General features: G+C 44.6%; 3 protein-coding genes and 1 long non-coding RNA gene across 9 annotated transcripts; 3 read left to right on the top strand and 1 right to left on the bottom strand.

The window, feature by feature from the left end:
- Positions 1-15,037: 15,037 nt before the first annotated feature.
- On the bottom strand, positions 15,038-35,553 carry LOC109747533 (uncharacterized). 4 transcript variants are annotated; one of them, XR_012190022.1, is made up of 8 exons: positions 35,212-35,553; positions 24,821-24,891; positions 24,664-24,747; positions 18,100-18,200; positions 17,929-17,978; positions 17,680-17,824; positions 17,460-17,593; positions 15,038-15,553 (listed from the first exon to the last, which is right to left on the bottom strand). It is a non-coding gene; the product is annotated as an uncharacterized lncRNA (long non-coding RNA). The 4 variants fall into 4 exon arrangements; XR_005764562.3 differs by lacking the exon at positions 15,038-15,553 and having other exon boundaries at positions 17,929-18,027; XR_012190021.1 differs by lacking the exon at positions 15,038-15,553 and having other exon boundaries at positions 17,680-17,715.
- LOC109747532 (ABC transporter G family member 50) lies at positions 17,413-29,508 on the top strand. 3 transcript variants are annotated; one of them, XR_005764560.3, is made up of 24 exons: positions 17,413-17,744; positions 17,844-17,967; positions 18,121-18,206; positions 18,362-18,446; positions 20,955-21,114; positions 21,212-21,288; positions 21,547-21,600; positions 21,699-21,789; positions 21,867-22,168; positions 22,262-22,537; positions 22,616-22,929; positions 23,015-23,175; positions 23,257-23,360; positions 23,447-23,600; positions 24,038-24,145; positions 24,240-24,313; positions 24,417-24,749; positions 24,859-25,149; positions 26,537-26,620; positions 27,089-27,222; positions 27,373-27,600; positions 27,709-27,867; positions 27,947-28,201; positions 28,990-29,508. XR_005764560.3 is itself a non-coding variant. In XM_020306575.4 (24 exons), exons 1-24 carry the CDS (start codon positions 17,470-17,472, stop codon positions 29,254-29,256), a joined length of 4,209 nt encoding a protein of 1,402 aa, XP_020162164.1. In that variant the 5' UTR covers positions 17,413-17,469; the 3' UTR covers positions 29,257-29,508. The 3 variants fall into 3 exon arrangements, 2 of the variants coding, with proteins under 2 accessions (XP_020162164.1, XP_073361750.1); XM_020306575.4 differs by having other exon boundaries at positions 27,696-27,867; XM_073505649.1 differs by lacking the exons at positions 17,413-17,744; positions 17,844-17,967; positions 18,121-18,206; positions 18,362-18,446 and having other exon boundaries at positions 21,530-21,600; positions 27,696-27,867.
- A 2,353-nt stretch (positions 35,554-37,906) lies between the features above and the next one.
- On the top strand, positions 37,907-39,829 carry LOC109747543 (hexose carrier protein HEX6). Its single transcript, XM_020306583.4, has one exon. It carries the CDS (start codon positions 38,064-38,066, stop codon positions 39,600-39,602), a length of 1,539 nt encoding a protein of 512 aa, XP_020162172.1. The 5' UTR covers positions 37,907-38,063; the 3' UTR covers positions 39,603-39,829.
- A 21,004-nt stretch (positions 39,830-60,833) lies between these two features.
- On the top strand, positions 60,834-61,535 carry LOC109747534 (uncharacterized). Its single transcript, XM_020306576.1, has one exon. The coding sequence runs from the start codon at positions 60,834-60,836 to the stop codon at positions 61,533-61,535; it is 702 nt and encodes a 233-aa protein (XP_020162165.1).
- The last annotated feature ends 10,554 nt before the right edge of the window (positions 61,536-72,089 follow it).

Below are 72,089 nucleotides of genomic sequence, written 5' to 3'. Positions count from 1 at the left end.
CTTCTACTTTTGACCCATTAAGACTAACCACCGTAGCCCTTCGGCCAGGTTACCACCTATTCGTTGAGGACTCACGTCACGTCTGGTAGCCCAAGCAGTCAAGGGCTCCACAACATAGACTGGCCGAAACACCTTCAAAATATCGACACAATGGAGTCAATTGAAACTTTTAGGGCCTCATGGCTAGGTTGCAAGATGAAAGGACATCCGGACCTTGAGCAAAGCCACAATCAAATCGCGAAATGAACAGTGTTCCTCGCCCATCATGGACAGCGTGCCCTCTGTGGTGCATGGGGACCCTGGCACCAACTATGGCACGCCTAAAACTACTAGAACGCACGGGGTCCGTGAGACTACGATTACATCATGTATGGGATCAGCGTGTTTCAATGGTTGCTGGGAACTACTCCCTCTGTTTTAATTAGTATAAAGTTATACTAAAGTTGAGACACTTATTTGGGACGGAGATTGTACTACATTACCGCGCTGATTTTTTAGGATTCCAATGAGGCTAAATCACATGGACTGAGGGGATCCTGGATTGCGAAAGGGCCCTCTTTGGCGACAGGCCAGGTGACGGCCTGGACAGGCCGTCCTCCCCCCTCCGCCCGCCCCCTCGCTGCCGGCAACCCGAGTCTAGGCTCTCCACGGCTACGCGGCGGCCTCCCCCGCCTCTGCTCCGCCCCGACCTCTCCTCCTCGCGTCATCTGGGCGGATATAGCCGAGGAGGTGACCGGGTGGCTGGGCTCGCCATCGAGCTCCGCGACGTCGTTCCACCGCCTTTCTCCCGGATGCAAGTGGCCATGACTGCCGCCGCCAGTAGCTCAACCCCCAAGGGTGGGTGTTTTGCCGCTCGCATGCAGTACGGCCTACTCTTCAAGCCATCGAGTTCTGTTCACGTGTCGTCGGGGAAAGACCCCGCCTAGCATGGTGATGGGCAACGTCGTTGTTGTCCTGGGGGCTGGGGTGTCACCAAACATGCAGATAACGGCTTGGCTCGCCCCTCGTGGTGTCCTTGCGCCTCATCGTCGCGTCCCACCGTCAGCGGGTCCTCGTGCTCTCTGCCCCTCATGGTTTGCTCCCCTTCGTTGCCCACCGGTGGTCGTCAATCGCCATTCCGGTCGTTCGTCGCCGCCCTCACTCCGTCCTTGCAGTAGCTAGGGCTCGAGGTTCCCGCCTGCCAACCCCTTCCTTCGCGCCTCCGGCTGCTGACGGCGGCCAATCCAGCCACGCATGTTGGGGAAACTGAAGGAAATATGCCCTATAGGCAATAATAAAGTTGTTATTTTATATTTTCCTTATTCATGATAAAGGTTTATTATTCATGCTAAAATTGTATTGATCGGTAACCTAAATACATGTGTGAATACAAAAACAAACACCGTGTCCCTAGTGAGCCTCTACTTGACTACCTCATTGATCAAAGATGGTTAAGGTTTCCTAACCATGGACATGAGTTTTCATTTGATAACGTGATCACATCATTAGGAGAATGATGTGATGGACAAGACCCATCCGTTAGCTTAGCATATTGATCGTTCAGTTTTATTGCTATTGCTTTCTTCATGTCAAATACATATTCCTTCAACTATGAGGTTATACAACTCCCGAATACCGGAGGAATACCTTGTGTGCTATCAAACGTCACAACGTAACTGGGTGATTATAAAGATGCTCTACAGGTATCTCCGAAGGTGTTTGTTGAGTTGGCATAGATCGAGATTAGGATTTGTCACTCCGAATATTAGAGAGGTATCTCCAGTCCCTCTCGGTAATACACATCATAAGAAGCCTTGCAAGCAAAGTGAATAATGAGTTAGTTGCAGGATGATGTATTACGGAACGAGTAAAGAGACTTGCCGGTAACGAGATTGAACTAGGTATGAAGATACCGACGATCGAATCTGGGGCAAGTAACATACCGATGGACAAAGGGAATAACATATGTTGTCATAACGGTTCGACCGATAAAGATCTTCGTAGAATATGTAGGAGCCAATATGAGCATCCAGGTTCCGTTATTGGTTATTGACTGGAGAGGTGTCTCAGTCATGTCTACATAGTTCTCGAACCCGTATGGTCCGCACGCTTAACATTCGATGACGATATTGTATTACACGAGTTACGTGATTTGGTGACCGAATGTTGCTCGGAGTCCCGGATGAGATCACGGACATGATGATGAGTCTCGAAATGGTCGAGGGGTAAAGATTGATATATACGATGATAGTATTCGGACACCGAAAGTGTTTTGGAGTGTATCGGGTATTTATCGGAGTACCGGAGGGGTTGCCGGAATCCGGGGGGGTATATGGGCCATAAGAGGGGAGCACACCAGCCCACAAGGGGTGGCGCCCCCCTATGGCAGGATGCTGAATAGGAGAAGGAAAAGCAGGGGTTCGCCCCCCCCCCCCCCCTTCCTTCTCTTCTTCCCTCTTCCCTTCTTCCTTCCGGCAATTATGGTAAGGGGGGCGAATTGGGGAGGACCCCAAGTAGGATTCGGCCTACTTGGGATGCACCCTGGCTGCTCCCCTCCCCTCCGACCTATATATATGTGGGGAGGGGGCGCTTAGAACTCACAACATCAATTGTTAGCCATGTGCGGCACCCCCATCCATAGTTTACACCCCCGGTCATATTTTCGCGGTGCTTAGGCGAAGCCCTGCGAGGATCACTTCACCATCACCGTCACCATGTCGTCATGCTGAGGGAACTCATCTACTACCTCAACACCTTGCTGGATCAAGAAGGCGACGGATGTCACCGAGCTGAACGTGTGCAGAACTCGGAGGTGCCGTACGTTCAGTACTCGATCAGTGGAGTGCGAAGAAAGTTCGACTACATCAACAGCGTTGTGAAACGCTTCCGCCTACGGTCTATGAGGGTACATAGACACACTGTCCCCCTTGTTGCTATGCATCTCCATGGATAGATCTTTGCGTGTGCGTAGAATTTTTTTTGTTTCCATGCAACGATTCCCAACAGTGGTATCAGAGCCAGGTCTATGTGTAGATGATATGCACGGGTAGAACACAAAGAGTTGTGCGCGGTGATAGCCACTGCTTACCACCAACGTCTTATTTTGATTCGGCGGTATTGTGGGATGAAGCGGTCCGGACCAACCTTACATGTCCACGCACCTGAGACCGGTCCCACCGACAGACATGCGACTAGTTTTGCATAAAGGTGGTTGGCTGGTGTCTGTTTCTCCTACCTTAGTTGAATCGAATTTGACTGCGGCCGGTCCTTGAAGAAGGTTAAAACAACAAACTTGATGAAACACCATTGTGGTTTTGATGTGTAGGTAAGAACGGTTCTTGCTAGAAGACCATAGCAGCCACGTAAAACTTGCAACAACAAAGTAGAGGACGTCTTACTTGTGTTTGCAGGGCATGTTGTGATGTGATATGGTCAATACATGATGTGATATACGTTATTGTATGAGATGATCATATTTTGTAAGATATCTGACAACCGGCAGGAGCCTTATGGTTGTCTCTTTATTGTATGAAATGCAAACGCCATGTAATTGCTTTACTTTATCACTATGCGTTAGCGATAGTTGTAGAAACAATAGTTGGTGAGACGACCACGACGGAACGGTGGAGATCAAGTTGTTGGAACGATGGAGATCAAGGTGTCGAGCCGGTGATGATGGAAATCATGACGATGATTTGGAGATGGAGATCAAAAGAACAAGATGATGATGGCCATATCATGTCACATATTTTGATTGCATGTGATGTTTATCTTTTATCCATCTTATTTTGCTTAGTACGGCGTTAGCATTATAAGATGATCCCTCAATTAAAATTTCAAGATTTAAGTGTTCTCTCTGACTATGCACCGTTGCTACAGTTCATCGTTTCGAGACACCACGTGATGATCGGGTGTGATAGACTCTACGTTCACATACAACGGGTGTAAGACAGTTTTACACATGCAGAATACTTGGGTTAAACTTGACGAGCCTAGCGTATACAAACATGATCTCGGAACACTGGAGACCGAAAGGTCAAACATTAGTCATATAGTAGATATGATCACCATAGAGATGTTCAACATTGATGACTACCCCATCTCACGTGATGGTCGGACATGGGTTAGTTGATTTGGATCATCCATCACTTAAATAACTTGAGGGATGTTAATTTAAGTGGGAGTTTATTAGTAATTTGATTAATTGAACTTAAATTTATCATGAACTTAGTCTTAATAGTTTTTGCATATCTATGTTGTAGATCAATAGCTCGCAATATAGCTCCCCTATTTTGATATGTTCCTAGAGAAAAATAATTTGAAAGATGATAGTAGCAATGATGCGGCCTGGGTCCGTGATCTGAGCATTATCCTCATTGCTGCATAGCAGAATTATGTCCTTGATGCACCGCTAGGTAACAGACCTATTGCAGGAGCAGATGCAGACGTTATGAACGTTTGGCAAGCTCGATATGATGACTACTTAATAGTTTAGTGTGCCATGCTTTATGGCTTAGAACCAGGATTTCAAAAACGTTTTGAACGCCACGGAGCATATGAGATGTTCCAATAGCTGAAATTGGTATTTCAGACTCATGCCCGTGTCGAGAGGTATGAGACCTCTGACAAGTACTTTGCCTACAAGATGGAGGAGAATAGCTCAACCAGTGAGCATGTGCTCAGAATGTCTGGGTACTACAATCGCTTAAATCAATTGGGAGTTAATCTTCCAGATAAGATAGTGATTGACAAAGTTCTTTAGTCACTATCACCAAGCTACTAGAACTTCGTGATGAACTATAATATGCAAGGGATGAAGAGAATGATTCCCGAGCTCTTCGCGATGCTGAATTCGGCGATGATCGAAATCAAGAAAGAGCATCAAGTGTTGATGGTTAACAAAACCACTAGTTTCAAGAAAAAGGGCAAGGGAAAGAGAGGGAACTTCAAGAAGGATGACAAGCAAGTTGCCGCTCCCATGAAGAAGCCAAAGCTGGACCCAAGCCTGAAACTGAGTGCCTCTACTGCAAAGGAAATGGTCACTTGAAACGGGAACTGCCCCAAATACTTGGCGGATAAGAAGGATGGCAAAGTGAACAAAGGTATATTTGATATACATGTTATTGATGTGTACCTTACTAGTATTAATAGTAGCCCCTGGGTATTTGATACCGGTTCAGTTGCTAAGATTAGTAACTCGAAACAGGAGTTGCAGAATAAACAGAGACTAGTTAAGTGTGAGGTGACGATGTGTGTTGGAAGTGATTCCAAGGTTGATACGATCACCATCGCACACTCCCTCTACCTTCGGGATTAGTGTTGAACCTAAATAAATGTTATTTGGTGTTTGCGTTGAGCACGAATGTGATCTGATCATGTTTATTGCGATACGGTTTTTTATTTAAGTCAAAGAATAATTGTTGTTCTATTTACATGAATAAAACCTTCTATGGTCATACACCCTATGTGAACGGTTTATTGAATCTCGATCGTAGTGATACACATATTCACAATATTGATGCCAAAAGATGCAAAGTTAATAATGATAGTGCAACATACTTGTGGCACTGCCGTTTAGGTCATATTGGTGTAAAGCGCATGAAGAAACTCCATGCAGATGAGATTTTGGAATCACTTGATTATGAATCATTTGATACTTGCGAACCATGCCTCATGGGCAAGATGACTAAAACTCCATTCGCCGGAACAATGGAGCGAGCCAATGACTTATTGGAAATAATACATACCGATGTATGCAATCCGATGAGTGTTGAGGCACGCGACGGGTATCGTTATTTTCTGAACTTCACAGATGATTTAAGCATATATATATGGGTATATCTACTTAATGAAACACAAGTCTGAAAATTTGAAAAGTGCAAAGAATTTCAGAGTGAAGTGCAGAATCATCATAATAAGAAAATAAAGTTTTTATGATCTGATCGCGGAGGCGAATATTTGAGTTACGAGTTTGGCCTTCATGTACAAAAAAATGAGGGATCGTTTCACAACTCACGCCACCTGGAACACCACAGCATAACGGTGTGTCCGAACGTCGTAACCGTACTTTATTAGATATGGTGTGATCTATGATGTCTCCTATCGATTTGCCACTATCATTTTAGGGTTATGCATTAGAGACAGCTGCATTCACGTTAAATAGAGCACCGTCTAAATCCGTTGAGACGAAAGCGTATGAACTGTGGTTTGGCAAGAAACCTAAGCTGTCGTTTCTTAAAGTTTGGGATTGCGACACTTATGTCAAAAAGGCTTCAGCCTGATAAGCTGGAACCCAAATCGGAGAAGTGCGTCTTCATAGGATGGAAACAATTGGGTAATCTACCACAGATCCGAAGGCAAGATCTTTGTTGCCAAGAATGAAACATTTCTAGAGAAGGAGTTTCTCTTGAAAGAAGTGAGTGGGAGGAAAGTAAAACTTGATGAGGTAATTGTACCTTCTCTCGAATTGGAAAGTAGGTCATCACAGAAAACCGTTCCTGTGATGCCTACACCAACTAGAGAGGAAGCTAATGATGATGATCATGAAACTTCAAATCAAGTTACTACTAAACCTCAAAGGTCAACCAGAGTACGATCCGCACCAGAGTGGTACGGTAATCCTGTTCTGGAAGTCATGTTACTAGACCATGGCGAACATACGAACTATGAAGAAGCTATGATGAGCCCAGATTCCGAGAAATGGCTTGAGACCATGAAATCTGAGATAGCATCCATGTATGAGAACAAAGTGTCGACTTTGGTGGACTTGCCCGATGATCGGCGAGCCATAGAGAATAAATGGATCTTCAAAAAGAAGCTGACGTTGATGGTAATATTACTATCTACAAAGCTCGACTTGTCGCAAAATGTTTTTCGACAAGTTCAAGGGGTTAACTACGATGACACTTTCTCACCCGTAGTCAATGTTGAGGATATCGCTTATCGTTATCGTCTCGGTCAGCTAGGGATTAGAGATTAATCAAAATCGGCCGATTAATTGATTTTATCGGTCGACTATTAATCGGATTTTTTTTTTTGCAAATCTCAGGTTCCCAACACTAAAATACGCTATATTCAACACCAAAACAATATTTGACGGAATTATATTCTAGCATATGAATCCTTGTATAATGACAAAGAAAATAGGACAATAGTACATATTGCGTAACAAGGTTCACAAAACATAAATAAACATAGTTTTCGCAAACATTATGCTATGAATAGGCTTGATTTATCGGTAGATTCCCGATAAATCGCTTGTCAGAACGATAAATCGGTCCAAAAGATAAACAACAAAGATAAGGCATAATCTTATCGATCACCCCCCGATAAGCGATAAATTAGAAGATTAATCGGTGAATCGGAAGATTTCTTGAACAGTGCCCGTAGTGATGCTTAAGTCTGTCTAAATCATGTTAGGAATTGCCGCATTTTATGAAATCTGGCAAATGGAAGTTAAAACTGCATTTCTTAATGGATTTTTTAAAGAAGAGTTGTATATGATACGACCAGAAGGTTTTGTCGATCTTAAAGGTAATAACAAAGTGTGCAAGCTCCAGCAAATCCATCTATGGACTGGTGCAAGCATCTCGGAGTTGGAATATACGCTTTGATAAGGTGATCAAAGCATATGGTTTTATATAGACTTACGGTGAATTCTGTATTTACAAGAAAGTGAGTGGGAGCTCTGTAGCATTTCTTATATTATATGTGGATGACATATTATCGATTGGAAATGATATAGAATTTCTGGATAGCATAAAAGGATACTTGAATAAGATTTTTTCAATGACAGACCTCGTTGAAGCTGCTAATATATTGGGCATCAAGATCTATAGGGATAGATCGAGACGCTTAATAGGAGTTTCACAAAGAACATACCTTGGCAAGGTTTTTGAAGAAGTTCAAAATAGAGCAGTCAAAGAAAGAGTTCTTGTCTGTGTTACAAGGTGTGAAATTAAATAATACTCAAAGCCCGACCACGGCAGAAGATAGAGAGAGAATGAAAGTCATTCCCTATGCATCAGCCATAGGTTCTATATAGTATGCCGTGCTGTGTACCAGACCTATTGTGTACCTTGCCACGAGTTTGGCAAGGGGCTACAATAGTGATCCAGGAGTAGATAACTTGACAGCGGTGAAAATTATCCTTGGTACCTAAAGAGGACTAAGGAAATGTTTCTCAGTTATGGAGGTGATCAAGAGTTCGTCGTAAAGAGTTACGTCGGTGCAAGCTTTTACACCGATCCGGATGACTCCGAGTCTCGATCTGGATACATATTGAAAGTGGGAGCAATTAGCTAGAGTAGCTCCATGCAGAGCATTGTGGACATAGAAATTTGCAAAATACATACAGATCAGAATGTGACAGACCCGTTGACTAAACCTCTCTCACATGCAAAACATGATCACACCTTAATACTCTTTGGGTGTTAATCACATGGCGATGTGAACTAGATTATTGACTCTAGTAAACTCTTTAGGTGTTGGTCACATGGCGATGTGAACTATATGGGTGTTAAATCAAATGGTGATGTGAACTAGATTATTGACTCTAGTGCAAGTGGGAGACTGAAGGAAATATGCCCTAGAGGCAATAATAAAGTTGTTATTTTATATTTCCATATTCATGATAAAGGTTTATTATTCATGCTAGAATTGTATCGATCGAAAACCTAGATACATGCGTGAATACATAAACAAACACCGTGCCCCTAGTGAGCCTCTACTTGACTAGCTAGTTGACCAAAGATGGTTAAGGTTTCCTAACCATGGACATGAGTTGTCATTTGATAACATGATCACATCATTAGGAGAATGATGTGATGGACAAGACCCATCCGTTAGCTTAGCATATTGATCATTCAGTTTTATTGCTATTGCTTTCTTTATGTCAAATACATATTCCTTCGACTATGAGATTATACAACTCCTGAATACCGGAGGAATACCTTGTGTGCTATCAAACGTCACAACGTAACTGGGTGATTATAAAGATGCTCTACAGGTATCTCCGAAGGTGTTTGTTGAGTTGGCATAGATCGAGATTAGGATTTGTCACTCCGAATATCGGAGAGGTATCTCTGGGCCCTCTCGGTAATACACATCATAAGAAGCCTTGCAAGCAAAGTGACTAATGAGTTAGTTGCAGGATGATGTATTACGGAACGAGTAAGAGACTTGACGGTAACGAGATTGAACTAGGTATGAAGATACCGACGATCGAATCTCGGGCAAGTAACATACCGATGAACAAAGGGAATAACATATGTTGTCACAACGGTTTGACCGATAAAGATCTTCGTAGAATATGTAGGAGCCAATATGAGCATCCAGGTTCCGCTATTGCTTATTGTCCTGATAGGTGTCTCGGTCATGTCTACATAGTTCTCGAACCCGTAGGGTCCGCACGCTTAACGTTCGATGACGACATTGTATTATGTGAGTTATGTGGTTTGGTGACCGAATGTTGTTCGGAGTCCCGGATGAGATCACGGACATGACGAGGAGTCTCTAAATGGTTGAGAGGTGAAGATTGATATATAGGATGATAGTATTCGGACAACGGAAGTGTTCCGGAGTGTATCGGGTATTTATTGGAGTAACGGAGGGGTTACCGGAACCCCCGGGTGGATATATGGGCCATATGGGTCATGAGAGGGGAGCACATCAGCCCACAAGGGGTTGTGCGGCCCCCTATGGCAGGAGGCCGAATTGGAGAAGGAAAAGAAGGGGTTCAGCCCCCTTCCTTCTCTTCTTCCCTCTTCCCTTCTTCCTTCCAGCAATTATGGTAAGGGGGGCGAATTGGGGAGGATCCCAAGTAGGATTCGACCTACTTGTGGCGCACCGTGGCTGCTCCCCTCCCCCTCCCACCTAGAACACACAACATCAATTGTTAGTCATGTGCGGCGCCCCCTCCACAGTTTACACCCCCGGTCATATTTTCGCGGTGCTTAGGTGAAGCCCTGCGAGGATCACTTCACCATCACCTTCACCACGCCGTCGTGCTGACAGAACTTATCTACTACCTCGACACCTTGCTGGATCAAGAAGGCGAGGGACGTCACCGAGCTGAACGTGTGCAGAACTCGGAGGTGTCGTATGTTCGGTACTCGATCGGTGGAGTGCGAAGAAAGTTCGACTATATCAACCGCGTTGTGAAACGCTTCCGCTTACGGTCTACGAGGTTACGTAGAGACACTCCCCCTTGTTTCTATGCATCTCCATGGATAGATCATTGTGTGTGCGTAGATTTTCTTTCCATGCAACAATTCCCAATAGAAACCCTCGCACCCGTGCTTGCCCCACAGGGGCTGGGCCGCTCAGCGGTGGGCCATTGGGCCGACGCCCTGGGCTCTAGCCGCTCTGTCGGGCCTGGTCCTCCCCGCCTTGCCCGGGATGGCTCTTGCATCGACTCAAGGTCATCTGGACCGCTCCCTCACTCATATCAGAATTAGGAGGATTAGGCTCCCCAAGGGTTTGCCTATTCCCCCGCTAGCTCCAGCCGCCTCCTGCACCTCGCCTATTTTGCTCCACGAGGGTTTGCTCGACGCATAAACAGACGTGAACTAGTAATGATCAAGAAGTGATCCTGTACACCTAATTAGGAGTCATGTCATAACCCCACCGTATTCTCTTCCCGAACTCCCTCGAAAAGAGACGATCACCGTTGTGCACATGGTTGGTATATTTTAATTAGGTTTAGTGTCATGTTCTCTACAACCGAATATTATAAATTTTCAAGTCGCGACATAACCGCGGGCACGGCTTTTCGAAAGATTTAATCCTGCAGGGGTGATCCAACTCATCCATCATAATTACCACAAGCTGCGTTGAAAGACCTAAACCTCGGGATAGCCCGAAGTATCCTCGGAATCGCGATGCACAAGACATTCGACAAAGGTAAAACAAAACCAGCAAGACCTGCCGGCGTGTCAATGATCCCGATAGGTGCCGCTCGTATCTCGACCTCAGGACACGATAGGATGAGCCAGACGTCGGGTTAGCTAAAACCCCGGTTTCCTAGGGGTTGTCTGATATCGACCTATTTGGATCAACACTCATGAGGAGCACTGAGGTGGCCTGTTGATTAATTAACCACGGGGGCCGGCAAGTCCCTATGCAAGTTTTAGTTGTTATTAGGCAAATGGAGTACCAATATTGGGCCTTGCTGCAAGAGTTTTATTCAAAGATGAATTATCAAGAGGGTCCCCATAAAACCCTAAATGTGTTTGGAGCGCTCATCAAGGAACATAACATCGGCATTACGGAAACTAGGGAGGCAAGAGGGGAACAAAACACCAAGCAAAAAGTGTAGCCTTCCACCCTTTACCAAGTATATAGATGCATTAATTAAACAATCAAGATAGCATGATATCCCAGTGATATCCATGTCCCAACATGGAACAACCGAACTGCACCTGCAACTAGCAATGTTTTAAGAGGGGCAGAGCAACTAACAACGGTTTTCTAGGATGGTGGAGGTTAGAGGCTGTATCATGGTAATTTGGAAGGCTGGCAAACCAGTGGTAGTTAGCGAGACTGGATAATAGCAACGAGACAACTAGCAAGCAAACATAGTAGTGATATCCAAGGTAATTGTCATCTTGCCTGGAATCCCGCTTGGAAGAATATTGAATCCATGAAGTAGCTGAACAAGCCTAATCGAACGAATCCTCACACTCGCAATGTTACCAAAAACTATTGAGAAGAAGCACAAACGGAAAGAAGCAAACAACACGGTAAGCAAACATAACATAACCATGGCATGATGCATAACCAAGTATGATGCACGGACAGTTTAACGAGGCATGGCAAGATGCAACAACCAAATACTACACATTAAGTGAAACTCAATATGCAACGAGTTGCATATTGACAAAACTCACATTCATTTATTTAGTTCGCTCCTGGTTATGTACCGATTAATATTAAATGTTGTTAAACATGGCAAGAGATGAAGCATATGTAAATTACCTATAGAGAATTCCTTACTTAACACCGTATCTAAATTTTATGCCCTGTTTAACATCGACAAATAATTTCTTCCCTATCTAACAATGCGCCTAAATTTTATGCCTTATATAACACTTTTGTTTATTTTGAGTTTAAATGACATCTAAAAAGACCATTTTACCCTCATGTGGAATGTTTCCTGTGTGCGTCGTGTGTGCTACTGCTGTGTTAGGATAATCGTGACTTGATTCGTCGAAAGTCGGTTGTATTTGTGCGCGCGGCCGGAGCGAACTGGGCATGCATGCAGCAGGCTACTACCTCCGTTTCAGTTTACAAGTCATGCGCGTATACCTAGGTTGCCAATTTTATCACTCTAATATAAACTATATAATACAAAAATTATATCGTTTGAAAATAGAACATCTGAAATTTATATTGATATATTTTTTGTAATATATGACTTGTATTAGGTTGGTCAAATTGACGACCTAGGGGTACGTGCACGTCCTGTAAACTGAGAGAGAGGGAGTAGGAAATTAGCTGTTGCATGCGTGAGTTAGTGCACGGATAGACTGCAGGTTAGTTAGTGCATGCGTGAGTTAAGTTGCTGGACGTTGTGGTCGGGTCATGCGTGATGTGTACGTGCACTAGTGGCCTGTTCTGGCGTTGGTGCTGGCCGAGTATGTAGCTAGCTAGTGCGTTCCCGTGACTGTGTGTACGTGTGTGTCGGGCTGTGGGCGCGCTGTTGCGTGCTGTGTACGTCTGTGCTGCTATGTGTGTGTGCGCGCTGTTGCCAATATGTTGCTATGTGTGCGCACACACATAGCACATGAGGGGTAAAATGGTCTTTTCAGATGTCATTTAGACTTAAAATGGACAAAAGTGTCATAAAAGACACAAAATTTAGACTCGTTGTTAGATAAGGAAGAAAAAGTTTTTCAGTGTCAAATAAGGAAACGAAATTTAAGATAGTGTTAAATAAGGAATTTTCTCAATTACCTATCTAGGCAATTTAAATAAGGCCGGAAACATCACATAACAATTCTGGAAATTCTCTATATGCAAATTTGAAATTTGATACTATTCTGATCTACACACTTTTATTATTGTTAAACATGCAAAGTAAGTGCACCATGTTTATCTACAAAATTTTTAGGCCATTTACATATATAATTTATTTAATTCGGTGCTGCAGTTTAAAAGATACAAGCTAGACAAGTTTAGCATCCCATTAATGCGAACAACAATTACAAAAAAAAATAATGCATGCAAAAGGATATTATGAAAATGCATGCAATTTTAAGCAAGTTTCATATATGACATGATCAACATGGGTCAACGGTTCAAAAGATACAACCAACACAAGTTTAAATATAATCTGCCCAAACATTGTGATGTCTACTTGAGAGCAACAAAACATCAATCTGCGGGACTCTAACATGCACAAAAATGACATGCACTGACAGTAGAGTTAAAATGCTACATTTTACATATAGGATTCAAGTTCATGGGCATCAAGATTAATTTAATATGATTTAAAATGCAATGCTCTATTAATTTTTAGGGACTTGGAGAAAATCTAGAGTTTTACAATATGCAACTTTCTGTTAATAGGAATGCATTCATATCAAGATATCTACTTTAGAGCAAGAAATGAACATGCATGATGTTTATAATGGAAAACAAGGGCATGGCATGGAAGTACACATGATGTAGTACAAAACACATGAACGATAAAAATGCATATGAGCTATAGATCAATGATAATCATCAAGCAAAGTTGCCAAGTTTTATCAGTTTCTGCAGTTAACATTATGATGCACTATTGCAACAGATATTACATCAGTCAAATGGATCCTAACATGGATGCAAATTCCACTGGCATGTAGTACACAAAGAGTAGATCATTTTTCATATATGGAACATTTCCATCAGATGCATATGTGAAAAGTCACAACAGGTTGAATACGCCTACATGATGTTTAAAACAGACAACTCCGGGAACTGAAATCACCACGTGGGACGAAGTGGAACGGGACAGCGAGATCCAAGGACTGCGAGCGTGTATCGTTCGGGGAACAAGAGGGTCCTTGGTTGACGTGGTGCAGGTCACAGATGTGGATGGCGTGATGCAGGGCTCCGTTTGGATTGGGGAATGTCACAATCCAGGCGCGGAGGGGGGGGGGGTGGGGGCGAGCGGGACGACCAACATGGGAGCTCGGCGCTGGTCCCGTCGGGTGGCAATGGTGGTGGCGCCTTGAGGCACCAAAGCAGCGTCAGGAGGTTGAGATCCAGCGGATTCGATGGAGGTCGAGGCAGGGGGTCCTTCCCGGCCTTGGTGCGAGGTGGCGAAGCTCCATGGTGGCGGCGAGCCCCTGCGAGAGATGAGGCAGAGAAAGAAGGTGAGAGGAAGAGAGAGGAGAAAGAGTGAAAAGAGGGAGAGGGCAGTGACGCAGCTCGGGAGGTCAGAGGTCGCCGGCGATGGCGCGAAAAGCCGGCGGGGTCGGCGAGGTTGAGAAGCAGAGGCCGGTCATGTCGCTACGGGTCAGAGAGGAGGAGCGGTGACGCGTTCCAGATGGGTTTGGGCAGGCCGCGGTGGCTAAGGGAGAGGCAGCAAGACTTGGCGGCGGCGGTTTGGATTGGAACGGAAAACAAGGAAGGTCTATGGTGGCGGTTGCAGCTGGATCAGGGAGCATCTTGATGGAGGAAATGGGTAGGGGAAGTGGCGGTGGTGGGATGACTTTCAGGGGTATATCTAGGGTTGGTCCAAAATAGGGCTAGGGGGCTATATATAGGGAAATAGGTCTAGATTCGGAGCCTTCGATTAGATCGGACGGTCGAGATAAAATGATAAGGGAGGCCAAATAAGAAACCAAAGATGTTTGGGGTTGATCCGGACCCACCGGTCACGACCGGGCGGTTCGGGTTCGGGGAAGTTTTCGAGCTAGGATGCAAGGGGGTCTATGCAATGTGCAGAGAGACAAGGAAGTCGTGCGCAAGTGCGGTTGGTCTCGAAACCGTCAACGTCAACAACAGGGAGAACGGCAACTATGAACGGATGCAAGTTTTGGAAAATGCAATGATGAATGCAACAAACAAATAATTAACGCAGCCAACTCGAGATATAACTAGAAGGCATCTGGAGCGTCGGTCTCGAGCTGTTACACACTCGCTCACCGGGCCCCTCCTAGCGCCCTCAACAACCTTTGACCTCCCCCCCAACGGTGGTACCAGACGCCCCGGAACTAGCCGCACTCCCCCCCCCCCCCTCCGAATGGGGGCAACGAAAACAAGGGGCACCCAGGCGCCAAGAATAAGAAGAGAGGGCCGGTGCGCTCCGCTAGGTACCAACAGGCTCACCCTCCCTCCGCGGCCGTTGTTGCCTCCATCGAGCCAGCCGCCGACTCCGACCACGATGGCCGGCCTTGCTTCAACTGTGTGATCCCCGGTTACTTCCAAGTCGCATGCCCCAATCGTCCGATGTGCTACTTGTGTAAGGATCCCGGGCATCCCGCTCTGTTGTGCTTGAACCGGTCGGTTTCGGAGGAGTTGATGATGTACGGGCACGGCCCAGGGGGCATGCGCTTCTTCCACATCAAGGTCCCGGATGCCCCACCCCCTGCGAAAAGATCAGATCTATTATAAAGATTCACCAGAAGTACAAAACACCTCAAAACATAATAAAATTTACATCAAGGTCCATGGAGGAATGGACCACCGAACGGCCATTGCCTCAGCCAGAACCGAGCCGCCGACACGCCGCTATCGACGCTCCCATACCGGAGCCGGTCTGACCTTGTCGATGATAGCCGAAAAGTCTTCGTGTGCGTGCCCTTAAGGATCAGCGTCCCAGAGCCGCAGTCGTCACCGTTGAATCCTTGAATCAGTCTAAAGAATTTGACACCAAATATCGCCGTTGCGTACGCACGGCGAGAAACTCTAACCTCTCCGCCCCGAGGAGCTGGCAGAAATCTACGCCGAAGCTCCGTCTAATCCGTCCTAGAGGACGAACTTGAGGAGGATCGGAACCCGAAAGACTGACTCGAAGAAGAAGCGCCGCCATCCGTCCAAACGCCGCCCCTGCGAGAACTAAAACTCTACCTGTCTACTAGCCGGAGACAAGGCACCAGAAATCCCCTCCCTGCCACCAGCCGCCGGAACGGCAGGCGGAGGGAAGGGGAATCCACGGGCTCGCCGATGAAGATCAAGGGGAGGAAGGCTTTTCACGACAGGGGAAAGAAAAGCAATCTTAATCTTTTATATCTTTACAACCAAAATTCCAAATTGAGTTTTGGTTCCATATTCATGTTTCTATTACAAGGGCTTTTAAATAATATCCATTTTTAATACGATTTGATGAGTTTTTAAAACTTCATTAAGTTGCAGCTGCTGAAACTTGGTACCAGCAAGCGACAAAATCATGAAACTTGATGCGAGCGAATGGCAAAATCGTAAGTTTCAAAAACTGAAACTTAAAACTTGATGTGCCGTCGTGCGGAACCATCGAGCAGCCGGGCAGGTGCGTGCCACGCGCCTGCGTGCCCCTGCGAGTTTTCCGCGCAAGAGCGCGAACAAACGGTACTGCACATATTGCAGTTTCAAGTTGCCGAGTGCGACTCTGTGGTCAATGTCGTCGAAGGCTCTTTCATCAAGTAATTACAATACCATTTCAACTTTCATGGGTCCGTGCCTGCCAGGTTCAAAGTTCCAAGATGGTTATGTGCAACCGACTGTGTGTCCCACATCCACACATCGAAGCAGAGGTCTCGTGAAGTCTTTCCAAACGAGCAAGAGCAACATCAAGGACGACCAGCGGAGGGGGTCTTTCCAAACGAGTGGTTTCTATCCTCCCGTAGAATGGGTGATCCACGACAAGTCTATGAGTCGTTCTGAGGTTGAGACTAATAAATTAATTGTGGCTAATCGACACTAGTCGACACCGAAGTTGCTACTCACAGACTAGTCGACACTGAAGTGTAGTCGGCCCCGGAGTTGTGACTTCTAGACTAGTCTATAGACTTGTCCTTCGACTCATAATCCATGCTCGTCATCCAGCCCCCATTAACCCCATCCATGTGACTCCCTGCGTAACATAACCTGTTCGGTTACTCCCCTTCTAATCCATGACTAAAATTGCACTTCAATCTTTTTCCGAAGTCCCGTTTTGCGGTGGCATATATCCAATTTACAAGCTAAAAAAAAGTGCGGTGGGGTTCTTTCCCGTCACAAAGAAAACCCAAAATAAGGCAAATCAGGTCTCCGAATCAGGAGTACTGTGAAGTCTTCACCAGTACCATATAATACATGACTTATGGCTGTCATCTTCCAGAATGTGCGTTTCCATGCTAATAGTTAGTTTGAAGTCAACACATGACTGGTCTTTCCAACTCTTCTGACTGATGATGTCCGTATGGGAAAAAGCGTGCGTACATGCTCGCCAAAACCTTATATATGTACTCTAAAGAGAAGGAAATGACTGCTTAGAGTACGGCTAGGCAATAGCAAAGGGCGTCGATTTAACTCACCCATCTTGAGATGGAGGGCCTCGCAAGAGAGACCAACCCATCATCCCACCATCAAGATTTCACCGCCTGTGCGAGTGACGAGCGCCCGGATGAGTCCGAGTTAGAATTGGCATCGCGACAGCGCCAGAATGGTGCTGCAAACACCGAGCATGTGAGTGAGAACATGCTGCTTGACAGCAGCAAGTTGGGAGCTCTCAAGAGGCGCGAGTTCTTCGACAACCTGCTAAAGAACCTCGAAGACGACCACCTCCGCTTTCTGCGCGGACAAAAGGAAAGAATTGACAGGCATGTTTTCTTTTTCAGAACACTGTTCTAAGTAACTGGATGAAGATTAGACTCTGTTTATGCAACTGTTTATTTTTCCCCTGTGATCCATTTCCACAGGGTTGATGTCAAGTTGCCAGCAATAGAGGTGAGGTATAATAATCTGTTTGTGGAGGCAGAGTGCAGAGTTACTAAAGGAAATCACCTGCCATCTCTATGGAATAGTACCAAAGGTGCCTTCTCGGTAAGAAACCTCTGAAATGATTGATTTTTATTATGCACCAAATAGCAGCATCTGAAGCAACTGTTTTTTCGACGAATCATAAATGGAACTGATAAGACACAGATATATGTTGGATGGTATTGACTAACTTACCCGTTTTCATTTGAGTTACAGGGCCTCGTGAAGTTGCTAGGCTTCGAAACGGAAAGAGCAAAAACCAACGTTCTTGAAGATGTCAGTGGAATCATCAAACCCTGCAGGTATGTGCCATGTTTCATGAGTGTTTAGTATAAAAATGGAAAAGAAACCATAAACATACAAAAGAAAACGTGCGAAATTTAGTGCATCAAGTGTCTGTAGTTCTTGCTTTAGAGATTAAGGTTAGTTCTGATTCCATATGTTCCCATCTTTGTAGATTGACTCTTCTACTGGGACCTCCTGGATGTGGCAAAAGCACTCTGTTGCGAGCTCTTGCCGGGAAACTAGATAAATCTCTAAAGGTACAAATACTGTCTTCCTTTCATAATTAAAGAAAAAAGCATGTCCTTGTTTTCACTGATTGCATCTGCTCCTATAAAGATCTCAAGATTACTCAATACTTGGCCAAATGAAAGAACAAAAAAATTAAGATCTCAACCAGCTGCACACCGCAGTAAACTGCTCTCTGTCCTCTGGCCGCTACATAATAGACCACATATGAAGCCAGTACACAAATAAATGTATAACCTACAATCTTTTCTCAAAGTCTACATCATTCATGAATAGCCAAAGAGCCAAACTTAAGTTTTTATCAATACCCCACAAACAATAAACTCGCGCCTCTTGAGAGCTCCGAACTTGCTGCTGTCAAGCAGCAAGTTCTCACGCACATGCTCAAATGTTTGCAGCACCATTCTGGCGCCGTCGCACTGACAATTCTAACTCGGACTCGTCGGGACCCTCGTGGTCATACGCCAGCGCTCCCAAATCCTGATACCAGAACAGATAATGACGCTGACGCTGCCAGAGGAGACGGCGCAATTGCCTTAATCCTCGGCACATAGTGTCGCAACACATACATGTGCCCAACTACTCCTCGGCACCACGCCCGCCGGAGGACAAGCCGGCGCTCCTGTCCCCTAACCATGACACCGACATCAAGAACCTCCGCCTAGAACTCTTGCACAACCTCCTCCGTCTTCTGGTGACAGAAACGCGCCACCGGTGACACAAAGCCACCGTCATCCGCATATGACCCAACCTCCAGCAGCATCCTGAGATTCAACACATGACACCTCCGCTGCCCTCTCCTCCATGGCATCCTCGGCAGCCAGGAAAGATAATCTCAATCCGCTGGATCCCCCTAAAGTAGGCGTCTAGGCGATCACTGTGGCGGCAGGGTGAGTCACCTTCAGGGCAGCGCTCTCATCCAATTCCTATGTAGGTTTGCTACTACTGCACGGGGACCTATCAGATGTATCTCACAGACCAATTAGATAAATCGATGGTCGAATTTGGAAGTTATAATGAGATACACTGTTGTGATTAAATTTGATCACGCTATATTGTAGAGGAAAGTGTAATTCCCTTGAAATGAACAACATGCAACATAGTAGTATAGAATCGCCGCAAATTTTCCTTGCGTTTGGATATAAAACTCAGGCCCATGTTCCATCTTTTTAACTGTGTATATGCCCTAGCAGCGTGAACATACTACTGGTCCTGCTAGAACAAGCGGCGGGTAAAGATGGGCGCCTGCTTCATACTTGCCAGTAAATTAGGATGATTGCCTTGCAGAAAATATGGCCAATATTACCATTAAGCCTATTTACCGAAATCTAACACAAACTTTTGACTGTAGGAAACAAAGAATCAATTCTACTAACAGATTTTTCTTTTGTTCGAGAAAATGCTTATGCGTGTGTCGATGCATTAAAAGGAAAGAGAATAACAGCCATTCAGGATTACAAGCCCTAAGAAGGACCATGGAACTCCTGAACCAAGGTTACACGCCAGGCAGGAGGAGCTGGAGTTTTGCCGCACGGGCGAAACCCAGCAAGTCGCCTCCGTGCTACGCTAGGTCTAGCCATACTGAAGGATACATCATTGTGATGAGCACCAGGCCGTCATCTGAATGAGTGTCAGACAACTGACAGAATAACATTACTCACATCAAAAGCAAAAGTTGTCCATCACCTCAGAGTCTATGGTTTTCATTAGTTGCACATGGTTAACGACCTCTGACAAAGGCAGAAATTCAAGAATGCCTTGCACTGAACGACGGATATCAGTATACTTAAGTTGCTTTTTTACAGCACCAACTGATGCTGGAGTTATCAAATTGAAATGTCCCAACTCCCCAGCAAAGCCACCTATATTGTCTCCAAAACATATAATTGTTGGCATGGTTTCCACCTGTATGAAACCGGCACTATTTACTGGCTCAAATGAGTAGTTCGTCATGAAGCTAGTACTTATACTGACTGCTGAATACTAATAAATAACAGCTTTTAATTATTTTCAGACCAAGTACTTTCAGAGAAAACTATTTTCAGATCAGCTTCTAATTAATACTCCCTCAGTTCCAAAATATAAGGTGTATTAGTTTTTTCAAGAGGCATTCATGTTTGACCAAGTTTTTAGAAAAAAAATATCAATATCTACAATACCAAATTTGTATGATTAGATTTATCACGAAAAGTATTTTTCATATTTTATTTATTTTATATTGCAGAATGTTAATATTTTATTCTATAATCTTGGTCAAACATACATAAGTTTGACTTGCACGAACACTGATGCACCTTATATTCTGGAACGGAGGGAGCAAATAACAGCACACAATAGATTATGGGTACCTGCTGGGTATTCCTGCTTAGAGATACAACCACAGAAAAGCAGAGCAGAACAGCACAAATGCCCTTTAGCCATTGACACTACAATTAGTTTCAAAGCTACAATTTTGCAAAATCATGAACAAAAGAAGAAAAAAAATGGCAAACTGAATGTAACGATGCAAGCTTTTACAGGTAACAGGGGATATCTCTTATAATGGTTATGAACTTCATGAATTTGTACCTGAGAAAACAGCTGTGTATATCAACCAACATGATCTGCACATAGCTGAGATGACTGTGAGGGAAACTTTAGACTTCTCAGCCCAGTGCCAAGGTGTTGGAAGAAGACCAAGTAAGTCTATTGGACAGTCCTCACAAGAATTCATGATCAAAAATAAGTTCTTAAATAATCACAACATTTGTTGCTCACTAAATTTGTTTGCCCAAAGAAATACTCAAGGAGGTGAACACAAGGGAGAGTGTGGCTGGGATCATACCTGATGCGGACATCGATCTATACATGAAGGTAAAAAATCGTGTCTCCTATGTACTGGCTGGCATTATCCTTTCTCACTTTACAATTAAAAAAAAAACAGACCTGCTTATCTGAGTTACAAAGAAAAGGTAATTCAACGTCGAATGAATATTGGAACTGCTCTAGCAGAATAATATTTGGTTGTATTAAAGCTAAGCTAGCTTTTCAATTTTTCATTAGTCAACACTTCTGTTTCTGTTTCTACAAATTAAACGTAACTGTTTTTCAAAAGTAAAGCGGCTAATGCAGGTAGTAGCAGTTGAAGCTTCAGAGCGAAGCCTACAGACAGATTATATTTTGAAGGTACCCCTTGCCAAAACATCTAAGTTTATGCATAACTTGGTGCTGAAGGCAGATAGGAACAAGATACTAACAGAATCACAATACTGATTTATTTGTAGATCATGGGGCTAGAGATATGCGCAGACACGATGGTTGGGGATGCAATGAGAAGAGGAATATCAGGGGGGCAGAAGAAAAGATTAACCACAGGTATAGTAAACCCAATGGGAAATACATTAACCAACAAGGGATCACCTTGTATATAATCTTTCACCTACTTGTACCAGCCGAGATGATTGTGGGCCCCGCAAGTGCATACTTTATGGATGAAATATCAAATGGTCTGGATAGCTCTACCACTTTTCAAATAATCAATTGTTTCCAGCAACTGACAAACATCAGCGAGTACACGATGGTTATTTCACTTCTTCAACCAACACCTGAGGTATTTGATCTTTTTGATGACCTCATACTAATGGCAGAAGGGAAGATTATCTACCATGGCCCTCGAAATGAAGCTCTCAATTTTTTTGAGGAGTGTGGGTTCATATGCCCAGAAAGAAAAGCGGCAGCTGACTTTCTTCAAGAGGTAATTGTTCTCAATCACAAAAATAACTGCAGCAACTGAGATGATTTGCACGTTGATGAAACCAGTTTTTTTTTCTAATTTTGAAATCATTAGATCTTGTCCTGGAAGGACCAACAACAGTACTGGTTGGGTCCACATGAATCATACAGATATATCTCACCTCATGAATTATCAAGCATGTTCAGGGAGAATCACAGGGGGAGAAAACTACATGAACAAAGTGTACCTCCCAAAAGCCAGTTGGGCAAGGAAGCTTTAGCATTCAATAAGTATTCGCTACAAAAACTGGAAATGTTCAAAGCCTGTGGAGCAAGGGAAGCACTCCTAATGAAAAGGAATATGTTTGTTTATGTCTTCAAAACAGGCCAGGTTAAACTTCATTCTGAGGCACTCTTTCCTGTACAAAGTAAATTATGAGTCCAAACTGAGATTTACTCCTTGATGCAGCTTGCCATTATTGCACTCGTAACAATGTCTGTATTCCTTCGAACTCGCATGACAATAAGTTTCACTCATGCAAATTACTATATGGGAGCATTATTTTTTTCCATCTTCATGATTATGTTAAATGGCATACCAGAGATGAGCATGCAGATTGGGAGACTCCCAAGTTTTTACAAGCAAAAGAGCTACTATTTCTATTCATCATGGGCATATGCAATACCAGCTTCAGTCCTAAAGGTCCCTATTTCCATACTGGATTCGCTTGTATGGATATCTATCACATATTATGGTATTGGTTATACACCTACTGTTTCAAGGTAAATATGGAAATTTCTCAACCTTACAATGATAAGAACAAACATTGAGAAACTCTTAACATATTTTATTTATATTCATTTCTAGGTTCTTCTGCCAGTTTCTGATACTTTGTCTTCTCCATCATTCAGTCACCTCGCAGTATCGATTTATTGCTTCATACTTCCAAACACCTATTGTGTCTTTCTTCTACCTTTTTCTTGCTCTAACAGTATTCCTTACATTCGGAGGCTTCATTCTTCCCAAGAGTAAGATAACCATTGCTCATTGAATGCATATAACTTATAAGCCTAGCAAATCTGAACAAATTTGTTACTTTATTGTCCCAGCCTCCATGCCAGGATGGTTAAACTGGGGATTTTGGATATCTCCAATGACATATGCAGAAATCAGCATAGTTATTAACGAATTCTTGGCACCAAGATGGCAGAAGGTGAAATGATTTTTTTTTCAAATAAAATATTGAGTGATAAGCTGATGTCAAGCATCTAACATCATTGCTGCTTGTATTATTTTCAGGAAAGTATTCAAAACATAACAATTGGGAACCAAATCCTGGTTAATCATGGCCTATATTACAGTTGGCATTATTATTGGATATCCTTTGGAGCCTTGCTTGGATCTATTCTCTTATTTTATATCGCTTTTGGATTGGCACTAGATTACAGAACACGTAAGTTTGCTACTAATGAACAAAGTGCATATATATTGGGCTTGGGCTCCATGGTGCCCAGGCAACATGATTTGAAATACAGCAAATTTGGGTAATGCATTTAGGAAATTCCTATTTTGGATGATATAACTGGTTGTCATTGCTGGGTATAATTTCGAAATACCTACTCGATCCCAAATATTTTTGGTAAACTCATCCATATAGCAGTTTTATATACATACAGGTACCTAGAATTCAAGCAATAACAAAACAAAGTACAGACTGAAAAGATCAAACTTGTTTGGAATAAATTAGACTTCACAAATTTTCATGCAATATATCTAGATGGATCTGGATATAGGAATATAGTGCTGAGGCACTATGGAGCACCAGTTAATTAGACTTTATACACGAATGTTACTTACTTTAGAATCCTACTATAATTTTGCCAATTTCAGCTACAGAAGAATATCATGGAAGCAGGCCTACAAAGAGCTTATGTCAACAGCAGGAAAAAGATTACACTATTCAAAATGAATCTGATGATCAATCAAATATTTCCAAAGGTAAAGACATAAACATCTCAATACGAATTAATAGTAAAAAATATGAAGGTCCCATAAAAGTGCATGCTTCTTCAATGCATTCATCTTATTGCAGCAAAGGTGACTATACCAGTTATGCATCTTCCAATTACATTCCACAATCTGAACTACTACATTGATACCCCACCGGTAATTAAGCAAGCCCCCTATGCATTTGTTTTGTAGTTTTTTATATTTCTTGCCTGGTTCGTATTTGATGATGAAGGTATGTAAGAAATGTACTCTCTTGTAGGAAATGCTGAAACAAGGCTATCCAACAAGAAGACTTCGACTGCTTAATAACATAACTGGTGCTTTACGTCCCGGTGTTCTTTCTGCACTAATGGGTGTTAGTGGAGCTGGGAAGACAACTCTACTAGATGTATTAGCAGGAAGGAAAACAGGAGGTTATATTGAAGGGGACATAAGAATAGGTGGATATCCCAAGGTGCAGGAAACATTTGTCAGAATCTTGGGTTACTGCGAACAAGTCGACATACATTCCCCACAGCTTACAGTTGAAGAGTCTGTAACTTATTCTGCGTGGCTTCGTCTGCCTTCTCATGTCGACGAACAAACAAGATCTGTATGTCATCAGTCTCAGAGATATATCGAATTTAATAAGCATAGCACTAGATGGATAAATAAGAGGCTTACCTAAGAAACTAACAATATTCTTCTTGTTCCTCTCGTAGAAATTTGTTGCTGAAGTCCTTGAAACTGTTGAACTAGATCAAATAAAAGATGTCTTAGTGGGGTCACCACAGAAAAATGGATTGTCCATGGAGCAGAGAAAGAGGCTAACGATTGCAGTCGAGCTTGTTTCAAACCCATCAATCATACTAATGGATGAACCAACAACAGGTTTAGATACAAGGTCAGCAGCCATTGTTATTCGTGCAGTCAAAAATATTTGTGAAACAGGAAGGACAGTAGTCTGTACAATCCATCAGCCGAGCACTGAAATTTTTGAGGCATTTGATGAGGTAATTTAACTTTCTAAATATATTAGTATATTAAACACAATCAACACAAATACATTTTTATTATATATATCAAGCACGATCAACACAATTTTTTTTCTGGAAAAATCAATATGTTTAGTTTCAAAACTATTAGGATTAATTAAAGCCCTTGCCTTCAACAGAGCAGGGCTAATCTTAATATGCACTACCTCTGTAACTAAATATAAGACGTTTTTGCAGTTCACCTGCAAAAACGTCTTATATTAAGTTACAGAGGTACCTCCGTCCCATAATGTAAGACGTTTTTTGACACTAGTGTTATGGGACGGAGGGAGTAGTACATTATTAGTTATTTAAAATTTAAAACATGTCCTTTGTGTTTGCCTTTCTAGTAAATAATAATGATAGGAAATAATAGTATGGAAATTTGCAATATAAGCGTGTCAACCATTTCACTTTGCGCAACCTAGACCTCAAATTGCACTTTTGTCCCCTCAAATGATCAATTATGTGCAACAAAACCCTTCAACTTAAACTTTGCTTATCTGAAACCTTCTATTATTTGGTTTGTTAGATCAAGCATTTTCTACTGAAGATACCTGATCAGACCCCTTTGAATAATATATCTATGAATAAACATTGATTTGAGCTAAGTAGGATTGGCATCTAAATTATAGTAAGACGCTTAACAACTATTTACTACTCCCTGTCTCAAAATGTAAGACATTTTTTGACCCTTTGAATAATATATCTATGATATAAACATTGGTTTGAGCTAAGTAGGATTGGTATCTAAATTATAGTAAGATGCTTAACAACTATTTACTACTCCCTCTGTCTCAAAATGTAAGACATTTTTTGACACATGTAAGACGTTTTTTGACATTATCAGTGTCAAAAAATGTCTTACATTTTGAGATAGAGGGAGCATCTAGCATCCTTTTTCTGTTTCGGGAGAACATTTCTTACCTTAAATATTTGGCATATACTTTTTGTACAAAAACAACCCCATTATATCAGTCCGCATGAAGAATAAAGTATAAACATGCAATGACATGTTTTGATCTCTTAATTATTTGAACATCTATGTGTTCGATGTCAGTTAATTTTTATCTCTTATTTGAACTAAGTGTCCACACTGACACAAATTTGTCATCGCACAAAATTTGGACTTTCTGGGCTTGATTACAAAATTAAAACAATTTTGAGGGCTTATACTGGAAAGTCACCGAATAGAATATTTTTTGGTTTTCTGAACTATATGTTTATCACAAATCGACGTGACTACGGACAGTTTATATTTGCTACTTCTCTGTTTATAATAACAAAAAGGGTATAGATTTTCTTTATTACAGGGCTAGTTGTAGTCGAAAGTTGCCTATAATGCATGTAGTAAATTTTGTTGCAGCTCATATTAATGAAAAGCGGTGGGAAAACAATCTACAGTGGACCAATAGGAGAGCGCTCCTGCAAAGTGATCGAGTACTTTGAGGCAAGTTTCTTGAACATATTTCCACAAATGTATTTGCCTTTTTCTTGATTATTCGTTTTCACTGTTTTTTTCTGGAATTGGAACAATAAACGTGAGAGTTCCAAAGGAACGAACCCCAAAACCAGTGCTCAAATGTTCAACATGCCATAGCAAAAACACTTAAGTCAACTCTAGCAGTCATTTGTGTTCAATATGTAACTTGGCTAACAATTCACATGAAATATATAGGTTAATCAAAATTTTGATGTGATCATATGTATTTTACATGTTGAACTTAAAAGCAAATGTGACAATAAACGTACAGATTGGCAATGGAAACTAAAAACATACTGAAGAACTTTGTTTGCATATCTATGTATGTGTTTCGGTGTTTTCAGAGAGGAAGCACGGTTGTGGCATGGCACTGCCATATTTGTGACATGTGTCCTTTGGTTCTAATAGATTGAATTTTTCTTGTCCACTTGATAGAAAATTTCTGGAGTCCCAAAAATAAAGAGTAACTGCAATCCAGCTACTTGGATGATGGATGTAACATCGACATCAATGGAGGTTCAACACAATATGGACTTTGCAATTTTGTATGAAGAGTCGTCACTGCATAGGTACATATCTTGTGGATTTAGTTAGGATATCGAGCAAAAGGCAACATATATGAATAGCTTAAGCAAAATAAAATTCATCTAGCAAAAAAATTTAGCCAAACAAAATACCTCCATTTGAAGTTTGGAAGAATTAAAGTTACTTTTCTGCAGAGAAGCTGAAGATCTAGTGGAGCAGCTAAGTATCCCATTACCAAATTCAGAAAATCTATGTTTCTCCCATAGTTTTGCACAGAATGGCTGGATTCAACTTAAAGCTTGCTTGTGGAAACAAAACATAACTTACTGGAGAAGTCCTCAGTATAACTTGAGGCGCATTATGATGACTGTCATATCTGCCCTGATCTACGGAATATTGTTCTGGAAGCATGCAAAAGTATTGTAAGTTCACTCCTTTGTTATCCACAACATTGCACATCAGTTGACTTCACAGACTCATTGCAAAATTATTCTAACTTTCTCTTATCTCTTCTAAGAAACAACGAGCAGGACATGCTCAGTGTTTTTGGTGCAATGTATTTGGGTTTCACCACCATAGGCGCTTATAATGATCAGACAATCATACCATTCAGTACAACTGAGCGTATTGTAATGTATCGTGAGAGATTTGCAGGAATGTATTCATCTTGGTCATATTCATTCGCACAGGTCAGATAATGATCACAAGCTTGTAAGAGAAGTAAAATATACATTGACACTGATGCTCATATTTATTCACCTTCTACAGGCTTTCATTGAGATACCCTATGTATTTATCCAAGTGGTACTGTATACGTTAATTGTCTATCCGTCAACTGGTTATTATTGGACAGCACACAAATTCCTATGGTTCTTCTACACCACATTTTGTTCAATTCTCTCCTATGTTTATGTTGGGTTGCTTCTTGTTTCCATAACCCCCAATGTTCAAGTAGCTACCATACTGGCTTCATTTTTCAACACCATGCAAACACTATTCTCAGGATTTATTTTACCTGCACCTGTAAGTCTTTATCTCCTCCCAATATCGTAAACTTTAGCTCTCCAAGATGTAACTGGCACTTCTTTTTGTTAGCAAAAATATGGCTGCCCACCTTGAATATATACCAACTAAGAAAATAACAACCTACATGAGAAATTGTAATTGACGAGATTTTGTAGTGTAATTATGTAATAATATTATGGAACTAATAAAGGTCTAATAGGGCATTATGGGCTTTACTTTATTCCAGAGTTCATGTTCGTGCAGAAGTCTCCTATTGTACTACATCTAGGTTACCCTTATAGGCATCCTATTAATGCATTCTGCCTTACAAAGGTATCAAATTAGGTTTTAGGGTTTTTATCCTGGTAAACTTTTCTTTATCTTTTTTTGTCAATATTCACCTTTGCAACTTCCCCACCATGACACCTTTTTTTCCTTCTGCCCCAGATCCTCAATTTTACTGATTGCTTAATTTTTGTGATCGATCAACTGATCTATCCTCCTGATAGATCTTAGTTTTGGGAATATTTAAGTAGTAATATGTCAACAATACAAGGACCAACCGCAACTATAAGGCATCACTGGATGACGATACACAGAACCACTCCAATGTTAGTTTAACATCATAATAGTTATAGACATACCATCTTCAGTTTCATCATTAATACTTCCATTTCTATTTTCTAGGTTGGAAATTGATAATTATTCCAGCGTTGCTCAATAGAATAATCATGTTCTGTTCAATTGTTAGGGAAGAATCATGAATAGAGGAAAGCACTAATATGCATTTTCAATTCACGTTGCAGCAAATCCCGAAGTGGTGGACTTGGCTCTACTATCTCACTCCTACATCTTGGGCACTCAATGCCCTCTTGACATCACAATACGGAAACATAGAAAAAGAGGTGAAAGCATTTGGAGAAACTAAATCAGTTTCAATCTTCTTGAATGACTATTTTGGGTTTCATCAAGATAAGTTGAGCGTAGTAGCAGCTGTCCTCGTTGCCTTTCCTTTTGTGTTGATAATCTTGTTTTCGTTGTCCATTGAGAAACTTAATTTCCAGAAGAGGTAAGCAAGTTCTGACATTCCAACAGACATGAATCTGTACATGTTACAGATATAGCTACTTGCCTTTTTTCCAACTGCGAAATGCAGAATCAGAGCTGATTGGGTGGCTATTTTTCTCAAATCTGATGGGTAAACCTCATGAATAAGTAATTGTGTACAATAACTTGATTGTGCTAAGTACGATTGTGAGTTGTAATCTTTTTGTTTCACCGTTCAGAAGAATTTGATGGTTACAAATCATGTAACCTGCTTTGAAGAGGATTTTGCAATTGTGTTATGCCTTAGATTACTGAATGCATCAAGAGGAAAATGAGCACCTAACTGAATGAACCTACGATTTAAAGCGAGCTTAAGCACAGATAACAAAAAGCTAACTTGGATTCCCGCACCGTCATCATCATGCCTTAATATCCGTGCAAGGTGTGTGAGTGGTGGGTGGTTTCTGAAGAGAAACGTGGCCACACGTCACGGCATGCGGGGCGCCGTTTGGATTTCCTTTGAGCTATATAAAACGGGAACGGCAGCATGGAATGGTACACTTCTCTCACTTTCACCCATCTTCATCTTGCTCATGTGCTCACTCCGCCGTTGCAAACAAAGCTTCTCGCATCAAGCTTTTCTCCCCTTCCTCTATTAGACAAGTTGAAGCCAGACACACCCGATGAGCGCAGAGGTGCAAGCCGAAGGAGAGGATGCAGCGCAACCACTAGGGGTGCTACCAGCAAGAAGGGTGCCACTAGCAAGGGTGCCGCCAACGACACAAAAGGGAAATGGGTCACTTCGTCGGCGACACAACATCGTCGACACAAGATCAACTGACAAAGCTCGCCAACTGTTGCTTCTTCCCCAATATTGTTCTTCCCGAAGCAAATGGAAGTTCACTGGCGCGCACCGCCGCGGGAGCAGATCGTGCCAGCGCCATGCCCGGACGAACGGGTATTCCTAGCCCCTTTCTTGGTGTGAGGCTTCTCTTTGCCTCTCCATGAGTTTCTTCGTGGGTAGCTTTTCTTGTACGAGGCCAATAATATGTCACATCACGTGAGACTGGTCGCAAATCAAACTAGCGAGAGGAGTCGATACCACGAAAATCCCATGTAGGAGACGCTCCAGCAATCCCATGCCTTCGATGCAAGTGATTGCCATTAGTAAATCTGGGAATGGCTAATGGCCCCCACAAGACACTAGTTGTCACTACACAGCCAGGGCCGCAATAAGCCGCCACAAACTCCGGTGAACATGATCCGCAACCTAGCATCGTCGGCACTGCAACCGTGCACCACCACCGCCATGCCGCAATGTAGCGATGATCACCGCTACCCGCCAGCACGCAAGCAACCAGCGAAATCACAACCAACCACGGACTCGCCAACCAGGCCAAGCTCCAATATAATGCCCCGAAGGAGGAACACAGACGCCGAGCACCGCCATCATTCGATCTGGGCAAACCGGAACCTAGGGTTTCCGCTAAAGCATTATGAGAGAATAGTCAAGGACTGCATCTAGACACCTTAAGCAAGGGAACGACATCCGCAGGCGCCACCGTCATTGGCTTCGACCGAGCGAAGCCTAGCTTTCACCGACAGTCCCATCCCTCCTTCCCCAAATCGAACCTAGCCACTCTACCATGCCCACCACCGCCGCCAACATGACCACTAGTGAAGGAGACCACCAAGTCCACAGACCCTAGGCCAAGATTCATGGCTAAGGTGCCGCATGCCTTGTTGCAAGAGAAGAGCATGCCATGCCCCCACATCGTCGGGATCCGCTATCGAGGAAGAGTCATCGTTCCACTAATCCACAACAATCTACTGCACCGCAAAGAAGGTGGTCGCGACCACGACGATGTGTCACATGGACCTCTGTACCGAGAGGTGCCGTCATTGTCGGGAGAAAAGGTCGTCCTGCCAATGGACCTGATGGAAAAACGTCATGCGAGGAGCCCTGTCGGTGCCTCCGACAACGGTGAGAAGGTATGGGACGTGGAGGGCTGCTGGCGGCGAGTCTAGGTGGTTTCGCCCATGACGCCTGGAAGATCATGCGAGGGTTAGGGATGGCTGGAAGGCAATGCAGGGGACAATACAATTATAACACATTAGTTCGAAGAATCGGCTATGAGTTGATTGGCACAAAAGAGATGGTTCTTGGCATCGAGTCTCATGGTGGATGTGTTGTTAGGCATATCAGCATGAGTTGTCGATAGTACGTCAGTACGTCCCCTAGAGCTTTGTGCACTACTAGGTGGAGCCATGCTAAGAGCATCTCCAACAGATGACATATAATAGGGCACTAAAGAGTAGGTTTTAAGGCACCAAAAAAGATTCTGCCATAGCAGACGATGTAAAATAGGTCACCGGAAAAATTTCTGCCGTAGTAGGGCAATATTATTGCATATTTCGACATTTTCAAACTTCTAATTGTTCAAAGTTAAACTAACAGTACTAAGATAGATACACTACTCATCATCACTACTACGATAGAGGTCTCAAGTCAATATCGTCGGCTTTGTCATCGTCCAACTCAAGCTTGATCACCTGTGAGGGGCCAGCCTCATCCTCCTCCTTGAGAACCTTCTTGTGTTGCACGTCCCTACTGGCAAAGAATTCGTATTCCACCTGCACAAGGTAAGGACTTTCCGCTGCGAACCTTGCCATAGCCACCGCATCGCTCTCATGGGCGGTGTGTTGCTCCACGATGAGGCAACCATCTTCTCCTCGTGAAACACAATCCCCAATTCAGGAGCGAGGAACTCCGCCACCTCTCGCTCATGACGTCAGGAAAGTGTGCTCTGACTTGGGCCAGCGGCCACGGCATCATACGCGCATGTAGCGAGCTCTGTTGTCTTGAAGGTCCTGAGCCAGAGTTGCATCCCATCGCACAAGATATCGACAGCATAGCCGTGGGACTACAATGCCAAACACAGTGGAAGACCGTGCTCCTCCTCGCCTTAGCGTTGTGGCGCAACATCTTCAGCTCGGCGATGGCGGTGGTCGACGGCTGAGACGAATGAGAGCGGTGGATCTGGCGGCAGTGGCGGCCAAATGGCGTGGTGTGGCGGACAATTTGGTCAACGTGGTGGTGCAGAGGCCGATTCGACAAAAGGGGCGGTTGTTCCGATGGCGGTGGTGGCCGTATTGGGCATCGTCGTCGGCAAGGCAGAGGAAGCGACTAGGGGGGTTCACGCGGCGGTCGAGCAAAGCGCGGCTGAGGTTTTTGTTTTGCGGCAACTACGCGGCTGTTGTATATTTGGAGAACAAAAGGGCTGCCCCAAAAATATTCTAGCACGATATAGGGATAGGGCATCTGCTGGAGCACCATTTTGGGTCCAAATGCCATAAAACGGTTTTTTAGGCAGCTGCCCATTTTGCATCATCTGGTAGAGATGCTCTAAGAGTTTTTAGCCTTTTATGGGCTTCTCTTGTTCTATGTTTTACGAACATGCTTTTTACCTATGTTTATGTTCATAACGTGGTTAGGTCTATTTAAGCCCCTAAACTATACAGTAATAAATATTTTTTCCCGAATCTTTTGTTCGGACAATCAACACCCCTACAGGCTTATACGTGAAACGGTTTGGTTGAGTCCCTAACTACGCCACATGGGCTTGTTTTGTTGATGTAGAAATGATTAAAGACAAGACTCAAATTGTACATCTCTCCTTTTCTTTCATGATGTTGCCCAATGATTTAATATACGGTCACACGATGATAAGCGACCGCCTATACTAAAAAGAAATGGATTGTGCTATTTCTCCCAATCGCCCAAACCCTCGATGAAAGGTTTTCCTTCTCCAAATCATCAACTTGGCCATAGTAAACACAAACTCAAGCTCTTTCGCTAGGGATATAAATGGCCCAAATAATGTGTCCCTTTCTACACTAGATAATGGCCTAATGCCCCATTTATCAATGCAAGTGTTATTCATAACATGGTATCAACAACATCTTTTGAGTTTTTCTAAGGTTTCTTTTTGGATCATCAAACATTTAGGGCAAATTCTTTTATGGGAGAATTTAAATTTTCTATGTAGAAAGAAGCGTAAATGATCATACGAAGGAATATTAGCCTCCCTGCCGCCAGCAAAAAAGTGCACACGTACACCGTCATTTTCACCTGCAGCCAGGGCTGGCGATGGCGGCGATGCACCCCACGCTCCCGCTTTCCCCCTCTCCTCCCTTCCACCCTCTCCTTGGATGGACGCCCCCATCCTACGACATCGATCTAGTTGCGCTGCCCTGGCTCCGGCGGTTGATGCCTCACATGGGCTCCGGTGTGGGGTTGGGTGTGGAGCCTACTCGTCAAACCCCGACCTCTCTCATCATAGTCCAACGTAGGTTGGACGCACTCGGACTCTCCGCTCAACCTCCCGCTTTGAGGCCCACGGCGTGTTGCAGCTATCCCTGCCATCCTCTCCACCTTCGGCTCAGGGTGGCCCTGAACCCCTGAATCAAGGTTGCAAGTGCTTCAGGCCTGGCTCCTCGGCATGTCAAGATGGATCTAATACATGCTTCGAGAGAAATCCCTGTTGACCTATGTATGAGCCAACCACCACAGCGTCAACCCATATACCTCCATGAAGTGGTCTTCAAGATGTGCAGCTAGGATTTGCTCTGCCAAGGCTACCCCTTGGTGCTATGGAGTGTCTTGGTGGTGCGTTTGGGTCTGAATCATTGTGTGTGCTCCTGGAAAACACTGTGCTCGATCTCATTTCAGGCAACCATGGCGGTGCTTTCTAGCATTGTAACACTCCTGGGAGGCGTGGTCTTGGAGATGCAACTCCTCAGTGTGTGCTCCAGGCCAAAGCTCAATGATGACATCATTTGTGGACGTTGTTCCCCTTCTTGAAGGCTTCGTCTTGTTGGCCCTGCCCTTGCCATGTCATGGGTTCTCATACCATGTTGGTGGCTATAATTGTGGTCCAGTGGTACACTTTGGTGTCACCCGTGCCACCATCCGTCCAGTCCCCCTATCCATCATATGGTGCCTTCAAAGTTGACTCTCCCTTGTTGTGCAATCTCAAATCTCTCCCATGGTGAATAGTGTGTTGCCTTGAGCTTCATGTTCTCTATGTGGTATCGACCCCACCTTGCAAGTTGTTCCGGTTGTTGCATGTGGGGGAGCTCCAGTCAAGGTTCATGCCTATTGGTGGTCTCACAGCTTGTATTGATCCAGTATCATGCCCATGTAGCAAAACTTGCAGTCATATCAATGGCATTCGTTGATTGTGCTTGCTCCTATATAACATTGTGGGGATACTTGCAAGGTCTTGGTATTGTGATACCCTTCGACAGCGCCCTACATCTATTTGTAACTCGTGGTGGTGACCTCTGTGTGCGCCAGTTGGACTATGCCTCATCATGGGCACCCACTTCACTCTTCTTCTTTTTTCCCTTTGTTGCTTATGCGGTTTACGATCCACTTTCCCTTATAAACTGGATCCCAATTAAGAATGTACTTACTTTTCACGAGTTCACAAAAATAACAAGTCTCGCATCTGAATTACGAATTATGGGTTTACTCGTACACTTCATTTTCTATAAACTGCACAGTTGCGGCCTCTTTGATTTGCAGGATTGTAAAAATGCAGAAATAGGAAAAACACATGATTGGAATGTCATGCCCATTTGAATCCTACAGGACTTGAGTTTGTATGATTACATCTCAGGAAAAACAAATGATTTTTTTCAAGAGATTGGATTGGATGCTGGATAGATTTTCTGTGGAATGTAGTTGGAGTGGATGCTAGATAGATTTTCTATGGAATGTAGGAAAAATCCCAATAGGATTCAATACTGTACTACGAATGAAACTACCAGCGTATGAAAAATTCAAAGGATTGTAATCCACCGAAAATCCTACGAAAGTCATTTGAATCGAAGAGGCACTGAAGCAACAATATAAGGTACCTTCTGAAAGAATTAAAACCTAAAAAACAATATAAGGCTAAATGGCCCTGGCGTACCTGACTGATCCTCCTTCCACCCTTTTGCATCCCGTCCTCTTCAAACGCCCCATGGTCGGTCTTCTTGGTCTGGCCGCCGTGGACAAGCAGCGCCGGCCGGATCTGGGAGGCAGACGGGCCGCCGCATAGAATGGAGATGGCCACCGCTGCTTGTCAGACTGGGACGGCGAGATCACAGGGCGTTAGATCGAGACCTCCTCCACGCAGCCGTGCTTCCCCGTCCGAGCCAGACGGTGAGGGCAAGAGGCGGCGGCGCTGGGAGGGAAGGGCGCTCCGAGGACACGAGATTGGGAATACCCGATTCATGGTGGAGGACTGGAGGTCAGCAAGTGGAGCTGACGGGTGGGCCAAACGATCAGTTTGCCACTTTGCATCAGCCTACGGCAAGGTTTGAGGCCGGCACGATAGCCCGCGTGCCCGACCCGTCACGGGCCGGCACGGCACGCGACTTAGTGGGCCGTGCCAAGCACGTGGCCCGGCTAGGGCCGTGCCTGGGGAAACTAGTACCGAAATACCTCTGTACCGAAATACTTGTAGCTGGGAAACTAGTACGAGTTCCCCTAACTATAAGTATTTTGGTACGGAGGGAGTATGATAGACAGTAGTAGTTTCAGACTGTCTACGATCACAGTAATCCAGATTCTGAAGCTTGTATTGTCCTTAATGAGCTAGTAATAAAAAGATAACAACCTTCCGAGAGGTTTTGCCAAACCTGGGATGTAGATAATCAAACAAATGCATGGCTGGAGACAATTATTTGCTGGTTTGAGCCTCAGTTACATCCTGATGACAGTCTTGCACATTCTGTTTTACATTCTGAACATATGCAACATTACTAAATCGCATGCTCTGCTCATGTTAAGTTGTTGATTGCAAACATCACAAGGCAGGAGAACACACTTTTTTTTTATTCACGTAGTGTTCATCAATATCTTTTATACATCAGTAAACTCAGCATTCTACAGGAGAATAAAATTCAGAAGGAAAAACATCAAGAAAGCATCAGCTATACCCAATTTCTTTTTTGAGTTTCTGATTGTGTTGTCTTGTTGGGTGAAACATGCCAACCAAGGATATGCGGCAGTCCAATTCCCCTATGCCAGCAAGCATACATGATTCAGTTTACAATGCAAAATATGGAATGCCTGTCCTGATTAAAAATAACATTGCTGGATAATGATCCGAGTTGGTTCTCGGTTGAAACTAATTTGGAGCTTTGCATTTTTCTTATATCTGGTTGATATACTTTTTATTTTTATAAAGTATATATCTTTTAAATTCTGCAATGAAGAAAAACTATCATGCCTATAGTGCAAAAATGTCTGTCCAAAGATGCTTTATTTGCTAAGTTACATGAGTTTATTCACAGTTCTTATCTGAAAAAGATAAGCGAACTGGCAGGTGGATCAGCAGCATTTTTCTATGCTCGAATAACCCTCTTGAGTTGGTATGTGTGGCTTTCTTTCTATTCAGTAGAGAAGTGGTCAGATGTCAGATTTGTGTAACCACTAGGACAGAAAAGTTCATGCTTATACTCATGCTTGAAAATTCAATACTTATTTGTGATGCAGGTTCCTTACCACAGGTCGATGGAAATGTTCAAAAGGTTGATGGTGGAAGTTATTCCTAGTTCAGTATGGATATAGTTCACATAGTTGTGATATTTGTAGTGGAACAAAGTATTGTTTCTTGCTGAACCTGTAACCATAATTAGCATTTTCATTGGTGTTGCACTATTGGTCCGACTTTGGCATGTAAGGTTACATGCATGTGTGGATGCAAGTTGAATATTTGTTCTTTTGCGAACTGTGTATTTAGTGTTTTTTTTCGTTCAAATTTCTGTATGAAATTTTAGTCCCAAATTTCGTGAACTTTTTTAGAAAAGAGGGACAAACATTATTCTGGTATTTACTCCCTCCGTTCCCTAATATAAGACCTTTTAGCTATTTCAAAATATTGACCACATACATGCTAAAATAAGTGAACAATCATACTAAAATGTGTCTACATACATACGAATCAAGAAAAAGCTAAAAGGTCTTATATTAAGGAACGGAGGGAGTACATGACAATATTGTGAGAAAAAATGAAGTTATTTGTGGTGATTTTTATTGTAATGATATTTTTCTTTTACACATTTTGTCCTATTGGATGGGCATGTCCCGTTCTGGTATTGCCTGCGGGGATTTCTCTTCCCTCCCCCTTGGTGTCCAAATGGCAAAGGGTATTTCCACATAGTGGGAGGGGATCTTGCATGGGCAGGGAAATCCCACTTCTGGGGTTTACTATCCAGGATTTTTCATCCCCAACAACCAAACTAGCCCTTATGGGAAACTAGTACTCCCTCCGTAAACTAATATAAGAGCGTTTAGAACTATTTTAGTTATCTAAACACTTTTATATTAGTTTACAGAGGGAGTACTATTTAAAAAGAACTAGTACTCAAGTTATGTGAAAGCCTTCAAGTTACAATAGCACAAGAACAAAAAAGCAAAATAGGCAATCAGCTTCACATCTCCCTCAAACCAAACCAGTCAACACAATCTCTGGTGAGTAGAAAAACAGGAAGAAATCGCCATGGATAGCTACTCGCGCTGGTCACTGAAAGCGCCTTGGTAGATTATTTGTAGACGAGATTGCACAAGAAGAAGGAACCAAAATCAGCATCGCAATCTACTACCAGTCAACACACGGACCAGTCAGCCATGGCGATCAGTCACTGGACGAACTGTTTTGTACCGTCCACACATGCCGCGCACGAGAACCACAACTGCACTTCCGCAAAGATAACCATTTACTGAGTACGTGGCCTCACGCAGCTAGCTCGATCGGCTCGGTCTGATCGATCGGCCATGGCGGCCGGCAGCGTCGTCGGCGTCTCCGAGAGCAATGATGGAGGAGGCGGCGGAAGGGTCACCATGTTCGTGGTGCTGTCGTGCATCACCGCCGGCATGGGCGGCGCCATCTTCGGCTACGACATCGGCATCGCCGGCGGGGTGTTGTCCATGGAGCCTTTCCTGCGCAAGTTCTTCCCGGACGTGTACCGCCGGATGAAAGGCGACTCCCATGTCAGCAACTACTGCAAGTTCGACAGCCAGCTCCTCACCGCCTTCACCTCCTCGCTCTACGTCGCCGGCCTGCTCACCACGTTCCTCGCGTCCGGCGTCACGGCCCGCCGTGGCCGCCGCCCGTCCATGCTCCTTGGCGGGGCCGCCTTTCTCGCCGGCGCGGCCGTCGGAGGTGCGTCGCTGAACGTCTACATGGCCATCCTGGGGCGCGTGCTCCTCGGGGTCGGGCTGGGCTTCGCGAACCAGGCCGTCCCGCTGTACCTGTCTGAGATGGCGCCGCCGCGGCACCGCGGCGCGTTCAGCAACGGCTTCCAGTTCAGCGTCGGCGTCGGCGCGCTCGCGGCCAACGTCATCAACTTCGGCACGGAGAAGATCAAGGGAGGCTGGGGGTGGCGCGTCTCGCTGTCCCTCGCCGCCGTGCCGGCCGGGCTCCTGCTCGTTGGCGCGGTCTTCCTCCCGGAGACGCCCAACAGCCTCGTCCAGCAGGGCAAGGACCGCCGCGAGGTGGCGGTCTTGCTGCGTAAGATCCGCGGCACCGACGACGTCGACCGCGAACTCGACGGCATCGTCGCCGCCGCCGACAGCGGTGCCGTGGCTGGCAGCAGCGGTCTCCGGATGCTCCTCACCCAGCGCCGGTACCGGCCGCAGCTGGTGATGGCCGTGGCGATCCCCTTCTTCCAGCAGGTGACGGGGATCAACGCGATCGCCTTCTACGCGCCGGTGCTGCTGCGCACGATCGGCATGGGCGAGAGCGCGTCGCTCCTGTCCGCGGTGGTCACGGGCGTGGTCGGCGCGGCCTCCACCCTCCTCTCCATGTTCCTCGTCGACCGTTTCGGCCGCCGCACGCTCTTCCTAGCCGGCGGCGCGCAGATGCTCGCGTCGCAGCTGCTGATCGGGGCCATCATGGCGGCGAAGCTGGGCGACGACGGCGGCGTGAGCAAGACATGGGCGGCGGCGCTGATCCTCCTGATCGCGGTGTACGTGGCCGGGTTCGGGTGGTCGTGGGGGCCGCTGGGGTGGCTGGTGCCGAGCGAGATCTTCCCGCTGGAGGTGCGGTCGGCGGGGCAGGGCGTGACGGTGGCGACGAGCTTCGTATTCACGGTGTTCGTGGCGCAGACGTTCCTGGCGATGCTGTGCCGCATGAGGGCCGGGATTTTCTTCTTCTTCGCGGCGTGGCTGGCGGCCATGACGGTGTTCGTGTACCTCCTGCTGCCGGAGACGAGGGGGGTGCCGATCGAGCAGGTGGACAGGGTGTGGCGTGAGCACTGGTTCTGGAGGAGGGTCGTGGGATCCGAGGAGGCGCCAGCGAGCGGGAAACTCTGAAACAGAGCCATGATAGTGTAGTTTCAGAGCTGTAGCATACAAATCATCTGACATACAGTTTCAGAGATGTAAATCATCATGCTCACAACAGACAACACAAATACCAACCATCAAATCAAATATGTAGCATACAGTTTCAGAGATCGCACAAAATGGACGATGAAAGATTGTAGATTAATGTATGCAGCGCTCTTCATTATTGTTCGGCAATGCATTAGTTCAGAAAATGATTACCCTGAACGCGTAGTCATTGTAGATTACCCTGAACGCGTACTCACTGTATAACATATCATATAGTATGGTCTGTAAATTTAAGAATAAAAAAATGTTGTTATGATCTTCGATCGTGGACACAAGAATCTAAGCTGATGTCTTCGTCCTGATTGATGAGACCACCTATTTGGCGCCTATCCCCCGCGAGCTAAGGTAAAGGGCGCTCACGAATTTGGAAAGAGTTCAGGAATTTGCAAAAGTTCACGCATTTGAAAAAGTGAGAAAACGAAAACGAAAATAAAATAAAAATAAACAAAATCCTGTCATAGCTAGGAGGGAGTGTGCGCCAGATAGCGAAATTGGCTATAACTGACGCTTAAGGCGGCGAATAGGATCTGGGTCCATTGATATTCGATGCCCTTGCGCATAATCCTGTCATACCAATACACAATGCGCTACGAATAGAGATAGTGCCCTATCCATTACAAAACGGTACTCTGCTTCAACCAGTTCTCGCCCATGGCCCAGTTTAAGATGGGTCCATGACACTTGTGTTCGTCAAATCTCTACTGACATAAAAATACTTAAATACAACATAAGGTTTCATGTTTCACTTTTCTCCCCTTCATCCCTTCGTCCAACCTTTCACCCTTCACCGATTTTTTTCCTGGTTTTCAATCCCTTTCCGGCTTTCAGCAAACAATTCTTTTGGTAAACCAATAAACCAGATCAATCCACGGTATATAGTCATAAATTATTTCTTATGATAAAATTTGATATCTGTCAAACATATTTGGTAAATCGATAATTAGCAATAAACTCCCGGTAGGTAGACAAATAAATATCAAGCAATAGCTTATCTTTGGTGCGCACATCTCTATTTTGTCTATTTCTTTTCCATTAAGATTTGTCCTATATGTCCGTCTTCTATTCTGTTACAAAAATTTGGTCCCTGTGACAACCCACGGGCACATACATTATATACTACTTAAAAGATACGGCAAACCAACCTATGGTTGGATGGCTAGGATGACGGTGGTATTCCCAGTCCACCATCAGTCCCTCCGAGGTGCTCGTTAAGGTAGGGTGTGCGTGTATGCATTCATAGGGGTGAGTGTATATGCGTGTATATATGAGCACTTCTATTTGTACTGTGTTACAAAAGGATACACAACGTTCATTTTCCTGCTAGGCAAAACTCTTAGCCAACCGGTTCCCCTCCTTTCACCATCCCTCCATTAATTTTTTTCATCCTGTCGTTTTTTCACACCATGTCATATTTGACCGCACCTTCCAAATACATCATTCAATCATATTAATTTACTTATCATTTGTACAAATTCCATCTTAATTTAGTTGCCAAACTTGTCGTCAAACTATAAGATAAATCATGGGCAGGATTTGATAAACATTTATATGCACAATCAGATTAACATGACTAGTTAAATTATGAGCTAAACATACTAGAATATCTATATCCCGTCGTAACGCATGGGCATTGTCCTAGTTCCTCCAACATACAGAGAGAAAAGAAAAACAATTCTTATGTATGCAAACACCACAGAAGAGGAACGAGATCCTTCCCCTCCCCCGTGGTTGGATTGCCATTTTCTCTAGAGCGGCTAATGTTTAGAATAGAGTATCACTTTTGGCACATACCATGTCCCCGATGAAACTTTGGCATTGATTTGGTACACTATACGTAGGAGACCAAGACACCTTCTGGTCCACTAGCATGTCACTTGAGTGATCAAATCTCGACATGACGGTGTTCGGGCTTAATCGTGATGTGCAAGCCCAAAAAGTAAAGGGATCCACGGGTCCTCTAGGTGTTTCTAGCTTCATCATTTTTCTATGTACAATATTTATATGCTTTCTCTGACTCAAATTTCGCATACATCCCATTCCCGATAGATTGTGCTATATGGTTGTTTGTGTGCTTATCCCACTGTTCATTGTTGCTCTCCTCCCATATTGTGCTAAGCTCCCCTAGCAACTAAAGATGATCCTACTACATTGGCAAATAAGGTAGTTATATATGGGAGGTCAATAAGTGATCAATGTTGTGTGCGGCCCAAGCATCATCGTTGCTTCATTAACTATCACATGCTAACTGTTGTGATCGTTTATTTCAACTATAGGTGGTGCAGTTGTCGACATTTATAGCACCCATGGCATATATAAATATAAGCAACCTTAAGCAGAATGTTGCTAGCAAACCATGGCAAAGAAGCCATTCCGAAACTCACACGATTTTACAAAGACATATTAAAGTTTGATGAAGCATGTCTACGATCCCTTAGGAGCCATGTGCATATATGTTGCTCAATAAAAGTTAGTTTCAATCTGGATAAGTAATATTTTTTGTACATGTGGTTGAGTTACCTTAATCTGCAAGACTTATCTATATCAAGAGATATTCAATAAACATAAACATGTGACTTGTTTACCAAAAGATTTCAACAATCCCTTTCAATCATAACTTACATAGGTAAACTTGTTCGAGATTGACTACTATAAACATTTATGTGCAATAGGTTCCCAAATTAACTTTTATAAAAACCTGCTTTATGCTTTGTTACACTTCATATTCTTTTGTTAACAAGTATGATACCAATAGGCTATTGAGGACTTTGAAAAGTCTGTGTCACATGAGGGCGAGGATATTCTTCTTCTTCCTGGCGCGGCTGGTGGCCATGACAGCATTCGCATACCACATGTTGCTGCAGACAAAGGGGGTGCTCATCAAACAGATGTGCAAGGTGTGCCAGGAGCACTGGTTCTGAACGAGGGTCATCTTTGGTCCAGCCTCTGAGGCGGAAAAGTAAACATCACGCAAACCACAACGTGTGTCCTATGATCTATTGACCTGATATGCTAAATTGTTGGGAAATTAATACGCAGATACAATCATAGTAGTTAAGTTTTCAGGCTCCCTAACATGCATGCCCCCACATCCTTACAGCACGGCAGCTTCTTCGCAGGTCGCTCGGCCCACCAGACAGAAGAAGCCCAAACCAAAGGCCCTTGGGCCAGAGTGGGTGTGAGGAGAGGATCCATACCAACAGCTACATACCCCTTGCGCACGAAGAGGAGCTCATCTAGGGGCCGTTTGGTTCAATGGCTATCCATAGGTGGGATGGGGATAGCCAGTTTTTTGAAGGATGCCAATCGTTTGGTTTGTAGGCAGCAAAGGATGGGGATAGCCAAGATGCTGGGAATATTCCTCTAAAAACTGGTTAACCAGAGCCGCCGAAATATGCCGGATGAGGGCAGCCATGCGCTTCGCCTCGCTCGCGTCGCACGCGAAACGGTTTTTCCGCTGAATCGCCTCTCCCAAACGAAACCCATCTCTTTACCCCTGCTGTCCTCACTTTCTCGGTCACCGGCGGCGGCGGCCGAGCGACGTCGGTTGGTGGAGGCTACAGCTCGGGCGCATAGCGACGGCGACGGCGGCTGGGCCGCTGGGGCATTGCAACGGGGACGGCTGCTTGGGAGGATTCGCCAACGTCCTATCTCGCCTTATATCCAAGTGCTAGGCTGCGAATTACCCTGTCCTCACTATTCTCCATGCTCCGATTCCCCTCTCTGAAATTCCCCTCTTTGATCTATTCCATTTGTTTCTCCATGAACTGCTGCTATTTTTCATCCCTCTACTTGATTTACTTTTCTCTCTGAACTGCAGCTTGTTCACTTCTCTAGTTCTGCTTGTTTACAGAGGAGAGATGGTTCAGCCTGTTTGCTCGTGTATGTTACTGAAGTGAATTATGTTGAATCATGGCATGCAAATAAGAGATGGAATCCGGTACTTAATACTCATAACGTCATTAACAATTGGACTATGGAAGTAGTTGCAACTTGTCTGGCTTTGGACTATGAAGTTGAAAAAATCAACGTTGTTATGGAACTGCTGCTATCCCTAGGTAGCCACTTCTTATCCTTCTATCCAAACAATAAAATGTGACTATATATCCAACCTACCCCGTCCCTCCCAACCAAACAACGAAAATTGGCTATCCCCAACCACGTGGTTGAGGACACCCTTAGCCAACTTAACCTTGCCCGCGAACCAAACGCCACCCTAGTGGATCCCAAAGCCAGCGGCGGCGGCTCTCTATTCTTCTGCTATCTCCATTCCTAAATTGCTTTATTCATGTATCCAGTGATTGTAATAGCTATCGTGACTCCAATCCTTGCGATAATAATAGATCGAGAGAGATATATTATTAGTTTTCTAACATAAGTAGACTCTAGAGATATATTGTTAGGTTGCTACGTGTCTGGTACCTGCTAGCTTAATCATTTGTCTATCGACTGTGTTTCTCTATATGTGGACCATGTTGTATGACCACCTGTGCCCTTTACCTTACTCTGCAGGGTTGCTCTCCTCCCATACTTTGCTATTATCCCCTAGGAAATTAATGTGATCATACAACATAGCGAATAAGCTAGTTATATATGGGAGTCCAATGTGTGACCAATGTTGTGTGGGGTCCGGACATCACCATGGCTTTGCCAAACATCACGTGCCAATTGTTGGGTTATTTAATTCAACCACGGATAGTCATGGTATATATAAATATGAGCAACCCTAAGTAGAATGTTCTTAGCAAGCCATGTCAAAGAAACCATTTCAAAAATCAAATTATTCTATAAGAACGGATTAAAATTTCTATAGCATGTCTATGATCCCTTGGGAACCATATGTATATATATTGCTCAATAAGAGCTAGTTTCAATCTTTATTATTTATCTTTTGTGTACATGCTGTTTAGTCCCTTGATATATATAAGTCTTAGGGAAATTTAGTAAACTTATTAAACACGCGTGGTGGTTACCAAAACATTTCAACAGTCCCTTTCAATCATAGCTTACATAAGTAAAATGGTTCTCAAGTAACTACTCTATCTTTTTTTACAATAGGTTCCCAAATTAACTAATATAAAACCGGAAAGTCAATTTGGCTCCCGGGGCCAAGAAAAATTCTTGAAATGAAAAAAAAAATCAAGACAAAGTTTGTTTGTGTACTTAGTCACATCCAAATGCTACCTGCAAATTTTGAGGCAAAAAGATTAAACATTTTGGCTTGTACAAAAAAAACAAATCGAACACCAAAAGTTACCCCAAAATGTCATCTCAATTTTGTTTTTTTCCTGACGAAACACCGCAGCTCCGTTTTGCATGAAAATTGTCATGCATGTTTGCGACACTAATACAATCATCTACAAAAAATTCAGATTTTTTTGAAAATATTTAATATTTTTTCATGTTACTGTTCACCCAGGAGCAAATGCTCCCGAGAGCCAAAACGCCAGCCCCATATAAAACATTCTTTACAATAGGTTCCCAAATTACATAATATAAAAACTTGTTTTTTATGCTTTGAACCTTTAAAAAGTACATTCCGTGTGAGGCCGGAATATCCTTCTTCGCGGCATGGTTGGTGGCCCTGATGGTGTTTCTGTACCTCCCGCGGCTAGACACAAAGGGGGTGCTCATTGAGCAGGCAGTCAAAGTGTCGCACGAGCACCGGTGCCGGAGGAGAGTCGTTCCTACTCCAAGGAGAAGTCCGAGGAATTGGGAAACTCTATAGAAATAATGAAGAAACATGCACGGATTACAAGGCGTGTTTCCATGTTCCATCGTCTTGATATGTTAAATTGCTGGCAAATTGATACGCAGATACAAATCATCGTAGTTTAGTATAGAACTACATATTCATACCGTCTGACAAACATGACAGGCCATGTCAATTGCACTATTAAAGAGCGCTGCATGCGGGAGTTTAGAAATGGTGCATGGATGAATTCAGGCGAATACCCAAGCCTCTATATCCGGGAGCTTTTTCGCTCCAAGATTCACCCACTTGGCTGAAAATGACTTTTGGGTAAGTTTTTATATGGCACGTGTATTATTTTGGTGCCTGGCTGTGTACAAATGAGTTGTGGATTCAGGTTTTCGTTTGAAATTCTTTGAACGTGTGTGCAGCTTGGTTTGGTTGGTTTAGTATTTTCTCTGGTGTTTCTTCTGTTTTGTGATTGGTCGCTGTCGACCTGCGCCGCTGTCGTTGGTTTAGTATTTTCTCTGGCGCTTCTTCGGTTTTGTGATTGGTCGCTGTCGATCTCTGGCGCTGTTGGCCGAAGTCGCTTTCTTGTTTCCTATTCGTCATAGGGGCGTGTATCGGTTCCTGTCACTGTCGGTTCGGTCGTTGTGTCCTTCTGATAGGGCGGTACCGCTTCGCTGCGTTGGTTCTGCTGCCTGCTAGATCGGTGCCGCTCGCAATGGTCCACGACGAGCGGGCGGCCTTCTCGCTCGCGTGGTGCTGTGGTTGGCAGGCGCGTTGGGTCGGGCCGGTCTGCTGCTTCGGCCGTTGCGTCGGATGATCTGAGTCCCATCCTTCCGACCTCGCCGTCGGCTCCCCATCTCCCTTTCAAGCGCCGGCTGTCATCTCTCCTGTAACCAGTCCAGGTGGTGGAACCCAGGGACAAAGCGGAGGCCGCGTCTGTGAGGAAGGTGGAACCCAGGCCGTGGCGTCGTGAGATCGACGCAATGGCCGCGGGCTCGAGCAGCGGCTAGTGTGTGCAGTGCCGACGTCAGTGGTGGATGCATCAAGGCGGCGGTGGCCCGAGCAGGAGGCCCTGTGGTGCCGGCGGCCGCCTCTTGATTTTTCTGTGCGGCGCCTCCGCTACCTCTCCCACGGTCCCACCACGCCGGTGAACTCACGGTCCACAGCATCCGCCGGCGCCAGCTTGGCGTGTCTCGAGGCATGCATGTATGGCAGGAGCAACGCGGGGAGCCGGAGGCCATCGTGTTGTCCCCAAGCCGGACAACCGGCCGTAGCTCCGCGGCGCTCTGCTCGGGACCGAGCAGTGATTGCTCGAACGAGTCGTACGCGTCGGCGAGCGTAAGAAACCGACCGCAGGTGGCTGCGTCGGCCTGCGGCAATGCCCTCGCCGAGCGCGGCCAGGACGGCCTCCACATGCGCGGCCCCGTATACCCGTCCGCAGCGGAGGCAGACCATGCCTTGAGCGCGCGGACTCCGGCGTCAAGGCGCGTGTCGACGGGGTGACACTGGCAGTGGCACGGCTGACTCGCCGACCGGGCGTGCGCGGCCATCCTCTTCTCTGCGGCGCTTCCGAGTGTGAAGTCATCATGTGGTGAGTACCAGCAGCGCGGTTGCGCGTTGTTTTTGTTGGCGCGCTGGTGGATGAAATCAAGAGTATGTGGTCGTGCCCGGGCGCCGTGGTTTGCTGCAACGCAAAATGTTATACCATTGACAAGCCATGATTCCAGTGCTTTTTCTGTCACTAGAAATCCCCTGTATTATATATTTATATTCCAAGAATTGCGAGGATAAACTCCACAGAAGAGTACAACAGATACATGAACCGGCAACTGGCTACAAAAATAAAATAAAATTGAAACAAAGCCAGCAGAATTGACGAGCCTAGCAACGAGATAATTCGTGAGGAAACTTCAGAAGGCAATACGTAGTCTCCAGGAAGAGCTACGCGTGTTCCAAGATAGCCGCTGACCAGAGAGGATCGTCGCCGGTCCACGCTCCGGTTGCCACCACATTGATGTAACGAACACCAGCAGGAGCACCTCTCGATCCACCATGGGATCCAGAGGAAGTCAAGCAAGCCAACGCTATAGTTGAAGAAGATGGACATGCGCCGGCCGCTCAAAATTACAATTTATTTTTGACTAAATTTGTATAACACTATATATTGGACGTAAAGTGAGAACCTAGATATATATTTTGGCCATTGGCCATCAAAATGAGAACCTAGACTACATATTTCAAGTGTGTATAGTTTTGTTTGCATAAACTCATGTTGATCTCATCTTACAGACCGGCTTTCTTAAGTATGTAGTCCATCTTCCTTTTATGATACATTTCTTCATTGGATGCTACATATGTGTCATGTGTCACTAGACATGAGGATTCACCATGTATACGCAGGTGATTATCCTGCTGCATGGTCTCCACGTGTAGAAACAACCACCGATGTTATATATCATGCCCCCGGTGGCTCTTTACTTGCATGCAAGTCTCTGGTGCAGCACTCCAACACCTGCTGCTTGCACGCATGACCTCTGTGTTAGTTTACGTTTATTTTCCCTGTGTGATATACAGGATAAATTGTATCATTCTCTCTCATGTCCTATTATGCGAAATAAGTTGTTTTACTGTTCAACTAATATCTTTGCTTCTGTCACAGTACTATCGTCTACAATCTATCACAAACCACACTTATAAATATTCACATTCTGCAAGGATCTACATTGCAAATACTTCAAGGAAAATAATAATTGTATATATAAAATGTACAAAACAAGAGCACCGAATTACTTATTCATGTGTTTCCCAATCATACATTACAAATTTCTATCAAATTAATACCAGGCAAATGCATAATTAAACAAATTTCTATCATCTTAAGTTAATACCACTTATTGTAAATAGTAGACAATCCATACGGACATAGTGTATCGACAGGCGCGGCGTGCCGCCGCGCGGGCTTTGCTAGTTGTAGATTAGTGAACGCGAAGCACGGAGTAAATGAGAGATACAGTTCATGGCTGAGAAATGTTCAACATAAAGTAAACCTCATTATATTAGTTCCTCTTCCTTCTACAAGGTCTAATAAAAGCACGGTGTAATGCTGAAGTCCTGCTCAGATCAAGCTAGCAATGGTTCTTTTAGACTTCAGTGTGTTACTTAGTGTGCAAATTGATTAGTTGAATAGATGATGACGGACGCTGGTTAAAATCAGCCACATCGTGATATCACCAATAATAGATACAAATCAGCTGGAGTACTTTGTGAGCAAAATGAAAGAACGCGTAGATATTGGCGATCTGAACTGACGCCCTACCATGCGATCCCCTGGCCCAAAACAAGCAGGAACCGCAACAAGAATAAGCAGGATGGTGTTTACATAGAGTTCCTGCCTACTTGGCTTGGCTAATGAGACGCAGAGAACAAGCCTAAAATTGGACTGGAGCCAAGCAGCCAAGCCAAATCGGGACATCGTTGCAGCACACGCTGTGCAGCCTTCGTCTCCAAAGCTTACAATCGTCTATGCATAGTTTCCAAAGATTATGCCGTTTTGGGGCTTCCAAAGCCAATAGCAGCAGGGGAGCGTGAAGGCCCGAGCCAACGAAGCAGGGACCACATGCACCATGGCCACCACATGAAGCTCGTGGACCCTGGCCTCATAGCTGCCAAGTTCTCACTGAGTTCCCCATGCCTCTCAAGCTCACGACATGAGATCGTTTTTGTTCCCAATATGGATCAAGGTTAGAAATGTTAAGACAAGCTCTCGTCTCTCTTCATCGCTTCTTCTTTCAAGCCTCTCTTACTTTGCACTATGCTGCCTTTAATAGCATAGCTTGGTTTGCTACGGTAGGACTGTACTCGTACAATGTTTCTGTGAATAAACGCAATTAAATAATGAAGCTCGTATACGGATCGATATTAGTGATTGCTATTGATTCCCTTGTTCAGTAGCGGTCATACAGTTAGAGTAAGTGATTGATAACTACTCTTCTCTTGTAAAGTTCCTATAGAAATGTCCAAGTCTTTTTCTAAAAAGATTACACGTCTCCTTAAAACTTGAAAAATCATTCCAATATGACAGACATAGCTATAACCCATTCAGTATTAAAGTGATGAGTGTTGAAACGAAATCCAAAAATTCAACACATGACTTCTTCTGCTTTTGGCCAAAGTATATTTCAGTGTGTCTTTATATCTATGTTTAACATATATAGTGATAGTAACAAGCTGCCATGACAACATGATTACGACGAAAAGCGTCAATGTCGAGAAACATTCCCCACCCCTCCCCCTTCACCCCTGCATAGCGGCGGGGAGGGAAACCTAGATCGCGGCGCCTGGGCCCTCCCCAGCTCCCGCCTCCTCCCTCGCCACCTTCGGAGGGCGCGTCGGGCAAAGCTTTGCTGATGCTGGTGCCGATGGGGCTTTATCGTCTCCCAACTTGGAGGAGCTGGCGTGGGCCGGCCCTGAAGGGCAGGGATGACATGCAGGCGTGGGGCGCGGTGACACCGCGGCAGGCCGACGCGGTGATGGATGTGGGTTTGGCTTGGGCATGGTGGGCTACGTGGTGGCTGAGCTTGTTCGAGGTGACAGCTTCGTCTGTTTGGTAGTAGTTGCGCCGTGGGTGATGTGGGTTGTGGGCTGCGCAGGTTGCAGGTGAGGCTAGATACGGGCTGCTTCAGAGGTTCGTCTCCGGTGGCAGTTCTCTCAGACCCGGCACCCTTCGTCGACAAGCGGGTGGCCATGCTATCTTCGCGCTAATCTAGGCAGGTGGGCATAGCGTGGCGTCTCGGGGTTGACGTGGGGGTGGTTGGTAGGATGGACGGGTGGCCTAGTAATATGTCGCAAACTAAGGGTGTGGCGGTCATGGACCTGCTCCACTCCTCCCCCCCTTTTCTCCTCCTTGGTGCTTCCAGTTCCCAAATTCGGTGATGTTCGGGGCAGCCCGGTCGCTTGCGGCTTCATCATTCGTAGGGGTTTGTCGTTCGATAAAGGCCACACCTTTGGATGACCTCTGGATGGCCTGGATGTAGGTCGGCGATCCTGTTGGTGCAAGAGGCGATGCTTTTGGGCGAAGCTCGCGGCTCAGGTGTTGACTGCTAATGTCTGGCTTGCTTCGTTGCTTGGGTGGCGGGGTTCGACGATTCGTGGCAGTGGTGCGGCAGGTGTTCTCGTGTCTGGTCACACCCTGATCAGAGGTGGAGCATGTGTGCCGGGGGAAATCCTTGTCTGGCTTTGGCCCGACCGAAGGTGGCGGCGTATGTGGGCATAGTCCCTGGCAGCGTATGTGGGCATAGTCATCCCCTTCTTGAAGCCAAAATCTTGCTCCTTTTACATTGGGCGGTGGTGGCGCTACGGCTCATATAGGCACCGCCTTGGAGCTCTTGATTCGTTGACATTTAACTTTTTCCCTTGGCCATGGCTAGTTCATGGTTGAGGGCTCCGTCAACTCCATAGTGATTCTTATTTTCCACTTTTTGTTTGCTTCGAGTCCTTTGGGCTAGAGTTGATGTTCATCGCCTTTCCATCTTGCCTTGGGAATGTGTTGTGGTGGCATGTGGCATGTTGTATTTTTCGGTTGTATGATAGTCATTGCTTTATATACGAAGCGTGGCGAAAACCTTTTTCGGTATAACACAGTGCCATGTGTCACACCAAACTTGCTACGTACAGACTAGGCACACATTAGTTTTAGGAACAAACTCAATTGGACGTCTTATGCTACTTTTAGAGTTTGCTTCACCTCCTTGCAAGACAACGGAGATGACAACAACACCAAGTCTTTGCACATCTCGGTGACACATATTTTTTAAAACACGTATAATTTCAGGTTCCAGTAATAATTTTATTTGTTGAAGCGGTGAACGGAAAGCTAAAGATTCCCTACCTGAAAATGTCTCAAAAAGAGAGTTTTACAGGATTATGACAAGCAAGATGAAAACAAATCATGCCACAGACCAGCATGTTCCCTAAGTGACAGACACTTTAACTAATAAGACCACAGAGTTGATCGTTGATGATATTTCTATTTGTGTCTGTCGCGTTAGAACTTCACAAGCAATGGGTTCTATGGATACGCAAAATTTTAGGTTCTGCCACAAGAATATTTAGGAGGTATAAAAGCTACATACCTCTTAAATGAATATGATTTGCATACATGCATGTTCCTAGAATATCACAAGCAGCGATAAAATTATTAAGTGACTAGTAAAACATTACTTACATGGCTACATGAGGCACTTGTCATTCAATTGATTGACCACGTTGGTCAGCATCTCCGAGGCGGAAGCGGAAGGCTCAGGGCATGCGGAGCACTGTCGATGGAGCGCTTACGACACAAGCTCTTCCTAGAGGTGCACTAGGACATGAAGGGTGACTCTATTTGGGCCAACAACTACTACTACAAATTTGACAGCCATATGCTCACAGCCTTCACCTCCTCGATCTATTGTGGCCACCTTCTAGTGGAAACTGGTGAAAAGAACTTACAAAACATGTTCAAATGTTTCAAATAAATCACGAAGATTACAATAATATTGAAGCGGCGGAGTTCTATGAAGATAGAAAATTGAAGGGTCGGACTTAAAACCGTTGTGGAGGTATAAAATTTGCATACCTATGAAATGAATTTGATTTGGAACCTAAAGTTTCGCATGTTTCTAGAACATATATCACAAACAGTGGAGTTCCATGAGCATGCAAAATTTCAGGGCAAAATAGAAAATCATTTCGGAGGTATAAAATTTCAATTGCCTCTAAAGTGAATATGTGATGTTTCTAGAACATCACAAGCAAAGACAGCATTATTGAGTGATTGCACACAAACATTGAAGGCGTGGCCACATGCAGTTCAGCTTGTGCAATTTATAGGCCACTGTGGTCATGTCTAGGGGTATCAGCTAGAACAGAGCTGTGGAGGAGGTCTAAGCGGAAGTGTCACATCGTGCATGGTGTTGCTGATGTAGCAGTTCCCACTCAAGTAGTAAGTGATCATTGTACTCCCGATGCCTCTCAATCTCACGACTAGGGAAACATTTTTGGTTCCAGTCAAAATCAATGTTCGAAACATGGTGATGAACTTCTATTCCTCTCAGCTTCCTTGATTCTTCTTTTGCATTAGCCTCAGCTCATGTTTGTACAAACCTTCATGTTATACCATTGTCTGGTTGGGCACAGTACATAAATGTTTCAAAAATCAAATGCTGCTGAAGTTTGAAGGTGGTTTAGAAAATAAAGACTCATATTGACTAGTATCTTGTTTTGTTGTGGGCACAAGGAGAGAGCACGTTGTTGATCACCTCTGTTCTCACCTAAAATTCCAAGTTATGTCTATTTTTTTAAAAAAATCATTTTGCAGTGGGCAGATGGTTCATGTTCCTTTCTTCACGGTCTGACATGTCCGCGGTGTTAATTTTTTTTTTGCGGAAACGCGGTGTTAAATTAAAATACTGTGTAAATCAAGTTAACAATAGTTGCTTCCGTTCTCAGAGTGTTACTTTGTACTACTACTGTGCTTCTTGATTAAGAGAACGAATGAATGTTAAAGGTCGGGCACCATGATAAGCCGACCCCCATTGCCTGTCGCTGTACAATTAATCAACACGAGCCACATCATACACCAACAATAATCGATAGGACAGACAAATCAGCTGCAAGTACTTATGGGCAAAACGTACGTACACATGCCCAATCTGACGCCTCCCCAAAGCCTGGGGCGGACCCTTTGTGTCGTGCACATCCCATGGTGAGACGAGCAATGCTGTGACGCTCAAGGCGCAAGTAGAAGCAGCGGCGGAAGAGTCAATGCCGAATGAAACGGCAGAGCAGGGTCTCCGCAGCTCGTCCGCCAAACTACTCATGCATAACACAAGCAAATTTGTAGCTGAAATGTGTCAAAGTAGCAACTGCATAAGAACACGAAACATTGGGCAGTCAGCATCGCATATCAAAATAGCCAACACACAAAGCCTCTGCAGGGTAGCAACACCGTCGTATCTGAAAGGATTCGTAAAGCGTCTCAACTCTCCAACAGGGATTGCACTGAAGCGGAAACTTGAGCAGTTCCGGCACCTAGCGGCAGATTGCTAGCCGCTCGTCCAGTCTAAAGATAAGTGCAACACTGTGCAATATAAAAAGCTAGTCATTTTGCTTTCAGAATATATAGCTATCAAACATGTAAATACGGTACGCGAGGTCCCACCAGAGTCAATTTTTAGTTAGATGGTAACATGCATGCATGTGCTGCCATTCTCTCATCTCTCTCTTCCAAACTAATTCATCCATTTATTTCACCTTTAGTAACTTAAATCATTCATCTCTCATAAACCAAAATTCCGATTGCAAAACTTATATATATTTGAACTCCTGTCGCGAAGACATTTAAAACAAGACCGATTTTGGATACATTTTAAATCGGTTTAAAATTCATCAAACATATTTCACATAAATCATATCTATTTCTATATCACATTTTTGAAAAAAATATTTCACTCTTCTCAAATAAATTGTTACACATTCAAAAAATAATCAGTTTCGTAACATGACATTTCGGTTTCATATTGTTTTGATTTTCAGAACCCACATTTCACTTTTCATAAGCTTATTTCGCAAAAATGATATCTATTTCAATTCCGCATTGTTCGAATAACATATTTCTCTCTTTTGAAATAAACTATTACATATTTTTAAATAATCATTTTCATAAGTTACCAATCAGTTACATATTATTTCCATTTTCAGAACCCACATTTAACTTTTCACTGGCTTGTTTCACAAAAATCACATCTATTTCAATTTCATATTTTTAAAATAACATGTTTCACTCATTTGAAATAATTAGTTACACATTTCCAAACAATCAGTTTCACAAGTTGACATTTCAGTTTCATATTATTGTCATTTTCAAGCCACATTTCAGAAAAATCACATATGTTTCAGTTCCACAATTTTCAAACAACACATTCACTCTTTAAACTTTTTTTTACACATTTCGAAATAATCAGTTTCACAAGTTGTCATTTCAGTTTCATATTGCTTCTTTACTTTCAGAACCTACATTTCACATTTCACTGGTTTGTTTCCCAAAAATCACATCTATTTAAATTTCACATTATTGGAAAAACATATTTCACTCTTTTAAAATAAACCGTTACACATTTCAAAATTTTCAATTTCACCAGTTGACATTCATTTTCACATTTCTTTTCACTTCCAGAACCTACATTTCACTTTGCACTAGCTTGTTTCACAAAAATTACACCTATTTCAATTTCACAATATTGAAAAAGCATATTTCGCTATTTTGAAGTAAATCGTTACACATTTCATAATTTTCAATTTCACAAGTTGAGATTTTTGTTTCACATTTTTTTTCATCTTCAGTAGGTGCATTTTAGTATTCACTGGCTTCTTTCACAAAAATCATATCTATTTCAATTGCACATTTATGAAATAACTTACTTTACTCTTTTGAAATAAAAATGTTACACACTTCCAAATAATTAGTTTCAAAAGTTGACATTTGAGTTTCATATTTGGGTTTAATACGTTTTTGTGAAAAATGTTATTCACATATTTCTAGTGAAATATGTTAGTTTCAGATTTTTCTAGTGAAATGGGTTTATTTCACATATGAAATGTGGAACGTCAGAAATTAAACGTGTTTGAAATATATCCAAAATTTGTATAGTTTTAAAGTTCTTGACGCTAGGAGTCCAAATATATAAAAAGTTTCAAAACGTGTCTATTGTTCAAAAGATATGGTTGATTTAAATTGTCTAAGAGGAAATGAAGTCTATGGATTTGTTCCGCAGGTAGAGTGAGAGAAGAGTCTTGCATGCGTACCGGTCCTGACAAGAGCTGTACTTTGGGGTTCATTATGCTACAACTGATTTGACTAAAAATAAAGATATAACAAATATACTAATGCTATACATCTAGGTGGGCCATACCGTTTCACAAATCTCATAAAAAGTGGATGGCCTCAGATCTACCAGTACATGATCCAACTGAGCAAAATGACTTCCGCGTGATTGCAACATCAACCTATACATTTGACAATTCGCAAATTGACTAATTTTGCAGGGGTAGAAAACAGGGGGCCCGTGCCGAATTCAAAGTTAGGCACTTGATATAACAAATTGGCAATTAGGAAACTAAATTTTATACTCAAAAAAGCAATTCTCAAAACTCCAAATTTGTAAGTTCTTTAGCAGAAAGATGCCATCCTTTTAGCATTCGCGACAAAAACTTCAATTTGTTTCTCATAAGAAATCTTCCCCGAAATTATATTTTATTATTATGCTAAAAACCTATCAAGAGCACAATTTTTAGATCAAGTGATTATATTGATAAAAACTTATGATGCATTAGAAATAGAATATGGATTCCTCCAAAAAAATAGAACATAGAAAGAAAACAATATGAAACAAACTTGGGAAAAGACCATGGGGCGGGCGATGGCAATGCGTCTAGTAGTCTGGTTAAAGCTCTAGTCAGGCATCATAGGTAGCAAGTAGCAAAGGGATCTAAAGAAGCATAGGAGACATGACAAACCGAGAAGAACACACCGAATAAATATATATTGGATTGAGGGTGGAGCGTACCTATTCATTCCAACGTTGGATTTATTTTGAAAAAACCATGAAGGAATTAATCTACGAGCCCTTCGATGGAGGATGGGATTTGCACTGGTCGCTGAAAGTGACAAAGAATACAAAGAAATAGAAAGAGAAAGTGTATCCGAAGGAGGAGAGGCGTGCATGAGATCGTGTCTTATGATTTATTAAGCAATATTTACATAACGTGTTCAAAGAAAAGCAATAAAAATAAAAATGGGGGCCCTGCCGCAATGCCGTGGGGTGGGGGTGGGGTGGTGGTGCGGTGGAACATGCTGCCGGTACAGGTCTGTTTGTTCTTAGTGATCACTGAGTTACCGATACCTCTCAAGCTCACTACTATGGAAATATTTTTCTACTTTTGGTATAATAAATCAGCATTTTTTGGAACATGACAACATATTTCTGCCTATCTTCCTTCCTTCCTTTTTATCTCATATTTAGCGTCTCCCGTATGGGATTGGTTGTCTTCTATAATATTGTTTGGTTGGGCATGAGGGTACAATGTTTCAAGAAATAAATGTAATTAAATGTTGAGCCTTTCTTGCTTATTTATGTTGCTCTGGTGAGGGCATGTGGTTCAACACTTCTCTTCTCTACTAAGTTTATTATGCAAATATATATCTTTTTGTTTTCTTCAAGATCATTTTGCATGTCTAAAAGGAAATACTTCATGTGATATTCAACAGCTAGAGGACTTTGTAGTGGGAGGGGAGAGGGAAGCCTTTTGAGAGTAGCCATTGTTGGAATTATTGGGATTAGACCCTTTATAACCAAAAATTCCTTGGAAAATTCTCAGAGGCTCAAGCGGTCATTCATGCGTGACAAGGGTGTGTGGAAAATTCAATCCGACCACACTAGTGGAGGGTCTTGTAGACCAATAAATAAGGTGGGTTCTTACACACACCACAAACAGCTTGAGAAGGGGGCACATACATGCATGTTGCTCCTTTGCCACCTTCGTTGCCACGCCTCAAGTGCATCATGGTCGAGTCAAGTCAAGCTAGTACCTATGCCACATCCTTGTGGTTGTACCCTTCATCTCCTTATTAGTGTTTCAGTTTCGCTTCCACTTCCGGAATATAAGAGAGGCCCTCCTCTTCTAAAGACATATGCCACTTTATCTCTCCCATCTCGCTTGCCTCTGTGTTTCAAGCATTGTGTCTCTTACTACTTTCACACCTAGCTTCTCGTCGTACACCGGGAAGTGACATAGCAAGCCTCTGAAGCCCTGCCTCTTGTGATCATGTATGGGAGAGGGGTGATCAAGTTTTTGGGTAGCGATCTCATGCAACTGGTGGATTATTGTTCATCTTGGTTGAGCACGATGACATATCCGACGGCGAGTTGCCCAACAACAACTATTTCGCCCCGATGTCGATGACCTCCTCGGGGCATTGTGACCGACGCGACTGGATCTTCTTCCATCACACCATACATGTTCTTTTCCTTTCAGTTAGAGATCGTACTTGGTCTACTAGCAGTAGTAATCGACATGGACATGATGCTTGTCGTTAAAGATTACCCAATCGCATGCACTCTTGAGTGAGGAGTGTGGTTTCCTACATCCACCGTGGTCGATGATATGGTGGTTCCTTAAGAAGAAGAAAATCGTCATCTAAAACATGTCAATCTATCTATCTCTCTATACCTATATACCTATACTAACTAGGCACTTCCTAAAAATCCCCATGTTAATTAGAAATTACCGGCCGTTAATCTGATGGGACCGAGTTATAACGGTGTTGGCCTGGAACTGTCGATGGTTGGGGTTGACCTCGACAGTGGGTGTATTACGGGACCTTATTAGGTCGTACAACCCAGCAGTGGTGTTCCTTTGTGAAACAAAGAAGAAGGCAAGAGCAATGGAGAAAATAAAATGGAGCCTGGGTTTCAAGTGTGGTGTGGCTGTGGACAGCGAGGGGTTAATTGGTGGACTGGCTTTGTGGTGGAGAGACCATGTGAATGTTACGGTGAGGCCCTGGTGCCAATATTTCATTGATGTTGAGTTGACTGTGCATGATAAAACCTGTAGATTCACTGGATTCTACGGGGATCCTAGGACAGAGTTACGCAAGAAGTCTTGGGTTGCCATCTGGTTTCTACGTGCTCAAGACAATCTCCCATGGATATGTGTGGGGGACTTCAATGAGGCGCTCTTTCAATCGGATCAGATTGGTGGGAACCCGAGAGGCTTTACACAAATGGAGGATTTCCGTGATTGCCTAGCTGACTGTGGGCTTGCGGACCTAGGCTTCTCAAGCTACATGTACACGGGGGATAACAAAAGAGACGACGGGGAGAATATCTAGGTTCGTTTGGATCGAGCCACATGCACTGACATCTTTCTGGAACTTTTCTTGGAAACGATGGTGGAACATATTATCACAAAGAGTCAGATCATCAGGCCATACTTGTGCGCGCGCTGGAGGCTGCTCCATGTCGTGGCGCACGGGGTGATAGGCCTTTCAGGTTGGAAGAGGCCTGGACTAGGCATGAGAAGTACGATGAGATGGTACAAGAGGCTTGGTATGTGGCGGGGATGGGCGAGCATAATTTGCTGCGGTTTGGCATCGTTTTGGCACACTCTCAGGAAGTATGCAACGATGGGCACGAGAGGTCTTTGGATCAATCAGAAGGTAGATAACAAAACTGAAAGGTCAACTAGTAGAGGCTAAGGTGAGGGCCGCGACAAGTGGCGTCTCACTAGAGATCCGGGATTTAGAGGAGCAGCTACGGGAGATTTATGCCTGTGAAGAAATCATGTACCGACAGAGATAACGCGTTGATAGCCTGATGGCTGGTGATCAGAACACAAAGTATTTTCAAAATCGAGTATCCCACAGAAAGCGGAAAAACATGGTGAAGGTTTTGCGGAAGGAGGATGGCACCCGTTGTACGGTGGATGAAGAGATGGGTGAAATGGCAACTGGTTTTTACGAGAGCCTTTTCTCATCGGAAGGCTCAACGGGGCTGCTGTACTAATGATATGAATAGTAAACTGGTGGCTCCCATTGCAGATGATGAGATTGAAGCGGCTTTATTTTAGATGGGACCAACGAATGCTTCGGGACCGTATGGACTGCTTGCACTTTTCTATCAACATCACTGGGCGTTGGTATGTGAAGATGTAGGCGACGCGGTGCGAGATTTCCTATGTGGCATTCCGGCTCCGGCGGCTTTTAACGCTGCGGTCATTGTGATGATCCCTAAGGTCAACTCACCGGAGTTGCTCTCTCAGTTTAGGCCTATAAGCCGCTGTAACGTGTTATACAAGCTCGCGACGAAGGTGTTGGCCAATAGGCTTAAGGGCATCCTCCCAGTTCTCATTTCAGAGGAGCAGAGTGCATTTGTCCCGGGGCGTCTCATTATGGACAATGTCGTTGTGGCATATGAATGTGTTCATGCAATACGGAAGAGGAAAAGAAAGAATCCACTTTGTGCAGTAAAGCTTGAATGATGAAGGCATATGACAGAGTAGAGTGGTCCTTCCTGAAGTAAATGATGGAGTAGTTTGGTTTTGCCTCTGAGTGGATTTCTATGATCATGAGATGTGTAACTTCAGCAAAATTCTCTATCAAACTGAATGGTGGGTGTTCTAGGGTTTTTATCACTTCCCGGGGCCTTAGGCAAGGTGATCCCCTATCGCCCTACCTGTTTCTTTTCTGTGTTGAAGGCTTCTCAGCGCTTCTTAAGAAGGCTCAAGCTGAAAATAAAATTAGAGGACTGTCGTTCGGGAGCACCGGCCCCCATGTTACACACCTCCTCTTTGCTGATGACAGTATTGTCTTCCTTGAGGAACAAGGGAGAATATGGAGACTCTCAAAGACATCTTGCAGAAGTATGAGGTGGCCTCGGGCCAAAAAGTAAATCTACAGAAGTCATCGATTTTCTTTGGGAAAGGATGTTGAGATGAGAGCAAGGTTGAGCTGAAGGAAGTGTTGGGTGTTTCTTCAGAGGCCCTTAGTGAGAGGTACCTAGGACTCCCGACACTGGTTGGGAAGTCCAAAGAGGGCACCTTCAAGTATGTAACAGAGAGCTCGAAAGGCAAAGTCACTGGTTGGAAGGGGCCCTCTTTGGAAGCTTTTAACCAAGCTCTCTTAGCAAAGCAGGCTTGGCATGTCTTGCAGGTCCCATCGTCTCTCTGTGCACGAGTGTTAAAGGCGAGATACTTCCCTGAACATTCGATATTGACGGCCACGTGTCCACCTTCGGGTTCCTTTACATTCAGAAGCATCATCCATTGCAGGAACCTGCTCCGGGAAGGGCTCGTATGGAGGATAGGGGATGGGTCCAAAGTCAACATACACCATGATAATTGGATACCTCGACATGGGAGTCTGAAACCACTTGGGTAGGATTATGTTCACGGGATTACTAAGGCGGCTGATTTGCTTGAACAAGATGGTGTGTCGTGGGATGCTCAAAAGGTACAGGACATGTTCTCACTAACATATGCAAGTGACATCAAACAAATTGCAGTTGGCGGTCCGGGAGTGGATGATTATTTGGCATGCAATTTTACAAAAAAATGGAGTATTTACTGTCAAGTCTGCATATCATCTTCGAATGGCGCTGAACAGATCAAGGACCGGACAGCCGGGCTCTTCGAACTCTGTTCAAGGTCATAAGGGATATTTGGGACTGTGGGATACAAACGCGCCAGCAAAAGCTAAGATACACATGTGGAGAGTCATTAAAAATGGTGTGGCAGTAGGGGCGGAACTTCACCATGTTCGGATTAGGCCTGGCATTTTTTATGTTGCATGTGGCAGGGAATAGACAGTTTACCATCGATTCTGGACATGTCAGCATTCACCTCTATTCTGGCAAACGATGCAGTCGGAAAAGGGAGTTTTAGTGGCGATCCCACTGAGTCAGATCGACTCTCAGAGTGCATTAGCGAGCTGGTTACTGGGATGGTTCGCAGGAGCTACCGACGAGGAGAAGGAGGCGATGATACACTCGGTCTACGGACTGTGGTTGGCTCGGAACGAGGCAAGAGACGGCAAGAAGATAGCATCCCCGCATGAAATCACGGAGTCCGTGTGGGAGCATATGAGTGAATGGCGATCATTACATGCTCCCAAGGTGCGTGTTCCAGTACCCAAGATAGCTGAGAAATGGAAGCCTCCTGACGAGGGATGGCTAAAGATCAATTCTGATGGTGCCACATCGAAACATGGCAATAGTGCTGGTGGTGGTGCAGTCATCAGAGACCATGAGGGCACTTTTAGGGGAGGATTCTGTCAATATTTTCCACATGTAGCCGACCCAGAAGCAGCGGAAATCCTTGCGTGCAGGCGTGCGATTAAGGTAGCACTTGATAGGAATGTACAGAAGGTTTACTTGGAGCTGGATAGCCAAGCGGTCGTGCAGATGATCAAACAAAAGGAAAGGAATTTGTCTCCAGTAGGGCCATGGGTACAGGAGATCAAGGCGATGCCGAATTCAGTGGAGGAGTTCAGCGTTTCGTGGGTTCAGAGGTATGCCAATGTTGCCGCGCACAAGCTTGCGAGAATAGGTGTAGGTGAGTGAGATGTCAGCTGTGGCTTGAATCACCACCGGATTTTGTTTCAGATGTCTTTGTTTAGATAATAAAGCGGCGGCAGGTTTCCCCTAAAAAAAGTAAGAAAAAACCAACATAGCGCAGGTGTAAAAACCAATCTAGGGCACCTGTCAAAAAAAACCCAGTCTGTTGTACAACTCCTACGTGATCGATCCTTCTGCAAAGAATCCTCATGTAAAAATAATCCTCGCGCAATATATTTCTGCCTATGGCTTCTCACCCTGAGAACATTAATGCGGATGAACAGGAAACTCGATTGACATCTTTTTCGACAAAGGATGGATTTTATTAGCTCAATATGGAGCATCAAGGGGATACAAACACAAAGAGCACACACCCGGCCTCTACATAGTTAAGATGCACACAGCCAACACGAACGCACACACAAAAATCACACCGAACAGGAACGTGAATCGTCATCAGTTCCTCGTGGATCTCGATCGTGTACCCCCTTCATTTAGCTGACCAATAGAAATTAGGTTGCTGCAGAGGCTTGGGATGAAGTAAACTCCTGAAAGTGCATGTTGGTTGCCAATCTGTCCTATGAAGATTACTGAACCCATCCCTCGGATTGTGACGAGTGACCCATCTCCAATCATGACAGTGCCTTGCACTGATTCATCAAGTGTACCGAACATGCGATGCTCGCCCCCTCGTGGTGCTCACCCCTTTCGCGGACAAGATGTGCTTGGCCCTGCTTCGCCTGCTCTTCTGATCCTTGATCCTGGTGCGACAATACTTTTTCCAGTGCCCTGGTTTACCGCAATAGTGGCATTTAACTTTTTCTTCTCGCTAGAGCCGCCCACACTACCATTCCCCGTTGCATGTCTTTCACTGGCGCCCAGTTTGGGTTTGCCTGGGGTTTCCTTTTGCCGCCGCCACCCAAAGAGGATCCACCGGTCGTTGCTATTGACTGTCAGCCAACTCGTCCTCCGTGAGAAGAAGACACCCGTTGGAGTGGCTCAGCTTGTCAATGTCATAATTGTCCTCGCACGCCGAGAGATGCTCGTCGAGCTCCTCGATCATCATGGTCTTCAGATCCAGGAGCGATTCGATCGCCATGGCCATTTGACGATGCTTGCACAGCACAGCCCGAAGGAACTTTTGCACAACCATGTGGTCATTCATGGGGTCGCTGTATAGCTCCAGGTCGGTGACAACCCCCGTTAGGCGCATGGCGAGGTCCTCAATGGACTCGTCGTCCTTGAATCGGAGTTCCGCGAACTCGCGACGGCGCACCTGCGCCTTGGCTTCATGCATGGACGCGCTCGCTGCCCATTCACAGGTACTTGATTGGCTCCCAGGCGGTCTTGGTGGTGTCCTTGGCCACCGACACGAGCATCAGCTCCAGTGGCACGCTGGTGAGGATGACGAAGAGCGCGCGGCGATCCTCGTGCTCATCGTCGGTGCAAGCCTTGATCGCAGCCTAGAGCCCGCCCGCCTGCAGCATCATGGACGCCAATGACTCCATCTCGCGCACCGCCCGCTCAACCACACGGATTTATTCACTGCCGCCACCAGTGAGTCGTGCAACCGGTGCCGTAGTGGTCTGACCTCCTTTCTTCTTCTCCTTCTCCGTCTCCGAGTCCAACATGACCGTAGTGGTTGAGACACCACTCGATCAACCGGGCGTGCGATCGAACACCCATGACTCTGATGCCAATTGTTGTTGCCTAACTTGGCGACCATTTCTTTTATTCTTTCCTCTGTATATGTCGAATACAAAGGGTCTCAACTCTCAACTAACTGCTAACAAACTCTCAACTAATAGGGTTTAGGAGAGAAGGAGGGAGGAGGGGGCGGCCGGAGGAGGAGGGAGGAGGGGGCAGCCGATGGAGGAGGGCGGAGGGGGCGGCCGGAGGAGGAGGGCGGAGGGGCGGCCGATGCAGGAGGGAGGAGGGGGCGGCCGGTTGAGGAGGGAGGAGGGGGCGGCCGGAGGAGGAGGGAGGAGGGGAGGAGGGAGGAGGAGGGAGGAGGGACTACCTCAGTGGAGGAACGGCGGCGGCGGCGGACGACGGGGGCGCGGGGGAGAGAGTGAGTGATGGGGGTCGTCGGTCGCGCTGGGATTGTCAGGACCGGTTGTCCAATAAAACATTTATTGAGAAACCGACCCTTTTATCGGACCAGTATAGAAGAATCCTTCTTACCGGTAGACAAATCCTTGATACAGAAATCCAGAAGTACTAAATATTATACAGGGTTGAGCTGAGGCTGCTCAACAATTTATTACAAGCACGCCGATATTATACATAAAGGCGGATATGACAGAAGGGGTATGGTGGCATACTACTGACTCGTAATAAAAGTGGTGGTGGATATGTCACAGTGAAGTGGGTGACATGACTCCTAAATCTCACAACTCATCGAGCGCCGGAGTGAGGCTCGATGACTTTTATTCTGGGTAGCGGAAGCGTATATAATACAAGTGACCAATTCAAGGATCGCACGGGACTGACTGGGACTCCTCTAGGCGTCGGACTCGCTATCGAACTCTTCATCCATGAGACCGCCTTCGTCAACATCTGGCCAAATCAACAAGCCAGGTGAGTACTATGAAAGTACTCGCAAGACAGTTTGGACATGAGATATAACAAATGCAAACATGATGCACATGAGCAGATTTGTAATGCGCACTCAGATAATAAAATTGCACTACATGATAAAGAATAAGGAACTCAGGCGGCAGTCCTCCCGAAATCCCAATGAACTAACTGAAAACCGATCGGGTGTCTGAAGCGACACCTCGAAGGGTAGAAATAAATTAACAATGCCGCAGTCGGGCGTCAGGGCGACACCACATAAAGGGCTTATATTGGAATATAAATGACAGTGCGTGCCACAGTCGGACGTCTGAGCGACATCACATAAAGGGCTTATATCAAAAGTAAATAACAAGAGTGCCACAGTCGGACGTCTTGAGCGACATCACATAAAGGGCTTATGTCAAAAGTAAATAACAAGAGTGCCACAGTCGGACGTCTGAGCAACATCACATAAAGGGCTTATATTTCATTATTCGAATTCAAGTAGCTCATGAATTTAAATCATCTCAAGGAAATACTCATGTACGTAATAATAAACTGGTTAGTCCATCCACAGGAATAACATCCAACCTGGTTTACCACTCATGTTTGTTCACCTGGGATTTTCACTGAGACTGACACAGAGACTAATGCTGAGACGGACGTTGAGACTGATGCTGATACTGATATGGATATGTTGACCAAGATCCTTGACCATGGACATGATTACTCGGAAGGTTTTGACTCTGCAGAGTTTGTACTTTTAACCACAGCCAATAGATTTCAGTAGTCACAAGGGACTAGTTCCGTTTATGGTATTTTAGGAGAAACACATCTAACCCGTACACACCCATTCCACATTCCGTTGCCAGGAATCACCCTAGGCAACGTTCAAGAAAAACCTTAAGACGGGGAGGCTACAACCTCGCGTAGCATGGGATCAAATTTATATCGCGCGCTCTAAGGGGTGCCCCCCTCTCGGTCCCAACCGGAAACACCCATGCCCCCTGACCGGATGACTGGCTTTAATCCAGGGCCATGGAACCCTCATCCCGGCCCCTTTCTTTGGTGTGTACGAGGAAAGAGGTTTGCAACTTATTAAACCATATTCTTTGCAGAAAACATGTGGCAGCACGAAAAGGGGACGAACGGTAACGTGGCTTGACCCATGTTAACACTGGAGTTTAACGGTTGACATAAGACTGGTATGCTTCAACACTACCATCTTATCACCTTTCATGTCACCACATGATTGTGTTATCACCCATCAAAAGATCACATCAAGTTTCGGAACATACTGGTAGTTGCCTTGCATGCAATATAACACTCGCTGATGCTCATATAAACATGCCATGCACTAACTATACAAGCAACATGCAAAACACTCATCATATCAAAGGTTCAAACATGCTTGCCTGGTTCGGAGTAGTCGGAGTCTAGCTCGGCGAAGTTCGCGGTTCCGTCACCTCCTCCGGTATCTACGGTATAAAGAAATCGCATACTAACGTAAATACCGAGTGTGCATAAAAGTTGTTCCAAATATTTTTCAAATAAATATTATAAAAAACTAGACAGAAAAACAAAGATGACAGAAAAAGAATCAACTCAAAATCCTCTTTTGTTTAAAAGTTATTAAGGTTTTAGTCCAGGGACTCATCTGTAATGAAACAGAAAGTTTCCAGGGGCTAGTTTATAAAAACAGAAATGTTTCGGTTAGAAATACGCCAGCCCAGAAGGAAAACGTACTTTGCCCGAAGGTGCTTTCAGAAAACGGTTCGAATAAGAAGAGAAGAGGCTGACGAGGGGGTCCCACCCGTCAGGTTCAAACTTTGAAACAGAGCCCGCCGGCGCCGAGGCTTGCGGTGGTCGCCGGCAATGATCCACGGCGAGGTAGGGGGATCGGAGGGTACCTACGGACTCACTGAGCTCTCCCGCGTCTGTGGGTGGTGGAGTTGGTCGTCCGCGGGCAACACGTCGACGGCGGCCTCCACTCCGGCGGACGGTGGTTCGGGCGGTGATGGGTCTCGCCGAGAAGAGCTGCAACCTTCAAATTAGGGCGTGGGTTAGAGGAGTGGGTGCACTAGGAAGCTTCTGGCAAGGTTTGGGAGGCAGGGGTGCCCTCACCGGAGAGAATCGTGCGGGAGCCCGAAGCGGATCGGGGCGGCCGGAGTCGGGGAAGAAGGCCTCCTCGAGGTCCTCCTAGTGGCTGGGCGCGGCTCTGGTGAGGTGGAGTGATGGTGCCTGCTCGAGATCGAGCTCGGGGCTTCCTTTTATAGCCGATCCGAGGCGGTTGCCGCGAACGTGATATCTCTGGCGGGCGATTACGGCGGGGCAGTGGTCGGACCAGGGGTTTAGGGGGCTGGGCAGCAGCGGATTGGTTCACTGACTCCGTTTTACAGTTAATCTCGGTCGGACTTGGGCGATACTCCATCCCTCGACGGAACGGCCTCACGGGCTCGTCGGCGACAGTGGGCGAGCTCTGCGCCACTCAAGCTACGACGACGACTCTGCATCACGCAGAGGGAAGGGGACGGCCACGCGGAGGCTTCTGGTGGTTTGGGCGGTGCTGGACGGCGCCGTCCTTCGCTGCGCCTCTCTGGCAGCCGTAGCAAGTGCTGCTGCCGCCGCTCACGGAGGTGATGCACCTCTGCCAGCTCACCGCCGACGCTCGCAACTGTCCAGGCGACCGTGCGGCGCGGTGGATAAGATGGAGGCACATGGAGCAAGGCGCCACTGCAGTTACTGGCGAGATCGACATGAGGTTCTGAAGAAAACGACACTGACGACTGAAACTGATCACTGAAACTCTGAAGTTGACAGTAACAGTGCACGCCAGCTGTTCGACGAAATGATTCTGGCATGTGGGAAATTTTCCTGGAGCTGATCTTTGGTGGAGAGGTCTCTTGATGCATCTGGAGGCCTCATGATTTTTCTCAGAATTTTTGGAGAAGAAAAATTATGAATTTCACCAAAAATGACAAATCTGGTCCAAACTTGCAGCAAGCAAATTTTGAAAATTTTGAACTGTGGACCAGTGGATCTTCATGGATCTTGGTTGAGGGTTCTAAGGACTAGTCAGGGAAACTTGTTTGGAATCAAAACTCAAAGGAATTCTAGCGGTTCCTTTGTAAATCTCTAAGGGCCAAAATAGAAGACATAAAGGATTTTTGATTTAAAATAAATGGAATAAATCCAAGGGGAGTTTAACTTGCTGGATTTGAAGCTAGACTTGACACAAAGTGGTAAGATGGCTCTTGGGAGGGGGATTACAACCTAGGTCATGGCAAGAGATAATCTTTGAAAGGGGAGGATCAATCCATAAGCCATAGGGTTATTTTTAAAAGAAGGGATTTCAAAAACTTTCCCAAAGAAAATAGTTGTGTTGAGTCAACACAAAATGAAAAGCCTTCAAGACCAAAGTAAAAGTTGAGAAAGAAACATAAAATACTTGCCTTAAAGGTTTTGGGAAGGAGAGGTTAAAAAAAATATTAAATAACCTCCTTCCCATAAAAAGAAAATTAATAAAACCAAATAAATTTTTTGGGGTGTTACAACACCTACCCCCTTAGGAAAAATCTCGTCCCCGAGATTTCAGCTGATCCTCAAATAGGTGTGGGTACTCTGCGTGAAGAAAATCCTCTCTTTCCCATGTTGCTTCATCCTCGGTGTGATTGCTCGACTGAACCTTGAAAAATTTAATTGTTTTCTGACGGGTTCTCCTTTCGGACTCCTCTAATATTTTTATTGGACGTTCCCTGTAGGTGAGGTCTGGTTGCACGTCAATGCTCTCATGAGATACCTGCTTCTCCGAGTTGCTTACACATTTCCTCAACTGTGAGACGTGGAACACGTCGTGGACGTCTGACAGCTCTTTGGGTAGGTCTAGCTGGTAGGCTACTGTGCCTCTTCGTGCAACCACACAGAAGGGTCCAATAAATCTTGGGGCTAGCTTTCCTTTAACTTTGAACCGTTGCAGGCCCCTCATAGGAGACACTCGTAGGTACACATATTCACCGGGTTCAAAGCTGACTTCACGATGTTTTCGATCTTAATAGCTCTTTTGTCGGCTTTGAGCTGTCTTGAGTCGGTCCCTGATTTCTCTAACTTTCTCCTCAGCTTCCTTGAGCATGTTTGGGCCGAAGATACGACTGTCTCCCGTTTCTGACCAATTTAATGGAGTACGACATCTCCGCCCGTACAATGCTTCAAAAGGTGCCATCTGTAGGCTGGCTTGGTAACTGTTGTTGTACGTGAACTCGGCATATGGCAAGCTTTCCTCCCAACTGGTTCCATAGGTGAGAACACATGCTCTCAGCATGTCCTCTAGAATTTGGTTCACGCGTTCAGTTTGTCCATCAGTCTGGGGGTGGTATGCTGTACTGAATGCTAGTTGAGTTCCCAGGGCTTGTTGTAAATGATCCCAAAATCTAGAGACAAATTGAGTGCCCCGGTCGGATATTATGGTCCTTGGAACTCCATGCAGACAAACTATACACGAGAGATAAAGTTTGGCAAGCTTCTGAGTGGAGTAGGTTGTCTTTACGGGAATGAAATGTGCTACCTTGGTTAACCTATCTGTGATGACCCATATGGCATCATTCCCGTGTTGTGACTGAGGTAGTCCGACAATAAAATCCATTCCAATTTCGTCCCATTTCCACTCAGGTATCCTGTTTGGCTGTAATAGCCCTGCTGGCTTTTGGTGCTCAGCTTTAATGCGCTGACACGAATCACAACATGCAACGAAAGTGGCTATGTCCCTCTTCATACCGTGCCACCAGAACTTTTCCTGAATGTCCTTATACATTTTGGTTCCTCCAGGGTGGATTGAATATGGAGCGGTGTGGCCTTCGGTTAGAATTTGCTGTTTGAGGTCCTCAATGTTTGGTACGCAGAGTCTGTCCCCGTACCACAATACTCCCTCATCGTCTATGACGAATTCTGAAGCTTTGCCAAGACTCACTTTTCTCTTTATACCTTCGATGCTGGGATGTCCATGCTGAGCCTTCTTAATCTGTTCCATCAGGGTGGGCTGTATTTCCAAACTTGACACATTGCCCTCAGTGACCATTACCAAGTTGAGTTTGGTGAACTCCTGCTGAAATTCAGGCCTTAACTTCTGTAGATTGTCGTTGCCGAAGCTGGGGTTCCGACTAAGAGCATTTGCCACTACATTCGCTTTTTCTGGATGGTAGTGAATGCCGACATAATAATCCTTGACTAATTCCAACCAGCGTCATTGTCGTAAATTGAGTTCGGGTTGCGTGAAAATATATTTAAGGCTTTTATGATCCGTATATATTTCACAACGATTTCCCAGCAAAAAGTGCCTCCATTCTTTGAGTGCATGGATGACTGCTGCCAACTCCAAGTCATGAGTAGGATACTTTTCTTCATGTTTCCGTAGTTGCCTGGAAGCATATGCCACAACCTTGCCGTCCCGCATCAATACGCACCCGAGGCCCTTCCGGGATGCGTCACAATATACTTCAAAACTTTTGTGTATGTCTGGCACAACCAATACCGGTGCTGTTGTTAATTTCCTTTTGAGTTCTTGGAAACTTTTCTCGCACGCTTCGGTCCATACAAATTTCTTGTCCTTCTTGAGTAACTGTGTCATTGGTTTTGCTATGGTGAAAAATCCCTCAATAAACCTTCGGTAATATCCAGCCATTCCTAGGAAACTTCGTACATCTGTTACGTTGGCTGGTGGTTTCCAGCCAAGTACGGCCTTGACTTTTTCCGGGTCCACGGCAACACCTTCTTGTGTTAATACATGGCCTAGGAAACCAACCTGTCTTAACCAAAATTCACATTTGCTGAATTTGGCGTATAATTTATGTTTCCTTAATTCTCCCAGTACAATTCGGAGATGTTCGGTATGTTCTTCCGGTGTCTTAGAGTATACCAGAATATCATCAATGAACACCACAACAAATTTGTCCATAAATTTCATAAACACTTTGTTCATGAGGTGGACAAAATATGCGGGGGCGTTTGTCAGTCCAAACGGCATTACTGTGAACTCATATAATCCGTATCTGGAGGTGAATGCTGTCTTAGGGATATCTTCTGTTCATACCTTTAATTGATGATACCCCGATCTTAAATCAATTTTTGAGAAAACCTTGGCTTGTGCGAGCTGGTCAAATAAATCATTTATCCGTGGCATCGGATATTTGTTTTTGATGGTGACCATGTTGAGTGCTCGATAGTCAATACATAATCTTAGTGTCCCATCCTTTTTCTTTGCAAATAATACTGGTGAACCCCAAGGTGAGGAGCTGGCTCGTATAAATCCTTTGTCCAGTAATTCTTTTATTTGCTTCTTTAATTCTTCCAACTCGGAGGGTGCCATTCTATAAGGTTTCTTGTAAATGGGGGTGGTTCCAGGTGCTAGTTCAATGCTGAACTCTATTTCCCGGTCTGGTGGCATGCCTGGTAGTTCTTCGGGAAATACGTTAGGGAACTCACACACCACTGGAACTTTTCTTAACTCTGAAATGTCCACCTTGTTTAACTTTGGTTGTCGTGACCTTGGTCTTTCTTGAGCTGCAACTTTTATTGTCATGCCATGATGATGAGTGAGAATTACAGTCCGATTGAAGCAGTCGATAAATCCCTTGTTGGTGGTTAACCAGTCCATTACTAGGATAACATCTAGTCCTTTATTTTCCAACACGATGAGATTCGCCTGAAACTTCAGTCCTTCAAACTCAATAATCACGCCTTGGCAGTAACTTTGAGTGATTTGCTTATTCCCGGGGGACTTGATGATCATGGATTTTTCCAAAGGAAGTATCGAAAAATCATGTTGCAAAACAAAACTCTTCGAAATGAATGAGTGGGAAGCTCCAGAATCGAACAAAACCGTGGCAGGTATTGTGTTGACAGGAAACGTACCGAGTACGATATCTGGGGCATTCTGTGCTTCCTCCTTGGTCACATGGTTCAGGTGACCCTTCTTGTGATTGTTATTGGGGTTGAAGTTGTTACGCTTGGGAGCTGGATTATTTCCACCGTGGTTCGGCTTGGGGGTCGAGTTCCTTGGTTTTGGGCACTGTTTGGCATAGTGTCCTTCCTCTCCACAAGCATAGCAAGTAACACCTGGGCGATACGTAAAATCCTTGTCCCTTGCATGAAAATATTTGGTTGGGCTTGGGACATTGGTCGTGGATTTGTTCGCTCCATTTTTCTGAAAATCAGTCTTGTTCCGGTTGTTGCGAGCATGAGTAGTCTTGTCCCTTTTGCGTTTGCGAATATCCTCTAAGCTGCGGCGCTCATTTTCCAATGTAATGGCTTTGTCCACAAGTGTTTTCAAATCTAGAAAGGTGTGTACGACCAGCTGGCATTTAAGTGCTGGTGCCAGACCGTCCAAAAATTTCTCCATCCTTTTATTTTCAGTCATATGCTCTTCGTTGGCATAACGAGATAATTGAGTAAACTGGCTATTGTACTCAGCCACTGTCATGCTTCTCTGCTTGAGGTCATCAAACTCCCTTTTCTTGATCTTCATAATGCTTCTGGGAATGTGCGCCCCACGAAAACCTTCTTTAAATTCTTCCCAGGTGATGTTATTTTCATTGGGGTGCATGTGTAGAAAATTTTCCCACCATGATGCAGCTGCTCCAGTGAGGTAGTGAGGTGCATAGAGTACCTTCTCACGGTCCGAACATTGTGCAATAATTAATTTCCTTTCAATGTCTCGAAGCCAATCATCGGCCTCAAGCGGCCTATCAGTGTGAGCGAACGCTGGGGGCCGTGTCTTTTGTAGTTCAGACAATTTGGAATGCGGCTGGTATGGTTCACGGTGATTTCCCATATTGATAACATGATTCATCATTTCTTGGTGCTGCTGCTGGCTTTGCTCATAAAGGCGGCATACTTGAGAAAATGCTGCTTCACTGGGTACCATAATTTTCTTCCGGCGGACTAGGCATGGAACGAGTCCAGGGACGAGGCATTTTCCACTCTGGGGTATTTTTGCAAAAACTCAAGAGA

The sequence above is a fragment of the Aegilops tauschii genome, chromosome 7 (genome assembly GCF_002575655.3).
Source record: "Aegilops tauschii subsp. strangulata cultivar AL8/78 chromosome 7, Aet v6.0, whole genome shotgun sequence".
NCBI classification, from domain to species: Eukaryota; Viridiplantae; Streptophyta; class Magnoliopsida; order Poales; family Poaceae; genus Aegilops; species Aegilops tauschii.
Note: the sequence above shows the minus strand (reverse complement) of the source record. Positions and strands in the feature narration are given on the sequence as shown.

Coding starts and splice junctions, on each gene's coding strand:
- LOC109747532 (XM_020306575.4), top strand. CDS start 17,470: ATGGAGGGCCTCGCAAGAGAGACCAACCCATCATCCCACCATCAAGAT. Junction 23,361..23,446: donor TGGCACCAAGATGGCAGAAG/GTGAAATGATTT, acceptor TATTATTTTCAG/GAAAGTATTCAAAACATAAC. Junction 26,621..27,088: donor AAGTGATCGAGTACTTTGAG/GCAAGTTTCTTG, acceptor TCCACTTGATAG/AAAATTTCTGGAGTCCCAAA.
- LOC109747543 (XM_020306583.4), top strand. CDS start 38,064: ATGGCGGCCGGCAGCGTCGTCGGCGTCTCCGAGAGCAATGATGGAGGA.
- LOC109747534 (XM_020306576.1), top strand. CDS start 60,834: ATGCAGTCGGAAAAGGGAGTTTTAGTGGCGATCCCACTGAGTCAGATC.